Source organism: Heloderma suspectum, chromosome 4 (assembly GCF_057233095.1).
Source record: "Heloderma suspectum isolate Gila_16-S chromosome 4, 16-S_ref, whole genome shotgun sequence".
NCBI classification, from domain to species: Eukaryota; Metazoa; Chordata; class Lepidosauria; order Squamata; family Helodermatidae; genus Heloderma; species Heloderma suspectum.
In genome coordinates this window covers 34443977-34516065 of record NC_139461.1, presented here as the reverse complement: position 1 = coordinate 34516065, position 72089 = coordinate 34443977, and the positions used below count along the sequence as shown (strand labels likewise).

Here is a 72089-nt window from a genome sequence, read left to right as displayed (position 1 = left end):
CTACAATTTGGGTTTCTAAAGGCACAATCTCATGTATGTTTCAACAGAAAAAGTCCTACAACTCCCAGCATGCCCCAGCCATGCCCCTGTTGGAAAATCCATAGGATTACACCTTAAGGTGCATTTAATTTTTGTGAACTGCCCAGAGAGCTTCAGCTGTTGGGCAGTATACAAATGAAATAAATAAATAAATAAATAAATAAAATTGATTAATTCCATTAACTCATGGCAAAAAGAGAGCCTGTGTGGTATAGTGGTTCGAGTGCTAGACTGGGACTTGGGAGACCCAGGTCCTAGTCCCCACCCACTTGGCCACGAAGCTCACTGGGTGACTTTGGGCCAGTCACAGACTCTCAGCTCAACCTACCTCACAGGGTAAAATGGAGAGGAAGAGGATTATGTATACCATTTGAGGTTACTTGGAGGAAAAAAGGCGGCACATAAATGCAATAAAACAACAACAACAACAACAACAACAAGAAGACATTACCGCTCCACTACTGTGGAGTTTGCTCATATGTCCCCCCCCCCCCGATTAGGTTTATGGAGTTCAAGTTAGTGGGATTCTGAAGAGAAAATAGAGTTGGCAACCATACAGTAATGTCTAGCTGTCAATGTTGATGTTTCCCCCTCGATGTGTAAGGCCTGGTACAATTGCTGCTAGTAGTCCCACCCTATAAAAGGGCCAGGTTGGTTGTAAAAATTATTTTAAACAACACATGAGATAACTCATTTTGACAACAATGACAGAAAGGTTCTAAAAATGGTAACTTTTGTAACAAAACATATTTGCATAAATACCCAGTTATAGCCCTTATTAGAGTAGACTAGCATTTAGCAAACTTCCTAAAATATTTCAAAATAAAGGCGTAATGGCTGCTAATTAGCCGACCCCATTTGACAATTGGATGCTAGTAAAGCTGAAAAATGTGTTTTATTTTGATGTCAAAAAGGTTAGTATATTATCTCATTAAGATAGATAGAATCATAGAATCATAGAATAGTAGGGTTGGAAGGGGCCTTCAAGGCCATCAAGTCCAACCCCCTGCTCAATGCAGGAATCTAAGTCAGAGCACCCCTGACAGATGGCTGTCCAGCCTCGACTTGAAGGCCTTCAGTGTGGGAGAGCCCACCACCTCCCTAGGTCATTGGTTCCATTGTCGTATTGCTCTAACAGTCAGGACGTTTCTCCTGATGTTCAACCGGAATCTGGCTTCCTGTCACTTGAGCCCATGATTCCGTGTCCTGCACTCTGGGATGATCGGGAAGACATCCTGGCCTTCCTCTCTGTGACAGCCTTTCAAGTACTGGAAAGTGTGCTATCCTATCTCCCCTCAGTCTTCTATTCTCCAGGCTAAACATGCCCAGTTCTTCCAGTCTCTCTTCATAGGGCTTTGTTTCCAGTCCCCTGATCATCTTTGTTGCCCTCCTCTGAACCCTCTGCAGTTTGTCTGCATCCTTCTTCAAGTGTGGTGCCCAGAACTGGACACAGTACTCCAGATGAGGCCTAACCAGTGCTGAGTAGAGGGGGTGGGTAGGTAGATAGATAGATAGATAGATAGATAGATAGATAGATAGATAGATAGATTTGGTTCTAGATGAAATGTGATGACAGCCAAAATCATCACTCAAAACTATATTTTCTTTCTCCAAATACACTGTATGCTATTTAGCTGTGTTACAAGATGTGTCTCAGAAAGCACCCCTGGCTGTTTTGTGAACATGTTTATCCTATTTTGAACTTGAAATTCATACAGAGATATCTTGAAAATGGCCAACACAGCAGCTGAAGAACATCTCCTGTTTTCACTTCCCCTGCCTTCAGTATGAAAGAGAATGAGGCTAAGCGCTTTTCTACATGTGGCTGTTAATTGCTGTAACTAATTTCAGTTTTGTTCAGAACTGAGATCTGAGCTGTACACAAAGAGTTTTCCTTTCCTGCTTTTCCAGTACATAACCTCTAGGTGGTGCTATGCTATAGCAGAATATTGCAATCACACAAGTAGGAAAATACCTTTTCTTTTGCTTTCAGAAATAATACCCCATTTTACCTGCTCTAAAAAAACCAGGAAACTGCTCCTTAAAAACAGAAGCGAAACTGGAGGATCACAACGTTATGTAAAGAACCCATAAATAAACATGAATGAGGAATCACAAGCGCATAATAAATGCCTCGTGTAGAAAAGCTCTAAGGGCTGACTCAAGACATGTTACTGCCTGAGGGGGACAACAGAATCCACTGAGAATCTCCACTAGAGGAAGGGGCAGGGAGGTGACTTTGGCTAGTTTCTCCTTCCCCCTGTGGCTAGGGGTGGACGAAGGTCCCTTACCTTTCACCAAAGCTTGTTCGCGGTGGGTGGGAGGCGCTTCGCTGCTCCCCCCGCGAAGTTCAGGCCAGGGGGGGAGGCTTCCCGCCTCGCCCCGGCCGAAATTCGGGCCGGGGAGGAGGCTTCCCGCCTCGCCCGGCCGCGAACGCGAAAGTTTTTTAAAAAAGAAACAAACGCCCCCGTGATAGGCTAAGTGAGGATTAACGTAGCCTATCATGGCTAGATTTGCAAAGTCAGCCGTGATAGGCTATGTAAATCGTCACGTAGCCTATCACGGGTGACATAAAAAAAAAAAAAGTGCGTACGCTAATGGCGGCCCCCTTAGGGAGCCACCATTCGCGTTCCTTATTTGGTCGCTGTAGTCTACGTAAATGTTTACGTAGACTACGGCGACCAAATAAGGAATGGGAATGGTGTCTCCCTATGGGGGCCACCATTATCCGTACGCGCTTTTTTTTTTTTAAGTCACTCGTGATAGGCTACGTGACGATTTACATAGCCTATCACGGCTGACTTTGCAAATCTAGCCGTGATAGGCTACGTTAATCCTCACGTAGCCTATCACGGGGGCGTTTGTTTGTTTTTTTCTTTTGTTGGAATGGTGGCGGCAGCAGCCGGTCGAAAGACCGGCTGCCGCTCCCGCCCCGCACGAACAGCTGCCGAACCAACGGCTGGACCTACCACCGGGAGGGACATTCGGCGAAGGTAAGTCCCGTCCCGGGGGGGGGGGTGCGGGGTGCGGGGGTGTGTGGAGGATTTCTCCCCGAAACTTGTTCGGGGGGCCGAACACGGCGCTCGGCCCCCCGAAGTTTCGGGGAGAAATTCTCCGCCATCCCTACCTGTGGCCACCAGCTGCATGTTGTTCAGGAGGGATGCTAGATCCTCCAGAGCAATTTTTCAGGGAGTACAGAGGGCTGCAGGTGGAAGGAAAAAATGGTGAAAATAATCATCCTATCCCCTTCCTCTAGCACCAGCGGAACTCCAGTGAACACAACTTTGGATCCAACCCAATGCTTTTCAGACAGTTGAGTCCAGTTTATACCTTCAGTTGGCAGTCACTTTCGCTGGCCTGTACATGCGTATTTATTGCTTGATAACTGCAAACATCCCAAGACGTTGTGCATGTATGAATAGGGCATCACAGTTATCATATCACACCTTTCATATCACCTGAAATGCTTTTTACTATAATCAATTTCCACATTCAAGTGCCACTGAGATGAAGTCATATATATGTGAATCAGGCCTGAGTGAGTGCAGTCATTGATCACAGAGCAATTGTGCATCCATAAACCAGGATTTAGACTTGTCCATTTGCATCTTGGAGACTGAGATCTCCAAAATACTAGAATCTCACTGGCAGCCATAATACTAAGCAGTATCTGGCTCATTATTTCCAATTCTTATTAATAGTCCCAGCGCACTTCAAAATCTGGAATATAATCATACTTCAAAATTAGGTTTGGGGAAGCAGGTCATATGCGCTGCTGGACTGTCACAGTTATCAAGTAGCAAAACCACCCACTTCATGCTAAAAATAACTATATAAACTGAACAGAGAAAGACACAGAAAATCTGTAAACACAAAATCTAAGTTTTTGTTTAACAACAGAAAAATCAGGGATTTTCACTTCCTAATACATGCGCACACACACGCACGCACACACACACACACACACACACACACTAACATTAATGTAGGAGAAAGCATAGCTTAGCCAGTAATGACTTTTTCTCTGAAGGCAACAAGAGGAACTTTGATGGTTTGGACAAACGTCTTGCTCCCATGCTTATTTATTCAGAAGAACTATGAACAATTGAGCTCAATGGGGCTTATAAGTAAATCTACCATGCCCCCAAATTATGCTTGTTTCATCTAGCTTGGACAAATGTTAGTTCTCAATATCAAATTCCTCCCACTGGAAATTATTATGTACTTCCCTACTAGAAAGACATTTAGGGCGCAATCCTATCCAGATAGGCAGCTACCTCTGAACTCGGAGGTGACCGCCTATCCAAGGCAGGGCAGGAGAAGCACAGAGGGGATTGTTCCCTCCACGCTTCTCCTGCCCTGCTTTTTCAGCTAGACAGCTGACTGGGGCTGTCTAGCCATGGGATGATGGAGCAGGGAAGGAGGCTGCTGTACGACACATAGGATGTGTCATACCAGCATTTTTGCCTTCCCCACCCCAGAACGCCCCCAGCCACCATGCCTCTTTTTGGCTGCTCCATGCTCCTCTTACAGGCGCAGAGGACAGGGCTGTTCCACACTGCCTTCGAGGCAGCGTGGAAGTGGGGGGAGGTTGGTTCTCTGGGAACCGACCTCGGAGTGCGAGCTATGAGGTCAGTTCCCAGAAAACAACATACCCTATGACTGTCTAGTGGCCATAGGATTGCTCCCTTATATGCTTTTGTGCTTAAAAAAAATAAAATATAGGCATAGATACAATATCACCCACAGTTGATCTTGGTTTTATTAAAAAGAGAAGAGAAGAGAAGAGAAGAGAAGAGAAGAGAAGAGAAGAGAAGAGAAGAGGGATAATTTCACTGGTTCTCTATTTCTAAATGGGGCCAATTTGGCCACCACATCTGCTATGGAAGATACCAGTGTTGACCTTAGAAAATGAAAATTCTATACCAGAAGAAAGAGCTGTACCATCCAAACCAACATAATCAGGGGGAACTGGAATTTTAATCGAATGGCTCAACATCTTGACTTTTCACCCACTGCATTTATTTATTTTTCATTGAACATGTTTGCTTCATGAGTTGAATAAAGCTCTACAAGCAATGAATTTTGCGCTTTCTGCTCTCTATCTCCTACTTTTGCAAAGCTTTATGTGACAGGGCTAGACATTGGGCTCTATATTGCAATTAATGCAATTAAGGCTGCAGTCACATTCACACATACCTTGGAGTAAGTCACAATATACTCAGTGGCACTTACTTCTGAGTAAACACACACTTTAATTCAATTAATTGCATGTGCAATCCCTCAGTTCTGCAACTTGGGGACCAGAAATACCTTCCTCCAGTTTTGGTGAAGAACTGTAGGACCCAGTTCACGCATCATGACAGCAATCCCTGGGTTGTTTAACCAAGAATTGTGGGGATGAGTGAAGTGCATGAGCTGTGGGCTCATTGTTTCTGTTTTTAATTAACTACCCAGGAATGCCCCATCCTTGGGTTGTTTCATGATGTGTGAACCCAGAAAATCTGGGTTGTTTATGGTTTAAACAACCCAGAGTTAATTACCCAGCAACAAACCATGGGCAATTTTTGGGTTAACTCTGGGTTGTTTAGCCCATAAACATAAGAACATAAGAAGAGCCATGCTGGTTCTGACCAAGGGTCCATCTAGTCCAGCATTCTGTTCACACAGTGACCAACCAGCTGCCTCTGGGAAATCCACAAGTAGGACATGAATGCAGGAGCACCCTCCCGTCCGTATTCCCCAGCAACTGGTGCACATAGGGATATTGCCTCTGATACTGGAGGTAGCATATAGCCATTAGGACTAGTAGCCTTCTCCTCCAGGAATTTGTCCAAACCCCTTTTAAAGCCATCTAGTTAGTGGTCTTCACTACAACGTGTGGTAGTAATAAGATAGTTTAGCTATGAGCTGTGTGAAGAAGTCCTTCCTTTGATCAGTCCTGAATCTCCCACCAATCAGCTTCATGGGATGACCCCAGATTCTAATACTATGAGAAAGGGAGAAAAATTCTCCCTATCCACTTTCTCCAGACCATGCATAACTTTGTACCCCTCTATCATGTCTCCCCTTACTAGCCTTTTCTCTAAGCTAAACAGTCCCCGAAGTTGTAACCTTTCCTCAGTGGAGGCTGATGGCTCCCATGCCAGTGGGGTGGTGAATCAGAACTCTAAAGGCACTGTCCAAGGCGTACAGCAAGGTGCTCTGACCTTGGACAGCTCCTTAAGGGTTCTGACTGGTCCAGACTGAAACCCGGAGAAGATTCACCACCCCACCGGCATCGGAGCCACCAGCTGCCACTGCCTGTCCTCATAGGGGTGCTGTTCCAGCCCACTGATAATTTGAGTTGCCCTCTCCTGCACTTTTTACAACTCTACAATATCCCCTAGAACAAGGTGCTGTAGATCAGGGGTGGGGCGTGGGCAGAAGATAGATCTGGATCTATGGGTACAACTCCAGATAACTTGCAGTAGATCTGCAAGAACTTCCAGTTGTTTAACAACTGCAAAATGACTCTCCACTTGCTGCCCCCAAATTAAATAGAGGAAATTTAAAATGCCAGGGGGTAATATGGTGTGGGTTTTTGTGTGGAAGGACTGTGGGCTCCGTTCCATGCTGATACTCAGAACGATTTCCTGGGCTCAGTGATCTTTCATTCTAAGTGTGTATCTTTTTCACCAGGCTCTGGTTGGTGGATCTTGGGCTTCTAGTAAAAAACAAAGTAGATCCTGCAAGGCTGCCCTTTCCTGCTGCATGTATGCCTGCACAACACACTTAAACCACTGACTGGTCCAATACAAGATAGTATCTTGAGCATATATATGAAGCTGCTTTATACAAGACATACTGTATTGGATTTGGTTTCGGAAGAATGGCGAGGAGTCAGGTGTGAACTTACACAGAAACTGCCAGAAAAGCCAAGGGCAAAGGAGTAGAGAAAAGGATTTTTAATGCAATAAAAGGACTTTGATGCATTTCAGACCCTAGGTCCTTCTTCAGGGTACTCTAAAAAGACAATATATAATGTCTATACATTCTCTTGTCCACCATTGTATATATCACATACATCATACAAATGTGCATAAATGGGATATATTGTCTTTTTAGAGTAACCTGAAGTAGGACCCAAGGGTCCGAAATGTGTCGGAGTTATTTTATTGCATTAAACATCCTTTTTTCTACCCCTTTGCCCTTGGCTTTTCTGGCAGTTCCTGTAGGGTTTTCCCTTTTTGTTGGCTGTGAACTTACACAGAGTCATATGCAGTGTCTAGTAGCATATGTAGACTCTTTTGGTAGAGCAGTTGGCAACTATTATGAAGTCTGAGTTGGTTTTCATAGCTGAACAGTGGAGGTCAGCGCTTTTTGCCACTAATAAAAGTTAGATAATGCACAGTAGCTGTCTTGCTCAGTTCATGCCTTCCTTCTGATAAGAATCTTCCTTTCTCTGCTGTGAGAGTTTTTCTTTCCTGCCAAGAAATTAAGTGCCTACTTTCTCCTCCTTGGTGAAGGGAGGGAGGAGGGTGTGTATCTTGGGACAGTCTTTAACTCAGTGAGAGAAGCCCTATAAGATCCTGGACAGATTGGCCTGCTTCCTGTTCTCACCTGAGAGGGGGAAGGCGTGCCATCTGCTCAGGAAAACAGCCCCTGGGACAACTCCTGCTACTTCAAGGGAACCAAGGCAGCTCCAGCTTCGAGCTGAGAGGCATGTGTAAGCTTGTCTTTTCTTTGCTTTTAGTGTTTGCATCCATTTCCCATCAATAAACTATATCATTCTTTGACACAAGTGGACATGAGTCATATTGGTGCCTTAGAATTTGTTTAGTGTGGGTCCTGGAGAGATCGGGACCCAGGTTTAAGTAGGGATTGTGTAAAATCCACCGTCTGTGTTTCATGGATTGTCAGGCACTTATTGTTCCGTTGTCCACTCACAGACAGATTTGAATTTTTTTTTGGTCATGCGGAAAAATACGCAAATAATTCCGTAAGAGGTTTCATAACAATTTACATAATTTACCTGAGTATGTAACATTTAGCGTATCATCCCCCATTCAACTTTTCCTCAGCAGAAACTTGCATATTCTCCTATGAACAAATATGTGTAAATTTCAGGACAATAAAAAAAAAGATCCATAAGTCCATGGACTCTGGGCGGCCTGGGGGGGTTGCTCCAGAGTGGATTCCATAGGTCAGATTCTTAGACATCCAAGCTCATTTTAGTCCATCTTGCATTTTTCCAGCATCCCTAGGTTGAAGACACCTACCATTGGCCAACATGGCATTTTCTGTGTCCGCTGACTGGCAGCGGTTCTCCAGGGTTTCAGACAAGGCTCTCACCCAGGCCTGCCTGCAGATGCTGCAGGCTGAACCAGTGAACTATGGCTCTTCTCTTCAATCACATTAGCCTGACCACCAACATCTGAACCTAAGGCTAGATCTACACTACTGCTTTATAACGGCATTGAAGTGCACTGATAACTATTGGGGCACATTACACATTCAATATACCACTTTTGTAGCATTGTTTCCTGCTTTTTATTCTACATTATCCAATATACCGCAACAAATGTCATTGTGTGTCCTATGAGGTATAAATGCACAAGAGGGATATAGTGTTACCATGATGGGATTGTAATGATATGACACAAGGTGTAGATCTGTTCTAAATTTCCAAGTGAATTTAGGGTGCACTCCAATGCATCTTTAGACAGAGAAAAATCCTACAACTCCCAGCATGCCCCAGCATGGCTGGCTGGGGCATGCTGGGAGTTGTAGAACATTTTTCTGTCTAGGCATGCATAGGATTGTGCCTTTAGTGGCTTGTGGTGGTTGATGCTTCCCAAAAGATGGAGGAAGGATTAGGCTGATGAGATTCCTGGTACTACTCCTACTGTTGGGTTATTGCATCCTTCACTTCCTTCTTGTATAATGACACCCACACTCAAAAACCTTTATGGAGGCAGCAGAAGACAACCACATCATCATTCTTTTCATAACATTGCCATTCCAGCCTAGGGTGATGCCGTTCCATGGAAGTATGTGCTTGGCTGTTCTCATTTTTACAGAGAATGATATGAAATGGAAGAGGCTTGGTTTAGCTATATTTTGGGATGCATTAAGATTAATGAAAGGGCAGTTTAGAATCCTAGCCTTCAGATCAAGTAGCTGCTGAGTTCCAGCAGCTCAGAAAGCCCCAGACCACTCATCGTTAGCTTGTGTATGCCAAGTGTGATTTATATCCTCTTGCGTTCAAGCCAAGACCAAGCAAGGGAGTTGCTAATCAGCATCGAAATAGCAGATAACAAAAGCATGGAAAGAATATAAAATTATATGACCATGGTTGGTCAGGATAGACAAATTTCCATCCTGCACTTGCTACATCAGGCATATGGTAGCCACTTGAAAATTGCCATCCATGGCTTTCCGTGGCCTATGAAGTGTTAGGACTGTGCCCAAGTTGGAGTCAGATCTGGGAGCTTATAAGACCATTTTGGAGGACTCAGACACAGGGATGGAGAAAGTCTGGGTCCATGGGCTGGATTCAGCCTGTGTAGATTCCCCATCCAGTCCTCCAGCTTTTCTCTGAGGCCTGCCCACTTCTCCCAAAGTCCTGCCTCTTGGAGGTTCTCCCCAGCTCTTTTCTCTGATTAGGGCTGCTGTAACTGTAGCACTGAGATGGGGAAGACTATTATAGGTCCAGAATACTGCGGCCAGACTGTTGGCTGGGGCTGGTTACAGGGAGCATGTGAGTCCCTTTACAACAGCTTCACTGGCCCCCAGTCTGTTTCCGGGCACAATTCTGTGGGCCAAAAGAGACATTAATTTAATGGGTTGTTGTTCAGTTGTTAAGTCGTGTCCGACTCTTCGTGACCCCATGGACCATAGCACGCCAGGCCATCCTGTCCTCCACTCTCTTCCGGAGTGTGCTCAAATTGATATTCATTGCATAGGTGATGCTATCTTGCCATCTCATCCTCTGCCGTCCCCTTCTCCTTTTGCCTTCAATCTTTCCCAGCATCAGGGTCTTTTCCAGTGACTTTTCTCTTCGCATTAGGTGGCCGAAATATTTCAGCTTCAGCTTCAGTATCTGTCCTTCCAATGAGCAGTCAGGGTTGATTTCCTTTCAGATTGACTGATTTGACCTCCTTGCAGTCCAGGGGACTCGTAAGAGTCTTCTCCAGCACCACAGTTCGAACGCATCAATTCTTTGGCACTCAGCCTTCCTTATAGTCCAGCTCTCACAGCCATACGTTGCTACTGGGAAAACCATAGCTTTGATTAGATGGACCTTTGTCGGCAAGGTGATGTCTCTGCTTCTTACTGTGCTGTCTAGGTTTGCCATAGCTTTCCTCCCAAGGAGCAAGCGTCTTTTAATGTCATGGCTACAGTCACCATCTGCGGTGATCTTGGAGCCCAAGAAAATAACATCTGTCACTGCTTCCATTTCTTCCCCTTCTATATGCCAGGAAGTGATGGGGCCAGATGCCATGATCTTCGTTTTTGTAATGTTGAGTTTCAAACCAGCTTTTGCACTCTCCACTTTCACCCTCAACAAGAGGCTCTTTAGATCCTCTTCGCTTTCTGCCATTAGGGTGGTATCGTCTGCGTATCTGCGGTTGTTGATAATTCTCCCAGCAATCTTGTTGATAATTCTCCCAGCAATCTAGTCTTTCCCATTCTATTATTTTCCTCAATTTTTTTTGCATTGTTCATTTAAGAAGGCCTTCTTGTCTCTCCTTGCTATTCTCTGGAACTCTGCATTCAGTTGGATATATCTTCCCCTTTCTCCCTTGCTTTTCGCTTCCCTTCTTCCTTCAGCTACTTGTAAAGCCTCATCAGAGTCAGACAGCCACTTTGCTTTCTTGCATTTCTTTTTCTTTGGGATGGATTGAGTTGCTGCCTCCTGAACAATGTTACAGACCTCTGTCCATAGTTCCTCAGGCACTCTGTCTATCAGGTCTAATCCCTTAAATCTATTCCTCACCTCCACTGTATATTCATAAGGGATATGATTTAGGTCATATCTGAATCGTTTAGTTCTTTTCCCTACGTTCTTCAATTTAAGCCGAAATTTTGCAATACGAAGCTCATGATCTGAGCCACAGTCAGCTCCAGGTCTTGTTTTGACTGACTGTATAGAGCTTCTCCATCTTTGGCTGCAAAGGACATAATCAATCTGATTTCGATATTGACCATCTGGTGATGTCCATGTGTAGAGTCGCCTCTTGTGCTGTTGGAAAAGAGTGTTTGCTATGATCAGCGTGTTCTCTTGGCAAAACTCTATTAGCCTTTGTCCTGCTTCATTTTATACACCAAGGCCATGCCTGCCTGTTATCCTGGTGATTTCTTGACTTCCTACTTTAGTATTCCAATCCCCTATGATGAAGAGGACATCTTTTTTTGGTGTTAGTTCTAGAAGGTGTTGTAGGTCTTCATAGAACCGATCAACCTCAGCTTCTTCGGCCTCAGTGGTTGGGGCATAGACTTGAATTACTGTGATGTTGAATGGTTTGCCTTGGATTCGTACTGAGATCATTCTATTGTTTTTGAGATTGTACCCCAGTACTGCTTTTCCCACCCTTTTGTTGACTATGAGTGCTACTCCATTTCTTCTGAGGGATTCTTGCCCATAGTAGTAGATATGATGGTCACCTGAATTAAATTTGCCCATGCCTGTCCATTTTAGTTCGCTGGTTCCCAAGATGTCGATGTTCAATCTTGCCATCTCATGTTTGACCACCTCCAGCTTACCTTGATTCATTGATGTTACATTCCAGGTTCCTAAACAATATTGTTCTTTACAGCATCGGATTTTCTTTTCACCACCAGACACATGCACAGCTGAGTGTCCTTTTGGCTTTGGCCCAGCCGCTTCACTCTTTCTGGTGCTACTTGGAAATTCCCTCTGCTCTTCCCCAGTAGTATATTGGACACCTTCCGACCTGAGGGGCCCATCTTCCGGCGTCATATCTTTTAGCCTTGTGATACGTTCCATGGGGTTTTCTTGGCAGGAATACTGGAGTGGGTTGCCATTTCCTTCTCCAGTGGACCACATTTTGTCAGAACTCTCCGCCATGACCTGTCCATCTTGGGTGGCCCTGGACGGCATAGCTTATGGCTTCACTGAGTTACGCAAGCCCCTTTGCCACAACAAGGCAGTGATCCATGAAGGAGACCTTAATGGGCATCTAGCGGCTATGTTTGTTTCATTTTTGATCTAGAGTAGGTGAACGGCTGGAACCTAAAAAACTCCTACTGTTCCCCCCCAACACTACTACTATTTCCCCCAGCACAGGGGCCCAATCCAGATTGGGCCCCTGTGCCTACTCTAGAGTAAAAATGAAAACTAGACATAGCTATGAGATACAGATTTAAATTAATGTCTGTTTTGGCCTGAAGTGCTGGTCATGACCCTATATGACCTGGGGCTACCTGAAGGACCACCTTCTCCCATATAAGCCTGCCTAGGGTTTAAGCTTTTCAGAGGAGGCCCTTCTCTCAGTGCCACTGAGCAATGATTTCTGCAAGAGGGTTGGTAACCCTTTCCTCCTGTACCTTTATCCCAACTGAAATTGTCTTTCCAGTAAGAATGAACGAGCCCTGGAAGGGATTGAGCCTTTCTGAGCATTCAAACTGAATCTTTGTGAAGGCTTGAACTTTTTATGAGTTTCCATTTCCTGCTGGGAAATATGGGACTGAAAACCCCAGTCCTGTGCCTGGCAGGAAAAGGTGCCCTGCAGGGACCAGGGGAGTGCGTGTTGCCAGCTGCCTCTTTTGTGTGCCCCAAGGTAAGTGATCAGGCCTTGGGGCAGGTGAAGGTGGCACTTCAAGGATCATAGCAAGAAGGGCCTCTGCTCACCTTGATCCTGCTCACAAGCATTTGAGCAGGGGCATGCACTTTTGTGAGCACATCTACTAGGGATGTGTGAGAAATTTGTTTCTGTTCCCTTTTGATCAGGATTTACCCAGTTTGCACCTTCTGGACAGAACATGGACTTGGACGCAATCTACGGTCAAAGAGTGTGCATTTCCAAGCTTGCAGTGTGATTCATGGACCCACCCAGCCCAAATGCGTTCAATAGCATGGGCAAATTTGAACGATGTGCATGAAAAAATGCATACTTCTGAAAAATGCACATAAATATGCTCTACTCAATGGGAGAAGAAATGTGTACATTTCAAAGATGTGCACAAGTGATGCATACATTTGGAAAAATGTGCACTGAGATACACATAGATTTGGGGAGGGGGGAGCTAGCAATCTGATGCGGACCTTGAACTGGAACAAGCTTCGAGCTGGAACGTGGAGAACTTTGGCAAACTTGGGTTTTGCTGATTCACACATCCCTAACCTTTATTTGAATGCTCATGGCATCTTCTGCTAATATTAGTGATAAAAACATAAGAACATAAGAAGAGCCATGCTGGATCAGACCAAGGGTCCATCTAGGCCAGTATTCTGTTCACACAGTGGCCAACCAGCTGTGAACCAGGAAACCACAAGCAGGACATAAGCACAACAGCACCTTCCCACCCATGTTCCCCAGCAACTAGTGTACATAGGCGAACTACCTCTGATACTGGGGATAGCACATAGCCATCAGGACTGGTAGCCACTGATAGCCTTCTCCTTCAGGAATTTGTCTAACCCCGTTTTAAAGTCATCCAAGCTGGTGGCCATCACTACATCCTGTGGTAGCAAATTCCATAGTTTAACTATGTGCTGTGTGAAGAAGTACTTCCTATTATTATTATTATTATCAAATTTATTAATCGCCCATCTGGCTGGTCACCCAGCCACTCTGGGCGATGTACAGCGTACTATAAAACAGTTTAAAACAATAAAATTCTACAGTAAAAACATTTTCTAAAATACCCTAACCCACCCCAAATGCCTGCCTGAACAACCACGTTTTTAATGCACGACGGAAGCTCATTAAAGAGGGGGCATGGCAGAGTTCCCTAGGGAGGGAGTTCCACAGAGTGGGGGCCACCACAGAAAAGGCCCTCTCCCTCATCCCCACCAGTCTAGCTGTCCTGGCTGATGGGACAGAGAGAAGGCCATCCCAGGCTGATCTTGTTAAGTGGCCTATCTGGTGTTGCTGGAGGCGCTCCTTAAGATAGGCTGGGCCGGAACCATATAGGGTTTTAACGGTCAAAACCAACACCTTGAATTTGGCCCAGAAAACAACTGGTAACCAGTGCAACTCCTTCAACACTGGAGTGATGTGATCTCGGCGGCGGCTGCCTTTAATCAGGCGAGCCGCCGCATTCTGTACCAGCTGCAGCTTCCGAACCGTCTTCAAGGGTAACCCCACGTAGAGCGCATTACAGTAGTCTAAACGAGAGGAGACCAGGGCATGTACTACTGATGGGAGCAGATGGTCGGGAAGGAAGGGGCGCAGCCGCCGTTTCAGATGGAGTTGATACAGCGCTGTCCAGCTCACAGCTGACACCTGAGCCTCCATGGACAGCTGGGAGTCCAAAATGACCCCCAGGCTGCGGACCTGGTCTTTCAAGGGTAGCCGTACCCCATTCAACACCAGGGCAACATTCCCCAGCCTCCTCTTGTCTCCCACCAAAAGTACCTCAGTCTTGTCAGGGTTCAGATTCAGCTTATTCCTCCCCATCCAGCCACTCACCGTCTCCAGACATTTGGACAGGGATTCTACGGCCAACCTTGGTGAAGATTTGAACGAGAGGTAGAGCTGCGTGTCATCTGCATATTGATGACACTGCACTCCAAAACTCATGATGATCGCCCCCAGTGGCTTCACATAGATGTTAAATAGCATCGGGGAGAGGATGGAACCCTGTGGCACCCCACAAGTGAGCAGCCACGGGTCCGAAACCTCCTCTCCCAGTGCTACCCTCTGGTACCTGCCAGAGAGGAAGGACTGGAACCACTGCAATACGGTGTCTCCAATGCCCAACCCCTCCAGGCGGTCCAGGAGGATACCGTGGTCAACGGTATCAAAAGCCACTGAGAGGTCGAGGAGAACAAGGAAGGAGCATTCACCCCTATCCAGAGCCCTCCTCATATCATCTACCAAGGCGACCAAGGCCATTTCTGTCCCATGCCCAAGCCTGAAGCCCGACTGAAATGGGTCTAGATAATCAGTTTCTTCCAAGTGTGCCTTCAACTGCATCGCCACCACCCGCTCAGTCACCTTGCCCCCAAATGGCAGATTTGAGACTGGGCGAAAGTTGTTCAGAACTTGAGGATCCAAGGAGGGCTTCTTTAAGAGCGGTCTTATCACTGCCTCCTTGAGGGCTGATGGCATCACTCCCTCCTCAAGGGAGGTATTCACCACCACCCTGATCCCCTCACCCAGTCTCTCTCTGCAGCCCATAATGAGCCAAGATGGGCAAGGATCAAGTAAGCAGGTGGTCGGCCTTACAGATGAAAGCACCTTGTCCACTTCATCAGGAGGAAGAAGCTGGAACCGATCCCACAAAACCGGTTTGCCACAGGCCGCCTCTTGCTCACTAACTGTGTCCACAGCGTGCAGAGTAACACACCTAATCTGATCATTTTTATCTGCAAAGTGTCTTGCCAAGGCCTCTCAGGAGGCCTTAGAATGCTCCAGTGGTTCAGGAGCCACAGGACCAACCAGGCTCCGGACCACTTGGAACAGCCTCTTGGGACAGCACTCTGCAGATGCGATAGAGGCAGCATAATATTCCTTTTTTGCTGCCTTCACCGCCACGTGATAGGCTGAAGATACAGCTCTAGCCCATGTCTGATCGTCTTCGGAGCGAGACTTCCACCACCAGATTCTGTCCTGATTCTTTTATCCTTTTATCTGTCCTGATTCTCCTGCTACTCAGTTTCATGGGATGACCCTGGGTTTTGATATTATGAGAGAGGGAGAAAAATGTCTCCCTATCCACATTCTTCACACCATGCATAATTTTGTACACCCCTATCATGTCTCTCCTTAATCACCTTTTCTCCAAGCTAAACAATTACCAGCTGTTGTAACCTTCCTCATAAAGAACTTCACTTGTCCTTTTCTGCACTTTTTCCAGCTCTACAATATCTTTTTTTAAGGTGTGGTGACCAAAACATTATTCTAATAAACATTATTAGACCTATAGCAGAAGACAGAGAGATGTTAGACCTACAGCCAAGAACAGAGAGATGCCTATGTCATGCATGTGTTTTCTCCCCAGCGTGGCTACTAATAGATCAGAGAGTAACTTAAACTAGAAAAACAGCAGAAGGGGAAGGTCTGAGCACTCCTCTTCTGGTGATGTCCTTTTGAATCAAAATCATACATACAGTGTGGATAGTTTAAAACAGCCTCTCCCAACCTGGTGTCCCCCAGATGTTTTGGACTACAAGTCCCACCAGCTCCCTACAGCATGGCCAATGGATGGGGTGATTGGAGTTGTAGTCCAAAACATCTGGAAGGCACCAGGATGGGGAAGGCTGCTTTAAAGTCATGTTTGGGAGTCAAATCATAGCTGTCCCCTATTGATCTGACCATTCATCTGCATGACATGGTGTCAATGGGGACATGCACTTTCATCCACATTGCTCCATGCACATTTTTGCACATGAAAAAGGGCTGGATTCAGACTAAATTAGTTGAACTTTGTTCACATTGAAATCAATGGAATGCAAAACATGACTAGCTTGTCCCACTGATTTCAACTAAGTTAGTATGGATTCAATCTATATCTGAATTGGGGGGCCTGAGTGTTTTGCTAAACATGTAGCAAACCCAACCAACTCAACCACCTTTGGGTGTTCATGCCTACTTATTGCTGGCTTATATATTTCTGAAAACTAGAGCTGTGAGTAAATGGCCTCTCAAAATTCTCCAGTCTATTTGTGAACAGAGAAACTGCAGGGACAATTTTGGGGAGGAGAAATTCTCCAACAGTTTTTCACAGAAAGGGCTTACTATTGGCAGGGGTTGTATCACAGCTTCTTTCTTTTTTTTCCTTAGGGTTTTTGGTTTATTCCACTGCCTCTCTAGGTGGCAACAGCATCAACTGTGTTGAAGCTTCCAGTTTTCTGAGGCAGAATTTTGAACTTCTTTTGCTGGTATTTTTGAACTTACCTAATCACTGAGAGGTGGCCGAAGGAGCTGTGTGTGTCCCCCCCCCTCTCTATTACACATCTTTCCATTGCTCTGCAGCCTCCCAGGCCACCTGCACTTCCTGAACTGAAAAAGCTCCATGGGAGGAATTGCCTCATGATCTCTTCCTCATGAGGGCTTTAACTGAAGTGTGGGAAGCCAAGGAGGTTACAGGCTGCCACAGAGATTATTGTATGACGACAGACAGGACAACCATGCACACTCCATGGCCACTTCATAAGTAAGGTAAGCACAGGAACCCCAAACCCAACCCACGAGAATTTCTCTGAAATTTCTCCTCCTTTGATTTCTTTTTGAAAGCAATTTCTTTTCTGTCAAATTGAATGAGAATGGTTGAAAGAAATGTGGGAGAAATATTTGGCCAGCACTACTGAAAACCAGAATTTTATGTTTCCCACATATTCCTCTAATGTTGTTGCATTTTTTTAGGTTAATGTCAAAATAAAACAGTTCCCCCCAATCCCTATTTAAAATATGGTTCTTTGAACAACAGCCTCGTCAACCCAAACCCTAGGAAATCCAATTTTCCCTTCCTCCATTCACACAGCTTGTTGTTTCCAGATCTGCTGCAACTGAAGCAAATGAGATGTTCTAGTCATAAAAAAGAAAATTGGATTTCTGAAGTCATTCCATCTGCTGCTTTTTAGTGCCCAAACTGAGAAAATAAAAAGCCACACAAATAATATAGTGTTAAAATAATATATAAAGGTGTCTGTGGCTCTTTAACAGAAACTCTAACACCCCCCCCCAAAAAAACACACATTCAGACTACCTCCCTCCTTTCTCATTTTCTCTGAAGTATGGACATTCATAGCAGGATAAAGAGGAGAGAGACAGAGAGAGCACTAACACATACACATGCCAGGTGTAGATGCATAAGACAGCATCAGCAATATATTGCTGTTTGGGTTTCCCATTAGCAGTCCTAAAAGAACGGACTACTTGCCAGGTCTGTCTTTGTGTGGGTTTGTAGTTGTATTTTAAATAGCCCTCCAGAGTTAAACTGTGCCACCCAACTGCACTCTCCTTTTCTCCATGGGAAAATCGCAGACCTGCCTGTGAATCAATGAACACGTTGTGATTATTCTAATTAATAGGCAGTTTGTGATTTGACAGCATGGGAGCTTTGAGATGATCGGTCTCATGCCTCGGAGGGCGTAGAGGACGCTGTCCCTGCAAAGCTTTCGGCAAGTGACTGCGATCTGCAGCATGTCCATGGAGTGAAGTGCAACGCTTTTCCCCCGAATCTCCCCTGGCCATGCAAAGTTGGGACGCCGCTCATGCCATCAACTCGGATTGAATATGAGCAGCTGTGAACACTCCACAAAGCCAAAGGTAAGTTCTATATAAGATATTTATATCAAATGGAACAGGGCTTCTCTCTCTCTCTCTCTCTCTCTCTCTCTCTCTGTGTATGCGTGTGTGTTAAACCAGTGCTGATCAATGGATGCCAGTAAAAGTGAACAAGTATTATAACTCTAGTTATCTTGGTATGCATCCCTTTCTTTGTACCGCCTTGTTGCTCCTTCCACGTAACTCTTTGGGATTGCCTCCCACAAAGGATGCCTTAAACTGGGAGTGTTGAGTCGGTCCAATCTCAAACACCCAACCCACCCCTTTCTTCAGCCATAAACAGATCAGAGTTTTTAAAAGAGTTAAAACAACCAGGAGTCTAGTGGCACCTTAAAGATGACCAAATTTATTCTGGCATACACTTTGGTGGATGGTACCTCACTTCATCAGAAGTATCTAGGAAATCTTTTGCTAGAATAAATTGGTGAGTCTTTAAGGTGCCACAAGACTATTTGTCATTTTTGCTGGAAAAGACTAACATGACTACCCCTCTGGAAATTGTGAAAGAGAGTTGGAAGTGGTAGGATAGAGGCACCCATGTTGTGTGTGTGTGTGTGTGTGTGTGTGGTCCTAACATGGTGTTTGCTCTAACAGGTTCAACACTGAAAAAACCCTCTTCTCTCTTCATGCCACCCGGGGAATAACTGTCAGTGGGAAGAGAAAACTCTGATACTTCCCATCTCCCTCTCCTTTTAAGGCAGCCTGCTCAGCAGAGAGAGAGAGAGAGAGAGAGAGAGAGCTTGCTTCCCCAGCTGCCAGTGTCTGAGTTGTATCCTAGCACAATTGCTTAAAAAAACAACAACAGCTAGCTGATGAAACAGATTGAGAGACAGATCTGCCTGTGTGGTAGTTGTGTGTGTCTGTGCATCTGTATTGTTGTGGGTGTCTCTGTATGTGTGGCCAGCAAACTCTTAGAAGCAAAGGGACTGCTGTGTGCGGGTCGGGATATGAAGATCACACAAGGGAACTCCATCTTATACTTGGTTCGCTGTGATTAACTTTTCCTAGGGAGACGAGGAGAACATATGCTGACCAGCGGCTGGCAAACAGAAGCAGCCAGGTGAAGATGGAGAACAGCACAAGCGATGGGCAGAACAGAACAGAATTCCTGCCAGACCGGGAGGTGGTTGCCATTGAATACCAAGTGGTCACTATCTTTTTGGTTCTCCTCATCTGTGGGTTAGGCATCGTGGGCAACATCATGGTGGTGCTGGTGGTCCTTAGGACAAAGCACATGAGGACCCCTACAAATTGTTATCTGGTGAGCCTGGCAGTAGCCGACCTCATGGTGCTTGTGGCTGCCGGACTTCCCAACATCACGGACAGCGTCTACGGATCCTGGGTGTATGGCTACATTGGATGCCTCTGCATTACTTACCTGCAGTATCTCGGCATCAATGCTTCTTCTTGCTCTATCACCGCCTTCACCATCGAGAGGTACATTGCCATTTGCCACCCTATCAAGGCCCAGTTCTTATGCACTTTCTCCAGAGCCAAGAAGATCATTATTTTTGTCTGGGCGTTCACCTCCATCTACTGCATGCTCTGGTTTTTCTTATTAGATCTCAAGATGGACACCTACAAAGACACCACTATAGTGTCCTGTGGGTATAAAGTGCCCAGAAGCTACTATTCACCAATCTATATGATGGACTTCGGGATATTTTATGTCATGCCCATGATATTAGCTACTGTCCTCTATGGGTTGATTTCTAGGATATTGTTCCTGAATCCCATCTCATCAGACCCAAAGGAAAACTCAAAGATGTGGAAGAATGATTCGGCTCCCTTAAACAAGTCCAAAGCAACCAACAAGGGTATCAATAGTGCAGTGGCTTCTAGAAGGCAGGTAGGAAAACTGCCTCTCAAATGGCTTTTTGGAAACTAAGGTTGTGTTTGCACTAGGAGTTGCCTGCTGATTTGGATGGAATGGAACCTCCATGTTCAGGGGCACTATGCCTCTGAGTACTAGTGCTGGGGACAAACAAGGTGTGAGTGTGTGTGGGGGGGAGGGAGGGACTGTGGGTTTCATGCCCTGCTTGTGAGCTTCCCAGAGACATCTGACCACTGTTAGAATGCTAGAGTAAGTGGACCTTGGTCTGATCCAGTAAGGGAATTCTTATTTTCTTATGAATGTTTCCAACATCAGAGCTGACACTGACTAGCCATAGCTCTCTAGCACAGGGGTGGGCAACATGTGGCCCTCCAGATCTTTTGGCCTACACCTCCCATCATCCCTCACCATTGCCTATGCTGGCTGGGGCTGATGGGAGTTGTAGGGCAAAAACATCTGGAGGGCCACACATTGCCAACCCCTGCTCTACGGCTTCAGGCAGGATTTTTTCCAGCCCTACCTGGAGATGCTGGGACTTGAACCTGGGACCTTCTGCATGCAAAGCGGGTGCTCTGCCACTGAGCCATGGCCCCTCATGGTGTGCAGCAGCCAGTAGCTGCATGTGGATAGGATTTTCATATCATTCCTGTTCAAATAGGACCCAGGATCCCCAACCTGGTGCTCTCCAGATGGGTTTGGCCTACAACTCCCAGCATCCCCCATCTAGCCAGAGATGCTGGGAGTTGTAGTCCAACCTATCTGGATGGCGCGAGATAGGTTGGGAAAAGCTGGTCTAAGCAGTGCAGGCAGCCTGAAGCAACAACCTGTGAATAATGCATTCAGTGTAGGTTTCTTGTACAGTTTTCTCCTCTTGTTTCCAGTACACACGGCACTGGGGTCAAAGACACAGATGGATAGACCTGTATTGAGATTTTTGTTGTGACAAGTGGAAAAGGCAGCACCTCGCTTGAAAGCCAAGCCAAAACATTCAAGAAGGGCTTGGGTTGCAATCCCTCACGGTCAAGCTGCTTAACTACCCTTGACTTGAACAGGATCTAAGCAGCCTGACTTTGTGCAGGGCTATGTCTACTAGTACTGTGCCGAAAATTTCTCCCACATGTTTGCCAATGGTTCTCATTCAATTCGATAGAAAATTGCTTTCAAAAGGAAATTCAAAGCAGAAGACAATTTCAGAGGAAGTCTCACGGGCTGGGGTCAGGGTTCTTGTCTTACCGTACTTGTGAAGTGGCTGAGGAACGTGTGTGAGTGACCTGTCTTTCATTGTACAGTAATATTTCTGGTAGCCTGCAGACTCCTTGACTTCCCACACTTCATTTCATTTTATATGGCAGCTGCCTTCCTCCTCTTTTCCCCACAATGCCCTGGAACAATGCTAGGTATGGGAAATAGTGGAGGATGTAAAATGGGGGTCAGGCTGGCCGCGCAGTTGCTGCTGTTGCCACTTATAGTAGCAGAGCACCCCCCCCCCGAGAAATACCCTGTGCTACAACCCCTTCCAATGGTGAACCTTACCTGTGAGAAAATGCTGGCAAATTTATCCTCCTTCTGGAGAAATTCAGTGAAATTGTCCTCCTCCCCTCAATTTTTCTGCCCATAAACAGGGTGGAGAATTTGGAGGGGCCATTTGTACACAGCTCTAATGTCCACCTATCCAGAGGGTGTGGAAAGAATTCTGGGTGTAATCCATACTACTACTACTACTAATAATAATAATACACCACCCCCAAAGATACCAGTACATTGAGGGGGGAGAAGGGAAGGAGGATATCAATGTTTGCATGAGCTATATATCCAGAAGCTTCTGATTTTCAGGAGTGAGTAGATCTGAAGTCCTTCCCTCGGCACCAGGAAAAATTCTTACACTGGTAGCAAGCACTGAAGAGAGAGGGCAAAGGGGTGACGGAGGACCCAGCAATGTGCAACATCCTCTGGATGTTGACCAAGGAAAGCAGAGACTGAGGAGCCTGTGCAGAGACTTGGAATTACTATTGTAATGACCCATAGTAAAGCTTTCTGTGCAACTCCATATTTGTGTGTGTGTGTGTCTTTGAGTTTATTCTAGTTGTTCAGCTAAATGCCTAAGGTGTTGCCTACAGTAAGACATCTCCTAAAAAAGTCTGGAGAGACTGGCATCTTCCATGTTATTCTTGAGGAAGAACAGGGAAACTTACGTTATTCAGAATCAATACTGCAGTTAGGCAATTTGGATTAATGGTCTTATTGCGGGGGCACTCTTTAGAAGTTAACGTGTATTGTTTCACTTACTTCATAATGTGGTAAGCCAGTTGCGCTGTGTTTGGGGGCCCTCCTTCTCATTCTGCTGCATGGGGCCCTGCACGTCTGCCCCAAAGTCCTGTTCTAATGGCACCACTATGTTGAATGGCCAATTTGTTCTGTGTGTGCTCTTAATCTTGGAAATAAAGAGGATATAGACCAAGGTGGCCTCAAGCCCCTTCTGGATTGGCTGCAGTTCCCAACTGAGTACATACTTAGTCACAAACCTGTGTTGTTGCTGCATCATGTGTGGAACAAAACTTAGAAAGCCAAGCAAACGCTGGTGATAAAAGATCCTGAGAAATCAAGTCAGCAGGAAAGAACCGTCCCTTCTCTTTGAGCTTATTCTAGTTGTTCAGCTAAATGCCCAAGGCATCCCCTAAGTTAAGACATCTCCTAAGTTCTTTCTCATAATTTGGCAATCTGACAGCATATGTCACCAATAATTTCTGGGATTTGTACAATAGGGTCTTGTTGGAAGATCCCGTCATCAACATCATTTAACAGTTCTGCACAGTGCCCATAACAAACTAGGCCCTGTACAATATGAAAGTAACACTTCTTTGCCATAATGTATTTATTATACAAATCTTAAGGAAGTGGAAAAACTGGAAGGGAAATGAGATAGCTTTACCAAACAACAACAACAAAGAACCTGGAGATATGGTATATGTGTACATCATTTGATCTCAGCTGGATGCATGTGTGGCTTGCATTAGTGGTTCTGCACTCAGTGTAAAATCAGCAAGAGAAAATGTTTCAAGGTGTCTTTGGTCTCACTTTCAGGCTGCTATTGCTTTCTTATGTGTGTACTCATGAAGTATGGCATAAGTAACCGAGTGAGTGACAGCCATGTAGGACATCTGACATCCCTGAAGGTGGCTAAGCAGGGAATGGGATGACTGGCTGGTTTATTAGAGTAACACTGTCTGGAACATGCTATTCCTTTCTTTTATTAGTAGAACTCGGGGTCATCCAATGAAATTTGTCGCATGATTCATTTATGGAATCCACTTGACACAAGAAGCAGAGATGTCCATTGGCTTGGGCAACTTTAAAAGTTGATCTTGTAAATTCATGGAGGACACCATTCTTTCAGTGATGGCTGTATGGCTAACCTCCATGTTCAGAGGCAGTAAGCTAGTGAATACCAGGTGCTGGGCTGGTATTCAGCAGGAGAGGATATATTTATTTCATTATTTATTTGTTTATATCCCACCTTTCCTCCAAGAAGCAGCATCCTTGATCCTCCTCCTCCTCTCCATATTATCCTCATAACAACCTGTGAGGAAGGTTAGGCTGAGAGCCAGTGACTGGCCCAAGTGATCTTCACAGCCAAGTGGGGTCTCGACCTGGATTTCCCAAGTCCCAGTCCAACACTCTAACCAGTACACCACAGACCACAGTGGCTCTCTTTGCCTTCAAACCCTGCTGATGGGATTCCTGAAGGCACCTGATTCACTGTAGGAAGGAAGATACAGGGCCAGACGGGCCCTTGGTCTGATCCAGCTGGGTTCTTTTGACATTCTGAAGTTCCTGCACACTGGCGTGAATACTGAATTAGCAGAGATGCCAGGTGGCATATGCAGCAGAGCTGCACAATCAGAGAGTGGTCTGATTTTGTAGAAGTTTTTAAGCTGATGCTGGATAGCCACTTACAGGGATGCTGTACAGCAGGCTTCCTGCATTTGCAGGGGGTTGGACTAAGTGACCTTTGAGACCCCTTCCAAATCTGTGATTCTAAGGGACTCATATTCATTCGTTTCATTTATTATATTTCTATACTAACCCATAGCCAAAGCTCTCTGGGCAGTTCACAGAAATAAGAAACCATTGAAATACATTATACAAAGTGCAAAACCATTTACATAAAAACATATAAACAGACAGCACACACACAGTCAACATATATCTAAAAACAAACCCTTGAGAGGGGTCTGACACAAACCCCTTTCTCTTTGCATTCCAAGGAAGGTAGCAAAAAGAGATTTATCGAGTTTGTGGTCATGCATGGCTTTGGGCTGCATTCAGTATGGATAGTCACTAAATGTGCAGGTTTGGGAAAGAGAGTTAAGAGAGTTAAACTTGGACCAAACAGACCTGCGATCACATGCCTGTTCAGCTATGAAAACTAGCTCTTTGGATGATTGAAGGACAGGATACAAATGTGACAGAGCAGAGGTGCAGAACCCCCAGTCTGTGGGATTAATCCAGCCAGCTGGGCTCCCCATTCCAGCCTGCAGAGCTATGGGTTCCTCCAGGGGTGGAGCTTGGCCACCAAGCTCCACCCCCTGGAGGAATCCCTGCTATTATCTATAACCTTGGATTGGAGACAAGTGCAGAGATGTCTGCAGCAGGCATTCAGCTGGTGCTAGGATGACCGACCGATCATCCCAGCCCCAGCCAAGTTGCTCCATGTGGTGTGTGGCAACCCCACAGGGACGTAAGACACTGTGCAAAGTCAGGGACTCAGCCACCACCACTCTTCCCAAATCCGGCTGAGTCCCTTTCTCCCTGCTGAGGGAGAAAGCATAAGATGGGCAGGGGGATGGCATGATGACATCGGTGGATGTGACCATGCCCACCAACCTCATCCAGCCCATGGAGGGCCTGGTGGGGGGACAATCTGACCCCACACCCATATCTACTTCTGCACCTCTGTGACAGGGAAGTAGTTTTATCTCTGTGCTGAACTCCCTTGCTTATAAACAATGACTGGGTTCACATGTAATGACAACCCAGAGTGTCGATAGAGTATGGGTTGTTGTTAGGATACTGGAGAAATCCGCTGTGGACTCAAATGAAGTTGGATTCCCAAGAATCTCACCTGCGGGGGCTGCAGTAGACTGGTTCCCCTTACCTCCATGCCCACCAGCCTCTGCGCAGGACAGCTTCCAGGTTTTAAAAAGACAAGGTCTGAGAATGGAGGCTGCCATTCGCAGACCTTGGGGAAGTCTTGGCCATAAATTGCATATTTTACACCATTTCTGACTGTAAAGCACTTGCTTCTGTGTAAATTGTAGCCATAAAAACACTTTCACAGCTGCAATTTACATAGATGCAAGTGCTTTACAGCAATAAATAGCATAAAATACACAATTCACAGCTGTAGTTTTGCCTTTTTAAAACCAGAAAGGTGCCCAAGCGGCCCAGATTTCCCCGTGGTGGACTCCCCGCCCTCCCCTGACTGGACTTTAGGGGGTTGGCCCATCCCTAGCTGTTGCTGAATCATGCGTTGTTACATGTGAACCCTGCACTATGGTTTAAATATGAGTTGTTAACCATGGGCAATCCAGACTTCACAACCCAACAACAAACATAGGTTCTCTTGCTGGGTTGTTCATGGTTAACAGCCTATAGTTAAACCATAGTGCAAGGTTCACACATAATGACAACCCATGATTCAACAAAAACCATGATTCAGTGACAACCCACATTCAACCCATATTCTGGATTATGTGTGAACCAGGCCAATATTTACAAAATACTCTGCTGAAGCAGATGTGAAACATTTCTGGGTTCCAGTCCTCCGAGATTCAAGGCAGCCTTGACTGGGCTGCACTTGGAAGTACAAGCTTTGTTTTCTGTTGCTTTAAACATGATTATTTCATTCCTCCCACAAGAATGTGTGTTTATAAAATATTCTTTCCAGGTGCCTTCTCTCTATTATCCAGCTCAGTGCCTCAGCTGACAGAATGAGAGTTGTTAACAGGGTGCACCATTTCATTTCTGCCTTTGAAATCAACAGTGTCCTCTTCAAAAGGTGTAGCTTTGTGTTGCTAGAGATGGGTCGTAACTGGAGCGTCATAATCATGGCTCTCATTTTTCAAAACCGGAATCAATTTTGGATTTTAAAAAAGTTACATAATGAAAATAAATTGGCTGTTTTTCTTGTAGGAATCTGTATAAATATGTTTTGGTGTCTGGCTATCCTTTGTTGAAGGTTATAGCTGAACAACTCAAGATTCCTGGACTTTGTGGAAACAGACAGAAAGAGATACAGACAGAAAGAGATTCCAGCTAAGAAGACTGAAACCGTGGGTGGTGGAGGCTGGTGGCTCCAATTTCAGTAGGGCTGTGGATCCACTCTGGGTTGATTGATTGATTGATTATTAAATTTATTAATCGCCCATCTGGCTGGTCACCCAGCCACTCTCGGCGATGTACAGCCTATAACAAAGCAGTTTAAAACAATAAAATTCTACAGTAAAAACATTTTCTAAAATACCCTAACCCACCCCAAATGCCTGCCTGAACAACCACGTTTTTAATGCATGACAGAAGCTCATTAAAGAGGGGGCATGATGGAGTTCCCTAGGGAGGGAGTTCCACAGAGTGGGGACCACCACAGAAAAGGCCCTCTCCCTTGTCCCCACCAGTCTAGCTGGCCTGGCTGATGGGACAGAGAGAAGGCCATCCCAGGCTGATCTTGTTAAGCGGCCTGTCTGGTGTTGCGGGAGGCGCTCCTTAAGATAGGCTGGGCCGGAACCATATAAGGTTTTAAAGGTCAAAACCAACACCTTGAATTTGGCCCGGAAAACAACTGGTAACCAGTGCAACTCCTTCAGCACTGGAGTGATGTGATCTCGGTGGCGGCTGCCTTTAATCAGGCGAGCCGCCGTGTTCTGTACCAGCTGCAGCTTCCGAACCATCTTCAAGGGTAACCCCACGTAGAGCGCATTACAGTAGTCTAAACGAGAGGAGACCAGGGCATGTACTACCGATGGGAGCAGATGTTCGGGAAGGAAGGGGCGCAGCCGCCATTTCAGATGGAGTTGATACAGCGCTGTCCAGCTCACAGCTGACACCTGAGCCTCCATGGACAGCTGGGAGTCCAAAATGACCCCCAGGCTGCGGATCTGGTCTTTCAAGGGTAGCCGTACCCCATTCTACACCAGGTCAACATCCCCCAGCCTCCTCTTGTCTCCCACCACCAGTACCTCAGTCTTGTCAGGGTTCAGCTTCAGCTTATTCCTCCCCATCCAGCCACTCACCGTCTCCAGACATTTGGACAGGGATTCTACGGCCAACCTTGGTGAAGATTTGAACGAGAGGTAAAGCTGCGTGTCATCTGCATATTGATGACACCGCACCCCAAACCTCCTGATGATCGCCCCCAGTGGCTTCACATAGATGTTAAATAGCATCGGGGAGAGGATGGAACCCTGTGGCACCCCACAAGTGAGCAGCCACGGGTCCAAAACCTCCTCTCCCAGTGCTACCCTCTGGTACCTGCCGGAGAGGAAGGACCAGAACCACTGCAATACGGTGTCTCCAATGCCCAACCCCTCCAGGCGGTCCAGGAGGATACCGTGGTCAATGGTATCAAAAGCCACTGAGAGGTTGAGGAGAACAAGGAAGGAGCATTCACCCCTATCCAGAGCCCTCCTCATATCATCTACCAAGGCGACCAAGGCCATTTCTGTCCCATGCCCAAGCCTGAAGCCCAACTGAAATGGGTCTAGATAATCAGTTTCTTCCAAGTGTGCTTTCAACTGCATCGCCACCACCTGCTCAATCACCTTGCCCAAAAATGGCTAGGGGTGTCAGAGAATTTCTCGCCGAAACTTCGGGGGGCCGAGTGCCAACATATTCGGCCCCCCGAAGTAGTTTCGGGGAGAAATTCTCCCCCCCCCGGATGGGACTTACCTTTCCCGAATGTCGCTCCCGGTGGCGGGTCGCAGCGGCGGTTCGGCAGGGCTTCGACAGGGGCGGGGGCAGCAGCCGGTCTTTTGACCGGCTGCCGCCGCCGCCATTCCAAGAAAAGTAAAAAAAAAAAACGCCCCCGTGATAGGCTACGTGACGATTAACGTAGCCTATCACGGCTAGATTTGCAAAGTCAGCCGTGATAGGCTACGTAAATCGTCACGTAGCCTATCACGGGTGACTTTAAAAAAAAAAAAGCGCGTACGGCTAATGGCGGCCCCCATAGGGAGCCGCCATTCGCGTTCCTTATTTGGTCGCTGTAGTCTACGTAAAGATTTACGTAGACTACAGCGACCAAATAAGGAACGCGAATGGCAGCTCCCTATGGGGGCCGCCATTTGCGTACGCGCTTTTTTTTTTTTTAAGTCACCCGTGATAGGCTACGTGACGATTAACGTAGCCTATCACGCCTGACTTTGCAGATCTAGCCGTGATAGGCTACGTAAATCGTTATGTAGCCTATCACGGGGCTTTTTTTTTTTTTTTACTTTTCTGTTGAAGTTCGCGGCCGGGGAGATGGGGCGCTTCTCCCCGGCCTGAATTTCGGCCGGGGGCGAGGCGGGAAGCCTCCCCCCCAGCCTGAATTTCAGCCGGGCGAGGCGGGAAGCCTCCCCCCCAGCCTGAATTTCAGCCGGGCGAGGCGGGAAGACACCCCCCGCTCACATGAACTTCGGGGGGAGAAGCGAAGCGCCTCCCCCCCACCGCGAAAAAAGCTGCGGGATAAGGTAAGTCCCTTTCGTACATCCCTAAAAATGGCAGATTTGAGACTGGGCAAAAGTTGTTCAGAACTTGAGGATCCAAGGAGGGCTTCTTTAAGAGCGGTCTTATCACTGCCTCCTTGAGGGCTGATGGCATCACTCCCTCCTCAAGGGAGGCATTCACCACCGCCCTGATCCCCTCACCCAGTCTCTCTCTGCAGCCCATAATGAGCAAAGATGGGCAAGGATCAAGTAAGCAGGTGGTCGGCCGTACCGATGAAAGCACCTTGTCCACTTCATCAGGAGGAAGAAGCTGGAACCGATCCCACAAAACCGTTTTGCCACAGGCCGCCTCTCGCTCACTAACTGTATCCACAGCATGCAGAATAACACTCCTAATCTGATCAATTTTATCTGCAAAGTGTCTTGCCAAGGCCTCTCAGGAGGCCTTAGAATGCTCCAGTGGTTCAGGAGCCACAGGACCGACCAGGCTCCAGACCACTTGGAACAACCTCCTGGGACAGCACTCTGCAGATGCGATAGAGGCAGCATAATATTCCTTTTTTGCTGCCTTCACCGCCACGTGATAGGCTGAAGATACAGCTCTAGCCCGTGTCTGATCGTCTTTGGAGTGAGACTTCCGCCACTGGTGCTCTAGCCATCTCACCTCCTGTTTCAGAGCTCGTAACCGCAGATTGAAACATGGTGCAGTCTGAGCCCTGTTCAGGGGAGAGGGCGTTTCGGAGCCACCTGATCTAATGCCCCAGTGATTGTGGCATTCCAGCCACCCACCAGGGTCTCGACCGAGTGGCCGTTGGTGTGCCCCAGAGAATCCCCAAGCGTGTTCAGGAATCCATTTGGATCCATAAGACTCCTGGGGCAGACCATTTTAATGGGTCCTCCACCCCTGCGGAGGGGTTGTGGGACCGAGAAGTCCAACGTCACCAGATAGTGATCTGACCATGACAAGGGGGTGGTGGATATACCCCCGACTTCCAGATCACTCCCCGCTTCTCCTGAAACAAACACAAGGTCTAGTGCATGACCGGCTACATGGGTGGGCCCAGTTAGAATAGGGCGCAGCTCCCAGGAAGCCATGGTCTCCATGAAGTCCCGAGGTGCTCCTGTGAGGATGGCCTCCGAATGTACGTTGAAGTCCCCCAACAGCAATAAGTTAGGGGACTGCACACGCACATCAGAGACCACCTGAAGCACCTCGGCCAGGGAGTCAGTCATGCAGCGGGGTGGACGGTACACAAGCAGAATCTCCAGACTGCCCTTCGGGCCCAACTTCCAGTACATGCACTCAGCAACCGTGGTTAGGGATGTCAGAGAATTCTGCCACGGATCTCGGGGAGGCCGAATGCCAGCGCATTCGGCCCCCTGAAATCTGTGGCGGAACGGCCTGCCCCCCCCGCCCCCCCGCGGATCCCCCCGGGATGAGACTTACCTGGGGCGGATCTTCCGGGTGGCAGCGGCTCCGGCGGCGGTTCGGCGGCAGCGGCTGCGGTGGCCAGTCTTCCGACCAGCTGCTGCCGCTGCCATTTCCCATGCTTAAAAAAAAAAAAAAAGACGTGATAGGCTACGTAAAGATTTATGTAGCCTATCACGGCTTGGTTAAAAAAAACACACACGATAGGCTATGTAAATCTTTACGTAGCCTATCACGTCTGACTTAAAAAAACAACAACACGTGTGTATGCAAATGGCAGCGGCTACGGCTGCCGCCATTTGCGTTCTTTATTTTGGCTCGTCTTAGTCTACGTAAATATTTACGTAGACTAAGATGGCGAAAATAAGGGGAACGCAATTAGCGTGTCCGGCTGCTGGCAGAGCCGGCTGGCGGCTCCGCAGAATCCCTGTGGAGCACAGCCGGCAGGCCAGGATTCCGGGGGGGGAGGCACGGAGCACCTCCCCCCCCATCAACATAATCTGACAAGGTAAGTCACTTTCATACATCCCTAACCTTGGTCTCCCGGAGAGGGGGTCTGGTGAAGACCAAGGACTCTCGGTAGATAACAGCCACTCCCCCTGCCCGATCCCCAGCCCTCGGCTGCTGTGCATACGAAAATCCAGCTGGACACATGGCTGCAAGGGTTGGAGCAGCACCCTCGGCCAACCAGGTCTCCGTAATACATGCCAGGTCTGCACCCTCATCCAGGATCATGTCATGGATGACAGATGTTTTCTGGTTAACAGACCTGGCATTGCAGAGCAGCAAACGAAGGCCAGAAGATGGGGTCACGCCTCCCCCAGCCATCCTTTGGCTCTGGACAGGCCCGGAGCAGGGGACAGATACTACACATCTCTCCCTTGTTCCCCTTACCTGGCATGGCCTGCCCCTAGCGCTCTGCCAGCGCCTGCTGCCCAGCCTCGGTATGTTCTGGCCCCCAACAGTCCCCCCACTGCCTCCATCAGGTGGACACATGCCCCCTCGCTCCCACCTATCAGGCAGGCTACCCACCCCTAAAAACACAACAGAATCCCCCAGAAATTAAACAAAACAAAACAATTAAAAATCCCCTTAAAAATAATGCCAGGCAGGAGTCCGCAGGGAAGGCGGCGGTGGTGGCAGCAGCAGGCCCAGCAGCAAGCACGCCTCTTCCCAATGGGGGCAGCTTCTCCAGCAGGCCCTGGCTCTCCCAGGCCACCTCAGCCAGCCAGCTTATGTAGCCCCTCCAGGAAGGGGCAGGTGGAAGCAGCACAGCTGGCTCGGTATCTGGGGGCCTGGTCCTGCAGGGACTGGTGGTCTGCCAGGCAGAAGTCCGCAGGGAAGGCCTCGTGTTGGTGGCGGTGGCAACAGCAGCAGCAGCAGGCCCAGCAGCAGCAGGCACGCCTCTTCCCAATGGTAGCAGCTTCTCCTGCAGGTCCTGGCTCTCCCAGGCCACCTCAGCTAGCCAGCTTATAGCCCCTCCAGGAAGGGGCAGGTAGAAGCAGCACAGCTGGCTCGGTTTCAGTCAGAACCAGTCAGAATTCTAAAGGACCTGTCCAAGGTGCTGAACCCCCCCCCCCAAATAGGATCAGTACACTGGACAACTCCTTTAGAGTTCTGATTGGTTCTGATTGAAACCCTGGGTGGATTCACATCCCCACTGACATCAGAACCACCAACCTCCACTGACCATAGGTGCATTGCTCAGAAAAATATTAGAGATATTTTTAAAATATATCCAGCAGTATATAAATCTATTAAATAATAAAGAAGTGGGGAGTGATCTGGAAGTCGGGGGTATATCCACCACCCCCTTGTCATGGTCAGATCACTATCTTGTGACGTTGGACTTCTCGGTTCCACAACCCCTCCGCAGGGGTGGAGGACCCATTAAAATGGTCCGCCCCAGGCGTCTTATGGATCCAAATGGATTCCTGAACGCACTTGGGGATTCTCTGGGGCATGCCAATGGCCACTCGGTCGAGACCCTGGTGGGTGGCTGGAATGCTGCAATCACTGGGGCATTAGATCAGGTGGCTCCGAAACGCCCTCTCCCCTGAACAGGGCTCAGACTGCACCATGGTTCAATCTGCGGTTACGAGCTCTGAAACAGGAGGTGAGATGGCTAGAGCGCCAGTGGCGGAAGTCTCACTCCAAAGACGATCAGACACGGGCTAGAGCTGTATCTTCAGCCTATCACATAGCGGTGAAGGCAGCAAAAAAGGAATATTATGCGGCCTCCATCGCGTCTGCAGAGTGCTGTCCCAGGAGGCTGTTCCAAGTGGTCCGGAGCCTGGTCGGTCCTGTGGCTCCGGAACCACTGGAGCATTCTAAGGCCTCCTGTGAGGCCTTGGCAAGGCACTTTGCAGATAAAAATGATCAGATTAGGTGTGTTACTCTGCACACTGTGGATACAGTTAGTGAGCAAGAGGCGGCCTGTGGCAAACCGGTTTTGTGGGATCGGTTCCAGCTTCTTTGGGTGAGGGGATCAGGGCGGTGGTGAATGCCTCCCTTGAGGAGGGAGTGATGCCATCAGCCCTCAAGGAGGCAGTGATAAGACCGCTCTTAAAGAAGCCCTCCTTGGATCCTCAAGTTTTGAACAACTTTCGCCCAGTCTCAAATCTGCCATTTTTGGGCAAGGTGATTGAGCGGGTGGTGGTGATGCAGTTGATGGCACACTTGGAAGAAACTGATTATCTAGACCATTTCAGTCGGGCTTCAGGCCTGGGCATGGGACAGAAACGGCCTTGGTCGCCTTGGTAGATGATATGAGGAGGGCTCTGGCTAGGGGTGAATGCTCCTTCCTTGTTCTCCTTGACTTCTCAGCGGCTTTCGATACCGTTGACCACGGTATCCTCCTGGACCGCCTGGAGGGGTTGGGCATTGGGGACACCGTATTGCGGTGGTTCCAGTCCTTCCTCTCCGGCAGGTACCAGAGGGTAGCACTGGGAGAGGAGGTTTCGGACCCGTGGCTGCTCACTTGTGGGGTGCCACAGGGTTCCATCCTCTCCCCGATGCTATTTAACATCTATGTGAAGCCGCTGGGGGCTATCATCAGGAGGTTTGGGGTGCAGTGTCATCAATATGCGGATGACACGCAGCTCTACCTCTCGTTTAAATCTTCACCAAGGTTGGCCGTAGAATCCCTGTCCAAATGTCTGGAGACAGTGAGTGGCTGGATGGGGAGGAATAGGCTGAAGCTGAACCCTGACAAGACCGAGGTACTTTTGGTGGGAGACAAGAGGAGGCTGGGGGATGTTGCCCTGGTGTTGAATGGGGTACGGCTACCCTTGAAAGACCAGGTCTGCAGCCTGGGGGTCATTTTGGACTCCCAGCTGTCCATGGAGGCTCAGGTGTCAGCTGTGAGCTGGACAGCGCTGTATCAACTCCATCTGATACAGCGGCTGCGCCCCTTCCTTCCTGACCATCTGCTCCCATCGGTAGTACATGCCCTGGTCTCCTCTCGTTTAGACTACTGTAATGCGCTCTACGTGGGGTTACCCTTGAAGACGGTTCGGAAACTGCAGCTGGTACAGAACGCGGCAGCTCGCCTGATTAAAGGCAGCCGCCGGCGAGATCACATCACTCCAGTGCTGAAGGAGTTGCACTGATTACCAGTTGTTTTCTGGGCCAAATTCAAGGTGTTTTGACCTTTAAAACCCTATATGGTTCCAGCCCAGCCTATCTTAAGGAGCGCCTCCAGCAGCACCAGACAGGCCTCTTAACAAGATCAGCCTGGGATGGCCTTCTCTCTGTCCTATCAGCCAGGCCAGCTAGACTGGTGGGGACAAGGGAGAGGGCCTTTTCTGTGGTGGTCCCCACTCTGTGGAACTCCCTCCCTAGGGAACTCCATCATGCCCCCTCTTTAATGAGCTTCCATCGTGCATTAAAAACGTTGTTGTTCAGGCAGGCATTTGGGGTGGGTTAGGGTATTTTAGAAAACGTTTTTATTGTAGAATTTTATTGTTTTAAACTGCTTTGTTATAGGCTGTACATCGCCGAGAGTGGCTGGGTGACCAGCCAGATGGGCGATTAATAAATTTAATAATAATAAAATAAAATAAATACTAACATTAGGATTTCTTGAGTGTTGTTTTCATAATCAATGAGGAAATTTGCAGATTTGAATGAAGAAATGCACACACAAGTTGCAAATTAGTATTATAACTTTATTGTGCTAGTGGGCTTTCAGAAGATTTGAGTTACTGGTTTCCTTTAATCAGCAAGAGGTACAGTCTAATTGGTGTTTCTTTCTGCAGGGCCGGCCCTACTATAGGCAAAGTGCGGTGGCCACCTCAGGCAGCACATGCTGAGGGTCAGAAATGGGCAGAGCTGTGAGTGCCATGCCATGTGCCCTAGGCCCCCTAAGCTAGCCTCTTGTCCTCAGGTGAAGGAGAGGAGATGGTACTGTCACCACTGTTGAAGTAAACCTGCCCAGAGAAGAGCTTCACCAAACTGCTGTTCCCAAGTTTCTTTGAGGGAAGCCACAGCAAGGTCCTATACAACCATTATACTTCTGCAGCGCAGAGAGCTCCTTCAGCTCAAGGAGCAAATGCTTCTCATAACCAAGGACAAATAGCACTTGTCTATTTGCTCAATAATGCTCAATATCGGCCATTGCCCTGTGCTGATTTGAGATTCACATTCAGCTTGTCATGTGCATGGTGTGATATATATCTGCCCCAGATCATCCATATCATTATTAAAAGGGAAACAGTGTCAGTACAGGTTAGCTTTCAGCTCCGATACTGGAAATGTCACTTCCAAGTGAAACAAATTCCTCTCACTTCCAGATATAGTGCTCCATGCATGGTGGCACCAGGAAGTAGGGATGTCGGAGAATTCTGCCATGGACTCCAGTGAGGCCAGATTCTTTAGAAACCACCCCCCAGAATCCGTGGCAGAATGCTCTCCCCACCTGCCACCCCCCAAAATCCCCCCCCGGAACGGACCTACCTGGCGGCGGATGCGGCGGTAGCAGTGGATGCGGCTCATCTTCCGGCCATTGCCGGGCTGCTGCGGCTGCAAATGGTGACCGTCGTAGCAGCCGCCATTTGCGTGCCTGCATTAGGCTGTGATAGGCTACGTAAATACTTACATAGCCTATCACGGCATAGAGCACGGCTGCAAGGGCACAAATATCAGCTGCTACGCCATTTGTGCCCCTGCTCTTTGCCGTAGTAGGCTACGTAAGTATTTACATAGCCCATCACGGCAAAAGGCAGGGACGCAAATGGTGTAGCGGCCGCCATTTGCATCCCTGCCTTTTGCCGTGATAGGCTACGTCAATACTTATGTAGCCTATCACGGCCTAACGCAAGGACGAAAATGGCGGCTGCTACGACGGCCGCCATTTGTGGCCAGAGCAGCCAGGCAGTGGCTGGAAGTCCGGCTGCGGCCGGCCCTGGGCCAGTGGCTCTGCAGCCTTGCTGTGGAGTGGAGCCAGCTGGGAGGATTCCGGGGGGAGGGACGGATCACCTCCCCCCCACCGCAGATGCCCTGGACTGGAACAAGGTAAGGGATTCGTACATCCCTACCAGTAAAGAGGGGAGAAAGTCATGTCAGAAAAGCTGAAAACTGATCAGGGAATTGGTGATGTCACCTCTAATGCATGACAAGATTTTCAAAGGGATGCACTGGAAGCAACTGAACCACCAATGGACCCAATGCACGGTCACAAATAATTGCATAACTACAACTATGTGTTTGATGTATGCCACAGGAAAAGGGAGCATGAAATACGGCAGCTTTCAATTTGGTGCATTGGATTGCAACTGAAATAGCCATGCTGAATAGGAATGTGTGCGGTCCAACACATCTGGAGGGCACAAGGTTGGGGAAGGCCAGAATGTGGTGTTGCATAGATTCATGACCAGTGCGTCGCTTTCCTACCGCCACTGCCATGTAGGGATGGACGAAAGTCCCTTACCTGGTCCCGCAGCTTGCTTCGTGGTGGGGGGGGAGGCGCTCCATTTCTTCCCCCGAAATTCTTGGTGGGTGGGGAGGCGCCCTATCCCTCCCCGCCGAAATTCTGGCTGGGGGGAAGCGCCCCGCCTCTCCGGCTGCGAAAGTTCTTCTGCTGGGAAGGTAAAAAAACACAAAAATGTGATAGGCTACATAAAGATTTACGTAGCCTATCATGGCTGACTTTGAAAAAAAAAAAAAGCGTGTACGCAAATGGCGGCGCCCATGGGCGCTGCCATTTGCGTTCCTTATTTTGGCGCGGGTAGTCTACGTAAAGATTTACATAGACTACGGTGAAAGTAAGGGCAACACTATTAATAAGGGCAACGCCTGGGCAACGCCTGGGAGGCTGCAGAGCAATTGAGAGATGTGTCATAGACAGAAAACACACACCCAGCACCCTTCACCACATCACAGTGATTAGGTAAGCTCAAAAGCACAGTCAAAATAAATTATAAAATGCCCTGAGAATGATGCAGAAAAGTGGAAGCCACAACACTTGTAGTGGCAGCAGAAAAACCCAAAACCCCTTAGGAGAAAGGAAAGAAGCTGTGCCACAACCCCTGCCAATTGTGAGTCCTATCTATGAGAAAGTGTTGGAGAAATTCAGGGAAATTGTCCCCTCAAATTCTCTGTCCACAAATACACATATTTTGAGAGGCCATTTGGGTGCAGCTCTTTGGCTCTCCACATGACTAGCAAAATAAAGAAGAATAAATCATACAACATGAGCCAAATTAGGTTTCTCAGCATCCGGTGGTGTCATTTCATCAGCAGAATGAAAACCTCTGATGGAATAAATTTCCCTTCCCCCCTGCAGCCCCTCATGTGCCCCCCACATTTTCTGTTTGGGGGACCATCCAGAGCAGATTTTGGAATTGCGCGGGGGGCTGCGGGGGAGGGGGAGAGGACAGGGAAGTCATGTTGCACAAGCAGAAATCTGCTCATGAGACCTTGGATCATCCTATGATGCTGATGGGTGGGAGATTCAGGACAGATAAAAGGAAGCACTTCACAGAATAGCAGGGTTGGAAGGGGCTTATAAGACTATCGAGTCCAACCCCCTGCTCAATGCAGGAATCTAAGTCAAAGCATCCCTAACAGATGGCTGTCCAGCCTCGTCTTGAATGCCTCCAGAGTGGGAGAGCCCACCACCTCCCTAGGTAATTGGTTCACTTCTTCACACAGCATATAGTTACACTATGGAACTTGCTACCACAAGATGTAGTGATGGCCACCAATTCGGATGGCTTTAAAAGGGGGTTGGTCTGACTCAAGTATAAGGCAGCTTCCTGTGTTTCATTCATTCTCCTTGACACTATTGACCTTTTTCTGGTTAATATTTAAGGATATTATTTTCAACACTAGAAAGCTACATCTTCTCCATCCTGTATTTTTCTGGGAAGGTTTTATGGGTGGCTGGTAGAAGATCACAGCCACAGCAATCAGAAACGCTAAGCTAATGGGACATGGTTATACAGTCAGGGCCAGAAATAATGGAACAAGGATAACTGTTTTGGCAGTTGGCCTCTGTACACCACCGCATTGAAGTTGAAAGGAAACACACCCAGATGGGAGCGAAGTCAGGACTTTCAGGTGTAATTCAAGGGGTGTGACAAAAGTGGGGCACTAACCATTCAGGAAGGACAGCCAGTGGCATACACACACACCCATCATTGGTGGCTCATAAGTAATGGAACAAAGCAACATGATTTCAAATTTAAGGATCGCCTTTAATGCCTGGATGAAAATCCTTTGCAGTCAATGACTGCCTGAAGTCTGGAACACATGGACATGACCAAACACTGAGTTTCCTCCCTCGAGATGCTTTTCCAAGCCTTTACTGCAGCTGCCTTCAGCTGCTACTTGTTTGTGGGTCTTGCTGCCTTCAGTCTTGTCTTCAGTAACAGTAAGTGAAACGCATGCTCTATTGGGTTGAGATCAGGTGACTGACTTGGCCATTGAAGAACATCCCATTTCTTTGCCTTGAGAAACTCTTGGGTAGCTCTTGCTGTATGTTTTGGGTCATTATCCATCTGCAAGATGAAGTGGCGTCCTATCAGTTTGGCAGCATTCGGCTGAATCTGAGCAGAAAGTATAGCCCTATACACTTCAGAATTCATCCTGCTGCTTTTATCAGCAGTCAGGTCATCAATAAACACCAGTGACCCGGTTCCATTGGCAGCCATACATACCCATGCCATAACACTGCCTCCACCATGTTTGACAGATGATGTGGTATGCTTTGGATCATGAGGTGTTCCTTTCCTTCTCCATACTTTTTCTCTTCCCATCATTCTGGTACAAGTTACTCTTGGTTTCATCAGTCCAAAGAATCTTATTCCAGAACTGGGCAGGCTTTTTTAGGTGTTTGCTGGCAAAGGCTAATCTGGCCTGTCTGTTCTTGAACATTACCAGTGGTTTGCACCTTGTTGTGAAGCCTCTGTATTTACATTCATAAAGCCGTCTCTTGACTGTAGATGTTGACAATGACATGCCTACCTCTTCAAGAGTGTTCTTGATCTGGCTAGATGTTGTGAAAGGGTTCCTCTTCACCATGAGCAGCATTCTGCAGCCATCCACTTTAGGTGTCTTCCGTGGTCTTCCAGGCCTTTTTCTGTTGCTGAGCTTGCTGGTTAATTCCTTCTTTTTCAGGATGTTTCAAACTGATGTATTGGCCACTCCCACTGTTTTTGCTATCTCTCTGATGGGTTCATTTTGTTTGCTCAGCCTAATGATGGCCTCCTTCACTCGCATGGACACCTCTTTGGGCCTCATGTTGGGAGTTCCAGTGAACAGCTACCAAATGCAAATGTAACACTCAGAACCACCTCCAGGCCTTTTATCTGCTTGATTGGTCATGGGATACCCAGGAAACAGGCCACACCTGGCCATGTAGCTGCTTGTCAGCCATTCGTTCCATTACTTATGAGCAACCAACGATGGGTGTGTGTGTATGCCACTGGCTGTCCTTCCTGAATGGTTAGTGTCCCACTTTTGCCAAACCCCTTGAATGACAGCTGAAAGTCCTGACTTCGCTCCCATCTGGGTATGTTTCCTTTCAACTTCAATGTGGTGGTGTACAGAGGACAACTGCCAAAACAGTTATCCTTGTTCCAATATTTCTGGCCCTGACTGTAGGTAGTTCTGCATGGTTTTTTTTCTCTGTCTTTGCTAAACATCAAATTGTCCAATGTTTTCTGCATGAAGATGATCTCTTTAATATAAATCTCTTTAATTAAGAGTTACGAAACTTCAAGTGAACCTCTCTGGGACTTCCACACTGGAAACGAACAAGCATGGCTTAATCTCCACAATCACTCAATAGAAAAGTGAAAAGAAAAGAAAAAAAAAATACTTTAAAAACATGCAAAACAGAGGAGAACCTTGATTTTATTTATTTAGGGCACAATCCTATCCAGATGGGTGTTTGCCTCCAAACTCGGAGGTGGCTGCCTATCAAAAGCAGGGCAGCAGAAGCTTGGAGGGGATCACTCCCTCTGCACTTCTCCTGCCCTGCATTTTCGGCTAGACAGCTGATTACAGCTGTCTAGCCGCAGGAGGATAGAGCGGGGAAGGAGGCTGCTGTACGACACATAGGATGTACAGGCATTTCAGCCCTCCCCGCCCCGGAATGCCCGCAGCCACGCCCCTTTTCGGCCTTTCTGCACTCCTCTTGCGAGAGCGGAGGATGGAGCTGTTCTGCGCTGCCTCTGGGGCAGCACAGAAGTGGGGGGAGGTTGATTCTCTGGGAACCAACCTCAGAGTGCAGGCTCTGAGGTCAGTTCCTGGACAACACAATATGCTATGGCTGTCTAGCTGCTGTCTAGCCAACATAGGATTGCTCCCTCCGTACATTTATATCCCATGTTTCCACCAAGGAGACCAAGGTAGTTCTCATCTCCACCTTATTCTCACAACAACGCTGTGAAGTAGGTTAGGCTGGGAGATAACTGATCACCTAATGAGCTGTATAGCTGAGCAGGAATTCTAAACTTGGATCCTAGACTGCCACTAACCAGGACACCACAGTGGCACTTTTGAACATGTTCATCTTTTTTCATACTTAAGATTCCTTTAAAACATTAAACATTTGCATGTAATAAGGCCCACTGTTGAATATTTGTGTTCAGTTGGCTTCATCACACACACTTTATTCCTCCCACATTTGATGGTTGGAAATACAGGCTTCCAAACAAGGCTACAAAAGCTACTAACCCCAAAATGATTTTAATAGACAGCATTTTGCTTTATTCTTTATCTTATTTAAAAGGTATCTATGCCAACAAACACTTCCAAGTCAGCTATTAATAAAAATGTAAACTTTCAACAATCAGCATTAAATGAAACAATAAAGTCCTTTTTAAAATGCACACGCAAAACAATAAAACAGTAGTAAAAGCTGCGGGACAGTAATAATGTGATTTTGAGTGCTTGTAGCGGTTTCTTTCCTGAGGCAAGTAATTGAATTGGATGGGCAACCATTTTTATCAGGAGAACCCCCCCTCCCCCCTCCCCATTATGGCTGAAATTCCTTTTAAACACACAGAGACACAAATACGAATTTACATTTAATGTAATGTGTAGTTTGGCTCTTAGGGTAAAATCCAACATAAATCCTACTTAGAGTAGAGCAACTGAAATGAATAGGATTTCAGTAAGTCATGGCTAACTAAAGCCCCATTCATTTTTATGGGTCTGCTCTAAGTAGGACTTTTGTTGGATTTTACCCCCAGGCTGCAAACCTATCCACACTTACCTGGAATAGTACAGCCTTTCCAAACCTTGAGCTCCCGAGATGTTTTGGACGAGAGAGAGAGAGAGAGAACATCTATATACTGCTCCACATCTATACAGATTCCAGAGTGATGAACAATAAAAGATAACAAGAAAATAAAAGAATAAAAGAATAAAACATTAAAAAAAAATAAAATTGAAAAACAACAACAGAATACCAATAAAAGCCATGGCTGGTCAGTCAAGGAAGGCTTCCTAAACTAAAGATGCTTTCAGGCGGCACCAGAAACAATGCAGTGTTGGTGCCTGCCTGACCTCCAGAGCCAGGGAGTTCCATAGATGTTTTGGACCAACTCTCATCAGCTCCAGCCAACATGGCCAAATGTGAGGAATGCTGGGATTTGTAGGCCAAAGCATTTGGAAGCCACCAGGTTGGAGAAGACTGCTGTAGTGGGACTTACTTACAGGGCTTAGTCTGAAGGCACATGAGGCAGCCACCTTGCTGCAGATAAGCAGGTCTGGGTCTGGTCAGGAGGGGAGACCACCTGGGAACCCCGTGTCGCCACCTTGACTTCCACAATGGAAGAAAGGTGGGGTATAAGTGTAATAATAAAACAAACAATAAATAAACATGCACAGGATTGCACTGTTTGGATAATAACATTCTGTGCTCTTTTTCATGTTGCCTAGAAGGAAGAACTTCATATGAAGAAGGTCCCAGGTTCAAACCCCAGCATCTCTGTCTTAAAACGCTGAGGGTAAAAGAATCCCAGTCTGAGATGAGCTGTCATTAGTCAGAGCAGACAAAACTAGGTCAGATGAGCCAATGGCGTGATTTAGCATTCACCTCCTCTATATTTATAATGGACTTTGCAGAATACTCAACATAAATGTTTAGTCATATGTAGAGCTCTTGACCTAATTAACAGTGATATGTAATCTTTGTTAAGATGTGTTTGTGTGTGGGTTGTTGTTTTTTTACCATTTTAAACAGACAAGTGTCTGTTCTTGTTCTTGCATGCACATAATGATAGAACAGTGCCTATGTGGTTTGGTTTAACAGTGGCATTCATAAAGGCTGGAGGAAAAGTCTGTTTTCCAATTCTTTTAAAGCCTAAAATTTATGCCCTTCTGACAGGACAAGCATACAAGTTTATTCTAAAGGCCAAAACAAACATTACTTTAAATGCTTATCTATCAGCTCAGTCTTTTTTAATTAGATGATGATGATGCATTCGATTTCTTAGATGCCTTTCTCCAAAAAGACTTAAGGTGTCTTACAGCAAAATTAAAACTTACAAAATTTAAAGTAGCTAAAAACATGTATCCCCTAAAAATATAAAAGCATGTATCCCCTAAAGTACCACCACCCTATAAAACAATTAAAACATCAATGATGATCAAAACAATTTAACTGATGCATTAGAAAGCCCATCATCCCATCAAATATCTGGGATAGAGAAATGAGCATGTGAAGCGCCTCCCCCCGATCCAGAACTTAAAGGCCCCCCCCAACTACATGGTAAAGTCTCAATTGGGGGCTTTGTACCTACTCTAGAGTAAAAAACAACAACTTAGCTGCTAGATACACATTTAAAGTCATGCCTGTTTTGACCCTATGATTGCACTAGAGGGGCATACAGGAAAATACATTTGTTTTCATTTGTTTGCTTAATTATGCAGTACTGGCAGGATGAAGAGCCATGAAAGCAACTTATTCACATTCTTTTTTAATCCTCTTTGCCAAGCTTTCCTCTAGGCTACACTGCCCTGCGCTTATAGAAGTCAGTATCGAACTGCCCATTGCAATCAGACAGTTAATGTCATGCCTAATCTGGCCCTAGGAGCATTCACGAACTAGCCAAGTGTGTGAAGTTTTGTTCCACTGTATGCTGCTAGTAGTTTGTGCAGCCAGTACTTAATCACCCAGTTCCCCCTGCCCCCCACACAAATTGTTCTCTGCTCCAGGATTTTAGCATTAAACTCTGTTATCTCACCTTAACAAGACATCCCTCCAGGTTAGCAATTAACAGTTCTCTGGACAAACATTTTGCAAGGCCAGGCTTTCTTCTCTTCCCCCCTTCCTCCATTCCTTCGACCAGGATATTAAAATATTTTTCAGTGTTTTATATAAATGATCTTCCCATTCACCCATCCTCATAACTTGACAAGGGTTAGTGTCCAAGGAGGGAAAGGACACTAAGCAACCTCACATAAGAGACAAGTTGCACAAGCAGAGGAGCAAGCTCTGTGCTACTCCAGTCTTTCCCACCCTGGTGTCCTCCAGATGTTTTGGACTTCAACTCCCACGAGCTCCAGCCAGCAAGATCAGTGGTCAGGAATCCTGGGAGTTTTTTGCCCCAAATATCTGGAGGGCACCAGGTTAGGGAACTTTATGGGACCTGGTTGACAGGGGTTGGCTTCAGGGTCAATTGACTAGGTGCTCAAGTAGGCTGAGACTGCAGCCTAGATGGGACCCTCACACCACAGGGCTTGGCCTGCTGGGCTTAGAAACAGGGTCTTTTCAGTGGTGTCCCAGGTTGTAGAATTCCCTGCCCACTGAGGTATGTATAGCCTCAACTCTGCACATTTTAAATTGAGCTTTAAAAACTTGTTTATTCCTGGTTGATTTTTCCTGAGCCTTAACATCTAAAATTAAGGAGTTTGAAAGGCTGCTGCTGTTGTTGTTGTTGTTTCTTTACTGCTCCTTTGCTTGTTGTTCTTGTTGTTGTTGTTGTTATCTTCAATGATCTACGTCAGGGCTGGGCAGAAGGGAGATCTTTTGGACTTCAGCTCACAGAAGCCCCTGCTAGCATGGTCTGGAATGCTGGAGATCTACTTTCTGCCCACCCCTGGCCTATGTTTTTAATAATTTTGGGTTGCTGAGGATGTGTTTTTGCTTTCAAAATTGTATTTTTATTATGTGAGCCATAATAATAATGTGTTTACATTATTATGTAAACTGTGCTTTTATTATTCCTATGTGTTGTTGTTGTAATAATAATGATGATGACGATGATCACCACCATAATAATGGCTTATAACCATATAATAAATAAATAAAGGACTAGTGGTGCAGGAAGTAAGGTACTGGGAACTCCAGTGTGAAAACCTCCTGGCTCCTTTCACATAGCCCTTATACAAACAAAAAATGTTAGAAGGGTGCCCAGGTGGTATCTAAACCAGTTGACCTGTCTGTCAGGTGGGATGCTTTAGGACTGGGCCATCTTTCTTGCCAAGACTCTGGACTGGCCAATACCAGCACCCTTGTGGGTTGTGGGCAGTGACTACATGTGTCCACGGTTACATGACAGCAACTGCATTTAATTGAATCAATGGAGGAAGCACAATGGAGGAACCCTCTGCCCCTCTACACCCATCCAAGACATTACTCTTGCTCCTGGTCACCTTCCACACCTGTGGCCCAGCTGTTTCTTCCAGAATGAAAGGGATTCTTGAACCAAGGTGCCAAGCAGTGGAGGCTGCTGGCTCCAATTTCAGTGGGGCAGTGAATCCATTCTGGGTTTCAGCCAGAATCAGCTAGGACTCTAAAGGAGCTATCCGTGGTGCTTAGCCCTAGCCCCCAAAATAGGTTCAGCACCTTGGGTAGCTCCTTCAGAGTTCTAGTTGGTTCTGACTGAAACCCAGAGTGGATTCACAGCCCCACCAAAATCGGAGCTACCAGCCTCCGTTGGTGTCAGGGTAATGTCCATGAAAATATAAAGCACAACTCCATGTGGACAGAGTGCTCACAACCCTCAATTGCTCTGTAACAATAACCCCTCGCTCTGGCCTGGTTCCTCAGGATACACTACGCTGCGCACAGACTACTGGGAGCCCTATGTGGCGCTTTCCTGAGCTGCATGCCCTGACAAGGCGGGAGTCTTCAGTAGAAGAGTGAGAAGTTTGAACTAGATGCTGAAAATGACATGAAGCCAGACAGTGCAGAGGTGATATGACTGTAGAAAGGAGATTTCAGCAAAGGCATTTTGAGCTGACTGAAGCAGAGATGGGTGACAAGAGGTGAGCCCCTTTTGGTGACATACGTATGTGCCACCAGCGCTTTGGTGAATGAAAACCATCCTTCCCCGCCCTAACTGCAGCCTTCCAACTTCAGCAGCCAATCAATGGTCATTATTTTATCAAATTAGGCCTATTTAGTGCTGTTGCACTTACGAAGGCATTTAACAGTCAAACTTGCCAGACTGGCTAGGATAAAGATCAATGAGACTATACTATAGGGTCCCGGTAAGTAGGTCTTTTGAAGCTTGGCAGATCAAAGTTCCATTTGCCTTATTCAGAAAGCCAAGGAGCCAAGTTCAATGCAAATTCCATGTTGGAGCAGATTTCATGACCGTGTGATTATTCAGACAAAGGCTGAGCAAGAAACTAAATGAGAGGGTGGCTACAGTTTTTTAATTTCTGTCACTGTGCTTCTCAAGGCTTTCTTAGTTATTGTTACAGACAGGCTGTTGTTCTGTATAAGATGAAGAGATGACCATCTCCCAAGGCTTCCGTAAAGCTCAGTACATAAAGATACTGCTCAATGGCCATTGGTGTTCAGACACTGTTCAGAAGCTGGAGGAACCATAACTCAGGATTGCATGCAAAACAGTTCCAGCTCCAATCCTTCATATTCTCTTCCAAGTGAAGGGAAAGCCTTCTGCCTGAGACCATGTCCCATGGGTTCTGGTGATGCTCTGGGGTTGCCATGTTCTGCTATGGATCAGATTTTGACTAGGGGTTAGGGTGGGTTAGGCTGCTCAGGAAGCAAGGCGTAAAGAGCACCACAGACATGGGTCTGGAAGCCAGACAGGGTTACCTGTATGTTATTCCAACCAAGGTCAGAGAAAGACTGAAGCTTAAATAGGAAGTCACCAGGCCTTACAGTGGTTAGCTCCACCTCCACCTTTATTGAGGTTTTCACCCTTAAAGGGGCCTGGTCTGTTTTAGCAGCTTCAGGCTACGGTGCCATGGGAGTGGTGTTGGCATGCTAGTGTCTTCATGGTCTGAGTCCTCAGAGTCTGAAGATACTAATGCAGCCTCTTCTGGACACAGGGGAACTGCTCCCTGGGGTTCCCCTGGAGAACTGGGTCCTTGGGAAATAGAAGTCCCATGATGCCTTTCTGTGGCTGAGTCTTCTCCTTCCAACACCGGAGGATCTTCCGGGAATGAGGGCTCAGACTCCTCAGAGGAACATGGTTCAGGGTGTTGTCCATACCAGACCCTGCTACAGGAATTGGTATTTTACCAAAGTCCTATTCAGGCTATTTTTCAAAGTGTTTGATGAGGAGGAAGAGCAAAGATGAGCATACCAGCTCTGCCCCCTTTCTGTCCCCATCCTTGTCACCTCCCTCCGCTTGCATTCAAATCCCTCCTATCGCCTTCCTCATGTTCCCAGTAGACATCTGCAGTGGTGAGCCTCTTCTATTGGCAGAGACTTCCCAGCTGATGTAGAACCCCAGAAAATCAAAGTTCTGCATCATGCAAGTGTAACACTTTTTCTTCATGGTCTCTAAAGGGACTCACAGCAAAGGCTTTGTACAGGGACAATCAATATATATGTTAATAACTTAATTAAAAACAACAATAACGCCGAGGAACCTTATGACGAAGGTGAAAGAAGAAACTGCAAAAGTTGGGTTGCAGTTAAACCACAAAAAACCCAAGATTATGGCAACCAGCTTGATTGATAGCTGGCAAATAGAGGGAGAAAACATGGAGGCAATGACAGACTTTGCCTTTCTAGGTGCAAAGATTACTGCAGACGCTGACTGCAGCCAGGAAATCACAAGACGTTTACTTCTTGGGAGGAGAGCAATGACAAATCTTGATAAAATAGTGAAGAGCAGAGACATCACACTGACAACAAAGGTCCGCATAGTTAAAGCAATGGTATTCCCCGTAGTAACCTATGGCTGCGAGAGCTGGACCATAAGGAAGGCTGAGCGAAGGAAGAGAGATGCTTTTGAACTGTGGTGTTGGAGGAAAATTCTGAGAGTGCCTGGACTGCAAGAAGATCAAACCAGTCCATGCTCCAGGAAATAAAGCCAGGCTGCTCACCTGAGGGGATGATATTAAAGGCAAAACTGAAGTACTTTGGCCACATAATGAGAAGACAGGATACCCTGGAGAAGATGCTGATGCTAGGGAAAGTGGAAGGCCAAAGGAAGAGGGGCCAACCAAGGGCAAGATGGATGGATGATATTCTGGAGGTGACAGACTCGACCTTGGGGGAGCTGGGGGTGGCGACGGCCGTCAGGAAGCTCTGGCATGGGCTGGTCCATGAAGTCAAAAGAGTAGGGAACCTGGAGAATTCCGCCACGGACTCCAGTGAGGCCGGATTCTTTAGAATCCGCCCCCCCCCCGAGTCCATGGCAGAACGGACTACCCCGCCGCCACCCCCCGAAATCCCCCCCGGAGTGGACCTACCTGGCTCCGGTGGTGGCAGCAGCTCCAGCGGCGGCTCCGGGTCGTCTTCCGGCCACTGCCGGGCTGCTGTGGCTGCTATTTGCATCCCTGCCAAGCTGTGATAGGCTACGTAAGTATCAACGTAGCCTATCATAGCAAAAGGCAGGGACAAGGGATGTCAGAGAATTCCGCCACGGACTCCAGTGAGGCCAGATTCTAAAGAATCTGCCCCCCTGGAATCCGTGGCAGAATGGTCTCCCCCCCCGCCACCCTGTGGAATCCCCTGGGATGGAGCGTACCTGGCAGCGACGGTGGCTCCAGCTGGTCTCTTGGCCTCTGCCAGGCTGCTGCGGCCGCAAATGGCGGCCATCATACCGGCCGCCATTTATGTCCTTGAAGTAAGTCGTGATAGGCTACGTAAGTATTACATAGCCTATCATGGGAAAAGGCAGGGGCACAAATAGCAGCCACTACACCATTTGCACCCCTGCTCTTTGCTGTAATAGGCTACATAGGTATTTACGTAGCCTATCACGGCAAAAGGCAGCCACGCAAATGGCGTAGCAGCCGCCATTTGCGTGGCTGCCTTTTGCCGTGATAGGCTACGTAAATACTTACATAGCCTTTCATGGCTTACTGCGAGGACGCAAATGGCGGCCGCTACGACGGCCACCATTTGCAGCTGCAGCAACCCGACAGTGCCTGGAACTCCAGCTGCAGCTGGCCCCAGCCAGCGGCTGTGCAGAACCGCCGCGGAGCGGATCCGGCCAGGGAGGATTCCGGGGGGAGGGATGGAGTGCCTCCCCCCCACCGCTGATGCACCAGAGCGGAGCCAGGTAGGGGTTTCGTACATCCCTAGCAGGGACGCAAATGGCGGCCGCTACATCATTTGTGCCCCTGTCTTTTGCCATGATAGGCTATGTAGATACCTTGCCATGGAGCGGAGTGGAGCTGGCTAGGGAGGATTCCGGGGGGGGAGGGACAGATAGCCTCCCCCCTCTCACAGACCCCAGCGCACCAGACAGGATCACCTCCCCCCTCCCATGGACCCCAGAGGACAGAGGTAAGTGGGGTTTCGTACACCCTTAATGAAGAGTCGGAAGCGACTGGACGAATAAATAACAAAAATAATTCTACATGCATAACCATACACTTATCACCAAAACAATAAAACAGAGCATAGCCCTCCCAAAGTTCTGTCTTTTTTTCAGCTTGAGTCCACAACAAGAATATAAATAAAACTTCTCTCTGAAACTTGATTTTTCTGCTGGCCAAAGAACAGTTTGTACTCAGTTCTCTCCAGCTCGTCAGCAATCTTCTCAAAAATTGGATCAGGATCCAGCAACACAGGAACAACTTGTTAAACAGCCCTTAATACAATATAAAATAACATAAACAAACAAGGAACACAAAGTGTTTGTAAACAAATATCATGATTCTTTAAAAAAAATTCAAAAGAAAGCCTCCCTGCTAACCTGTCTCAAAGGTTCAGGGTCTTAACAGGGAGGAGAAAACAAGCTTCTTCCACACTGTAGTTTTGGTAATTGCCTAAAATGCTGGCCACTCCTTATCTCACTCTTTTACTGAGCATGTACAGGGATATTCCTCAGAATTCTTAAAGAAAAATATACCAGTGGGTTACACAAAGAGGCTCCATGGATACGAAAGATGCCCCCTCATCTCATCTACATGTGAAATTGTTTATTAAAATGCTGGTTTGCAAACAAAACAAAGCAGGGAACAGCCATGATCTAAAGCAGGGGTGAGGAACCATTTCCAGCCTGAAATTGGCCCTAGGCTGGGATGTCAGTAGGGACTCCATGCCAGCAGTGGGTGGGGCCTCTGCCCAAAGTGGGTAGAGCCAGAGCTGTCATGTGCACCCACAGTCCCACACACATTTTCACACCAAGGGAGACATTTACACATGAAGACATTTACGCATGAAGACATTCACACACTCTCACACACACACCATTCATACGCGTAGATACACACACACACACACACACACACACACATCCCAGTTTCACCTCTTCTGCTGATCCATGTAGATCAGTGGGGGGGGGCATTTCCCCTGCCCAATGCTGCTGAGAGAGGGTCCCTTTCTGAGTGCTCAGCAAGGGAAAGGGCTTATGTCTGATCTGCAGCAGATCAGAAATAAGCCCTTTCCTCTGCCCCGGTTTTGTGAGAAGCTTTCTCATTCCTGGAGCAGGGAAAAGAGCTCAGATTCTAACGCAACACCCCCCCCCACCCCACCCCCCATGCACACAAGGAGCTGAAGCTGTGTAATGGGGGATTTTTCATCTTCAGAACAATATCCCAAGCTGCTTTAAAACTTGCAGGCATGGGAAAGGAGAAAGAGATCTCCTTAATTTGTTGTGGTGGAGTAGAACCAGGGCTCACAATATGTTTTGATTAGCCAGGGCACTGATGTCATCTGCCACCACCCCCACCCCAGAATTCCCTGCTCCCTCTGAGCTTAGCTGTGATCTTCACAGTATCGGGGGAGAAACTGAATTCTCCCAGCAACAATATATTGTTCCCTGTTGTAGTTCAAATTATTCTGGGGTGATTTGGTCTTGAATGGGAAATGAAGACCCGTTGCTGAGCCTGGGATGCACATATGTTATGCTTATGCTAAAGGATCTGCACTGCCTACTGGCTTGCTACTAGGGATGTACGAAAGTCACTTACCTTGCCCAAAATTTGATTTGCGGTGGGGGGGAGGCGCTCCATCCCTCCCCCCGAAATTCTGGCCGGGGGGAAGGCGCCCCATCCCTTCCGCTGCGAATCCTGGCTGGCCGGGAACGCAAAAGGTGGTGGCCGTAGCTGCCGCCGTTTGCGTCCCTGCAATCAGCCGTGATAGGCTACATAAATGTTTACGTAGCCTATCACGGCTGAGTAAAAAAACAAAACAAAAAAACCGCACATACGCAAATGGCGGCGCCCATGCGCGCCGCCATTTGTGTTCCTTATTTTGGCACGTGTAGTCTACGTAAACATTTACGTAGACTATGGCGAAAATAAGGGGAATGCAAATAGCGTAGACGTAAATGTTTATGTAGACTACACGTGCCAAAATAAGGAACACAAATGGCGGCGCCCATGGGCGCCGCCATTTGCATACGCGCGGTTTTTTGTTTTTGTTTTTTATTCAGCCGTGATAGGCTACGTAAGCATTTACGTAGCCTATCATGGTATTTTTTAAAAATCTAGCCGTGATAGGCTACATAAATGTTTATGTAGCCTATCACGTTTTTTGTTTTTTTTACTGGAAATGGTGGCAGCGGCAGCTGGTCGGAAGACCGGCCGCCGCCGCACCGCCGCCGCACCGCCGCCGGAGCCGCCGCTGCCAGGGACATTTGCACAAGGTAAGTCCTGTCCCGGGGGGGCGCGGGGGTGCAGACTGTTTCGCCACCAATTTTGGGGGGCCGAATGCTCTGGCATTTGGCCTTCCCGAGATTCGTGGCGAAATTCTCTGACATCTCTACTTGCTACTGAGCTAGGTTTAAGCTGTTGGTATTAGTATATAATGCCCTATACAAATCAGGACCAGGTTACCTTGAGGAACATCTCCCCCTATACAAACCTCCCAGGCCATTACGAACTTCAGTGGAGGTTCTGTTCCCTATGCCGTGGCCTACAGATTTCCATTTGGTAACTAGGGATGTCGGAGAAATCCTCCATGGACCCCAATGAGGCTGGATTCTATTGAATCCGCCCCCCTGAAGTCATTGGAGGATCGGATCTCTTACCTCTGCCACCCCGTGAAGTCCTCGCCGGCCGGATCTTGCCTGCTGCTCGCTCCGAAGCCCCAATGATACAGCCGCCATTGCCATATCGCTGGCTGGACTGACAGACTGCGGACGCAAATGGTATCCGCTATGCCATTTGCATCCCTGCTCTTTCACATGATAGGCTACACAAGTCTTTATGTAGCCTATTGCATGAAAAAACAGGGACGATAATGGCGTATTTGCATCCCTGTTCCTTCGCACGATAGGCTACATAAAGATTTATGTCAAAGAGCAGGGACGCAAATGGCATCTGCTAAGCTGGACACCATTTGCTTCCACAGTATGTCAGTCCAGCCAGCGATACAGCAATGGCGGCCGTATCGCTGGGGCTTTGGAGCCAGCCAGCGGCTCTGTGGAATCGCCACAGAGCAGATCTGGCCGGCGAAGATTCCAGGGGGAGGGATGGATTGCGGACCCCCCCTGAGGACCCCCCCCACCCGGAACAGCAAGTAAGTAATTCGTACATCCCTAGTAACAACATAGAAACCGGCCTTCTCTGCAGTGGCACCCTGTAGAATGACATCCCCTCTGAGGTAAGTCAGGCCTGAATGCTGGCATGTTTTAGGCGTTGGCTGAAAATGTATTTGGTTGCTTTGCATTTCTCCCAGCTGTGTGCCAGCCTCATAATACGTGTGTGTGTGTGTGTGTGTGTGTGTGAGTGTGTGTGTGTGGGGTCTTGTTTTTCTTTGTTTTTATTCTTTTGCAAACCACTTCAGGATTTGTTTCAACTGATAAGTAGTATAGAAATTAAGTAAGTAAGTAAGTAAGTAAGTAAGTAAGTAAGTAAGTAAGTAAGTAAATAGCTTTACAAAAGACCTGCACCTGGTGGAGATGAAAACTGCTAGAGCGGTTTTGTTGATATGGATAACATCTTCACACGGTGCATAGTTAAACTATGGAATTTGCTACCACAAGATGTAGTGATGTCTAACAACTTGGATGGCTTTAAAAGGGGGTTAAATACATTCCTGGAGGAGAAGTCTATCAATGACTACTAGGCATGATGGCCATGTGCGACCTCCAGTACCAGAGGAGGTACGGCTATTTTCTCCAGTTGCTGGGGAAAATGGGCAGGGGGTGCTGTTGTGCTCATGTCCTGCTTGTGGGTTCCTGGTCGACAGCTGGTTGGCCACTGTGTGAACAGAAGGCTGGACTAGGTGGACTGATCCAGCAGGGCTCTTCTTAACACAGAAGCCTGAATGTTTGGACTCCCTTTGTGGGTGTGACTAGGGTAATGTCAGGATGAGCACCTGTATTTCAAAATTGACATGTTACACTGCCTTAGGGTGCTGGCCTATGCATGGTTAGACAGAAAAAAGTCCTACATCTATGGGGATTGTCATGATGAATGCCTGTACTTCACAATTTAGGGCTTACACTTCCTTAGGGCACAATACTATGCATGTTAGGCAGAAAAAGCCCTACAACTCCCAGCACACCTCAGCCAGCTACTTTTTTTCTGTCTAAAAATGCATAGGATTGCATCCTTTGTTTAAGATGCAGCTTGCCATGTGGTCTGCATGAAAAACAGCAAGCTGTTTTTCAGAAAAAGGCCTTGCCACATGCACAGATCTTAAATGGCACTTCTCTCCGTGGTGGCCAATACCTTGACTTAGGCCTTGAAGCCCCGGTCAGTTATATGATGTGACAAAAGCTACCTTAATTTTCTGCTCCGGAAGAAACAAATAATGAAACAAACAAACACATCCTCAAAATTCAAGAATGGAGGAAACAAATCAGTTATTCAGCTGGGGTGTGACAGGAAATTGATTCTGGGTTGGGAAAACAGTGTTAACCTCAAAGGGCTTTTACGTCTAGAGTAGATGACTGCCAGAATCCTTCTCTCCACCATTAGTATCTGTGCGGACTGCAATCCTGGCTGCATATCACATATCATGTATACGTGCCGTTTGCCTCCTGTTGACTGTGCAGTCTGGAGAGAACACTGGTGTCCTTAAGCTCACCTGATTTGTCCACAACCATGTTTCTCTACAAAATGTAAGCAATTAAAAAAAAAAAAAGACTCTTCCATACCAGTAGAGGCTGGTGGCTCCTATTTCAGTGGGGCCTGAATCTGCTCTGCGTTTCAGTCAGAACCAGTCAGAACTCTAAAGGAAGCACCTTGGAGAGCTCCTTGAGAGTTCTGACTGGGTCTGACTGAAACCCAGAGTAGGTTCACTGCCCCGCTGAAATAGGAGCCATTAGGCCAGCCTCCACTGTTTGGTATGGAGGCCAAGGAAGTATTATTAATAAACAAGCAAGACGGGCAACAAAATCTTGCAATATGGAATGCTCCTGTTGAAATTTCCAGTGAGCCAGGCATACCCTCTTCCAGAATACTCCATTCCATTCCACTCTGCCTCAGTCTTCTGTTCTATCTCCAACCCCACCTCCCCACAAACACTCTGCATTCTGTGGCCCTGAGCGTTCTCTGTCGTCACTGGGCTGCTTTTGTGGGGGCAGAGAGTTTCCCCCATTAGAGTTTTTTCCCTTAAAGAGTTGTTTGTGCTTCTGGAAATGTTTGGGTTCCTTCAAGCACATTGGTACCTCCCTCATATTTCTCAGTGGCCCCCTTTTGGCTAACACTGTCATCAGCATTGGATTTCGCTATGAGAGGGAGCGGTTATATAGCATTATTAATGAACATGGTGCTTTGTAAAGTCACCCAAGCAAATAACTCAGGTCCTTGCCCTGAGGAGGTTACAAGAACATTCCCAGCAGAGCCCTTTTAACTGCATTCCCCTCTTGCTATAAGAGAGAGAGGGCTGAATGAAGAACACACAGGCTTTCCATTCCTGGTAATGATCTGTTGAATGCAGTGTGCTCATGCACCAAAGGGAGGCACAGGGTTCTTTTGAACCCTTTGCTGACCCCTCCACATGCATGGGTATGGATCATGTCCTACATTTAAAATGTGGGGAAGATAAGAGGGAGGGAAGGGATTACCTTCCCACAATACTAGAACTCAGGGACACCCAGTGAGATTGGTTGGCAGTAGATTCAGGACAGGCAAAATAAAGAATGCCGGATTAATTCAGGAAACTCAACAAAAGATTAATTTAAGATTAATTTACGATGTAATATTAACTTAATCTTTATCTTTTAATCTTAATCTTTTAATCTTAATCTTTTAATTCTAACCTTAATTTAAGATTAAATCAACACAAGATTAATGCAAGATTACTTTCCTGATCAATTTAGGAAACTCAACACAAGATTAATGTAAGATTAATTTAAGATTTAATTTTAACTTAATCTTAATCTTTTAATCTCACTTTTTAATCTTAATCTTAACTCAACACAAGATTAACACAATATTAATTTCTTGATCAATTTAGGAAACTCAACACAAGATTAATTTAAGATTAATTTAAATTTGAATCTTAAATTAACCTTAATCTTTTAACCTTAATCTTTTAACCTTAACCTTAATTTAAGATTAACTCAACACAAGAGTAACACAAGATTAATTTCCTAATTAACTTGGGAAATTCAACACAAGATGGCCATCACTAGCTTAGATAATTTCAAAAGGGTTTAGACAAAATTCATGGAGGATGGGTCCACCAGCAGCTATTAGCCATAATACCATAATAGAACCTTTGGGTTCATATGCAGTATTTCCCCGAATACCCGTTTGTTTGGTGGGGAGGGGTAGAATAGCAGGGGGTTGCCCCTGTGGAACGAGTTTGCTGCCCTAAATGGAGCTTTTTGAACTGATGCAGTAAAAAGGAAAGGAATGGAAATGAAAGGAAGAGATGCAGAAAGCCCTTAGAAGCAAAAAAAGGTTGCCCACCCCTGGTGTAAAGGCTATTTTTATTAGGCACCTCCCACAGCACCTATACACACAGCCTATGCTTCAAAGCCTCTGATGATCTTCTGATGAGTGCTGGGATGCTCATCCCCAAAAGGCTTTTAGCAAACCCTTCCTTTGGTGATTAATTGGAAAATGTCTCTAGAAGTGCAGTGCCAAACAGGAGCAGCATCCTTAAAACAGTGGAGCATTTGTTTAAAGCAGAGTGGTTTAATTAGTAAGAAGGGCTCAGACATTTTCTTAGTTGCCATAATTCAAAGGGAGTTGCAATTATAGCACTCAGCTAATTTGGAATATTGTGCATCTCAGGGTATTTTCATGTTTTAAAAGAACAGCACTTCTAGCACAAAGGTGGTCACTTTAAGGGAAGAAAAAACAGGGAAACAAAGGCACGCTCGCTCTCTTTGAAGTATCCTCCCTAAATTAAAAAAAATAAGAGCCTTCTTAATAAGGGCCTTTCAAACTGTTTTCCAGATGAAAAGATCCCCAGATGATTGAATTTTGGAGGGCTTTTAATGAGGGCAGGAACTTGTTCAGATGGAATCACCTTGCCAGTCCTGAAAGGGTATTAATGAATGGGAGTAAAAATGGGTGAGTTGAGTTCAAAACACACACACACACACACAGAGAGAGAGAGAGAGAGAGAGAGAAAGAGAAAGAGAAAGAGAGCATACAAAAGGAAGGGAAGAGATTATCTTTGTTAAGACTCGTCTGAGTAAGTAGGTATCCTCCAATATCCTGTAGATCCAAAAGAAACAGAAGGCACTGGGCACTTTTACAAAAAGCCTACTTGACTTTTCTCTCATCAAGTCAAATGCAGCCCTCGCTAGCCATGTATTATGGCCTGTCAGGTGCATGACAAGTTCTTTCTTTATTTGAATCCAAGTTAGGAAATGAAAAGTTATCAAGCCCCAGATATGGCTATTTGATTAACATAACATAGGAATATATTTTTTTATTAGCAGTAAGGCAACCAAATACAGGCTGTAGCCAAACATACACACTTCTGAGAATAAAATATATATAAAATAGGCCCTATTGTGTACAGAGAATAAGGGCACAATCCTATGGGGATAGCTGGCCTCTGAACTCGGAAGCGATAGACTATCCAATGCAGGGTGGGTGGAGTGCAGAGGGGATCTTTTCCTCTGTACTCCAGCCACCCTATATTTGTGGCTAGATGGACAATTTTGGCTGTCTAACCAGGGTGCCTCAGAGTGGAGGTGAGGAGGCTGGACGGCACATAGGAAGTGTCATACTGGTACTTCTGCAGTCCCCTCCCCTTCCTGCCCCCAGGAATGGCCCCCTTTAGCCTGCTTTGCACTGCTCTTCCAAGCATGGAGCCAGAGATGGACTGCACCTCCTACAAGGTGGTGGGGAGAGGAGTTGGATTTCTGGGAACCAAGCTTGGAGTGCCGGCTCGAAACTCAGTATATCCATAAACTGAAAAAACCTATGGCAATCTAGATGCTGTCTAGCAGCCATAGGATTGCACCCTAAAACATACAAAATCTTAAGTCTCAATGTAAACCAGATAAGCTTGTCTAAGCTGGGCAGCCTTCACTGCAAATTTAGCCGTATTAAACATTATAAACCTCTCCAGGCTGGACAGTAGGTATTTAATCTTATCCATATCGCTGAATGTAGGGATCTTTGCTACAAGGTTCTGCAGATATTTTTGCCTGGGTCCATCATACAATTTACAATATAACATATAGCGTATGGTGTCCTCTACCTGTTGGCAGCCACAAATGCATAGGTGCTGTTCTCTGGGGATTGTCTTGAACCTCCTTTCCCTCAAAATTGATTTCATTGTCTGACAGCACAAAGCTGTACATGCGTTGCGAAGAGAAGATGGTTTTAAGTCAGACAAGCACTTCTCTTCTCCAAGGCACCGCTTTAAACTGGGAAAGGTATTAGAAAAACTGGATGAGCTAATAGCATCCATATCCTTTGCTACAAACAAGTTTTGAAGCCACACTAAAATATTGCATTGGCTGGGCAGCAAAGGGGGCATCTAAATCAAGTCTATATTTCCTCAGTTGTTGTTGTTCAGTCATTCAGTCGTGACTGACTCTGACCCATGGACCATAGCACGCCAGGCCTTCCTGTCCTGCGCTCTCTCCCGGAGTGTGCTCAAGTTCATATTCATTGCATCGGTGATGCTATCTAGCCATCTCATCCTCTGTCGGCCCCTTCTCCTTTTGCCTTCAGTCTTTCCCAGCATCAGGGTCTTTTCCAGAGAGTTTTCTCTTTGCATTAGGTGGCCAAAATATTTGAGCTTCAGCTTCAGTATCTGTCCTTCCAATGAGCACTCAGGGTTGATTTCCTTTAGGATTGACTGATTTGACCTCCTTGCAGTCCAGGGGACTCGTAAGAGTCTTCTCCAGCACCACAGTTCGAAAGCATCAATTCTTCGGTGCTCAGCCTTCCTTATAGTCCAGCTCTCACAGCCATACATTACTACTGGGAAAACCATAGCTTTGATTAGATGGACCTTTGTCGGCAAGGTGATGTCTCTGCTTCTTACTATGCTGTCTAGGTTTGCCATAGCTTTCCTCCCAAGGAGCAAGCGTCTTTTAATTTCATGGCTACAGTCACCATCTGCGGTGATCTTGGAGCCCAAGAAAGTAAAATCTGTCACTGCTTCCATTTCTTCCCCTTCTATATGCCAGGAAGTGATGGGGCCAGATGCCATGATCTTTGTTTTTTAATGTTGAGTTTCAAACCAGCTTTTGCACTCTCCACTTTCACCCTCAACAAGAGGCTCTTTAGATCCTCTTCACTTTCTGCCATTAGGGTGGTATCATCTGCATATCGGAGGTTGTTGATAATTCTCCCAGCAATCTTAATTCCGACCTGTGATTCATCCAACCTGGCGTTTCTCATGATGTACTCTGCATATAAGTTAAATAAGCAGGGCGACAATATGCAGCCTTGTCATACTCCTTTCCCAATTTTGAACCACTCGGTTGTTCCATGTCTGGTTCTTACTGTTGCTTCTTGACCCTCGTACAGGTTTCTCAGGAGACAGATAAGGTGGTCTGGTACTCCCATCACTTTAAGGATTTGCCACAGTTTGTTGTGATCCACACAATCAAAGGCTTTAGCGTAGTCAATGAAGCAGAAATAGACGTTTTTCTGGAATTCTCTTGCTTTCTCCATGATCCAGCGAACGTTGGCGATTTGATCTCTAGTTCCTCTGCCTCTTCGAAACCCAGCTTGTACTTCCGGTAGTTCTCGGTTCGCATACTGCTGAAGCCTAGCTTGTAGGATTTTGAGCATCACCTTGCTGGCATGTGAAATGAGCGCAATTGTGCGGTAGTTTGAACACTCTTTGGTGTTGCCCTTCTTTGGAATTGGAATGTAAACTGACCTTTTCCAGGCTTGTGGCCACTGTTGAGTGTTCCAGATTTGTTGGCATATTGAATGCAGCACTTTAACAGCATCATCTTTTAGGATTTTAAATAGCTCAGCTGGAATACTGTCATCTCCACTAGCTTTGTTGTTACTAATGCTTCCTAAGGCCCGCTTGACTTCACTCTCTAGGATGTCCGGCTCAAGATCGGTGACCGCACTATCATGGCTATCAGGGACATTTAGACCTTTCCTGTATAGTTCTTCTGTGTATTCTTTCCACCTCTTCTTAATCTCATCTGCTTCTGTTAGCTCCCTGCCTTCTTTGTCCTTTATCATGCCTGTCTGTGCACAAAACGTTCCCTTGAGATCTCCAATTTTCTTGAAGAGTTCTCTAGTCTTTCCCATTCTGTTGTTTTCCTCGATTTCTTTGCATTGTTCATTTAAGAAGGCCTTCTTGTCTCTCCTTGCTATTCTCTGGAACTCTGCATTCAGTTGGGTATATCTTCCCCTTTCTCCCTTGCTTTTCGCTTCCCTTCTTTCTTCAGCCACTTGTAAAGCCTCATCAGACAGCCACTTGGCTTTCTTGCATTTCTTTTTCTTTGGGATGGATTTAGTTGCTGCCTCCTGAACAATGTTACGGACCTCTGTCCATAGTTCCTCAGGCACTCTGTCTATCAAGTCTAATCCCTGAAATCTATTCCTCACCTCCACTGTATATTCATAAGGGATATGATTTAGGTCATACCTGAATGGTTCAATGGTTTTCCCTACGTTCTTCAATTTAAGCCGAAATTTTGCACAAGAAGCTCATGATCTGAGCCACAGTCAGCTCCAGGTCTTGTTTTTACTGACTGTATAGAGCTTCTCCATCTTTGGCTGCAAAGGACATAATCAAAGTAATTTGCTATTAGCTAATCAGTTACTCTGAGAAGGTATGTGTAACTGCTCTGTTATACAGTCTTTGACCAATTCATTTGCAGTGTTTTTTAGTTTTAAAAAATAATAAAGAATGGCCCTCAAGATAAAATACAATATCGGCATTACACCATCTTCAGCCCACAAATATGCTGCTGGCATTCCTGGCAGAAGACCCAGCAGCATGCAGATAAATCTATTCTGTACTGCTTTGAGCGAATTTGGCTCCAGAATGCCCCAAATTTCCACCCCAAATATCATCTGAAGGATAGCTTTGTTAGCAAAAACTCTTAAAGCCAGCTTCACAATACCCTTCACTCTAGCAACTGACTATGTTGAGCATGGGACTCTGAGTCTGGTAGCTTGCCAGTGGCTATTCCGCAGGCCATTGCAAACAAAACAGATTCCCAGATAGTTAAATCTGTTAGACTGTTCCAAGGGATGGCCATCTAGGACCCATTTATGTTTAACTGCACGGTTGCCAAACACGATACCTTGGGCCATTGCATAATTCACACTCAGCTGTTCTAGTGCATACTTTCCCAAACACTTTCAGCAATCTCCTCATACCAATTTGGGTCTGAGATGAAAGGACCATATCATCTGCATATAGCAGTATATTCAGCTTCCTTGAGCCAACAGCTACTGGAAAATAAGAACTGTTGGCTAGCTGATCGATTATGTCATTCACATACATGTTAAGCAGAAAAGGAGCTAGTAAACAGCCTTGCCTTTGGTTGAGTCAATTTCCTCTGTCAGCTGACACTCCTACCCTACTCTGACTTGGAGCTTAGTGCCTGTGTGCAAGTTCTTAATTAAAATCAGCAGATGTCTATCCATCCCAAGTCTCCATAGTTTGCTCCAAAGGATCTCCCTGTTTATTCTGTAAAATGCTGAGGTAAGGTCAACAAAAGCAGCATATAGGTATTTCTTAGGGCCACCTGCATACTTTCCTCTCAGATGGTTAAGAACAAAACACTGATCTATAGTTGAATTCCCATGTTGGAAGCCTGCTTATTCAACCCCGATGATATTATTATCTGCCCAAATTTCAGCTTTGTCCAGTAGATAACGTGCGTACAATTTGGAGCAACATCCAATAGATGAATTGGGCGATAATTGGCTGGGAGGGATTTGTCCCCATTCTTAAAGACTGGGACCACAATGCTCTTTCCCAGCCACCAGTGGAGTTAACATATGTGAAGAGTTTTGCTAGCCTAGCAAAAGTAGCCTAGAAAAGTCTAAGGACAACTAGCGTAAAGGAACTTGCATTTGGCAGGCGTTTTGTATCACTCAGCTCTGTTTTGTAAATATCTTTAGCTGTAATTTGTTTGCTTTAAATCTACTAGTAAACTGTTGTGGTTAAACCCGGTGTTTAGAGTGTTAGTCACTCCATGTCTACAGGCTAAACCCCACATTACTGGGAAGGGGAAGTGTAAAAGAAGAAAGGTGGGATTCTTAAGGAGGCAAGAGAACCTTAGGGTGCAATCCTATGGCCACCAGACAGCAGCTAGATGGCTGTAGGATTTTTCATTTTCTGGGAACTGACCTTAGAGCCAGCACTCTGAGGTTGGTTCCCAGAAAACTGCCTCCCTGCGCCCTCCCCCCCACCTCATAGGTAGCACTGTTCATCCCCAGCTCTGTGCTCATAAGAGCAACATGGAGCAGGGGAAAAGGGGGTGTTCCTGGGGGCAGGGAAGGGATGGCGGAAGCGCCAGTATGATGCTTCCTATGCACCATCCGGCCTCCCCCCTGCCCCCCGGTTCAAGGCACCCCAGCTAGACAGCCAAAAGTGGCCATCTGGCTGCTAATACAGGGCGGCCAGAGTGCAGAGGAGAAGATCTCCTCTGCGCTCCACCCATCCTGCATTGGATAGTCAGTTGTTTCTGAGTTTGCAGGTGTCAGACTATCCCCATACGATTGTGCCCTTAAGGTGTTGCTCAGGGAGTCCAGGTTATAAGGGGAACCCTGACACCTCTATAGCCACCATTTATCTTCATAAGTGACCCCCTCCCCCAACCCTGCCAGACTGAAACGTTTCAGATTTTCTCCAGCTCCACGATAATGTATTTTCCCCTCCCTTTTCCCCTGCCGTGGTGAAAAAAAGAAGAAGAATCAAACATTTTGGCTCAGCTCTAGCAAGTACTGATCAGACAGTGGAGGAAGGCCAAGCTCCTAGTATTTATGCTAAACCTGGCCAATCCAGAGGCTTCATATGGCTGCCAATCATGATTGTACACCTCCATTAACTTCTGCTCCTGAAGACCCTGCCAATGTCAAGGATATGCATGGTCAGGCACCTGCCAAGGGCCCACATCCCAAGAGGGGCCCACTGACAAGAGTTTCCTGGACTTGCTCATCCTCATCTTCACCATTGCAGTCCAATTGTTCACCTGCCTCTGGCTCTGGACCAGACAACAGTAGTAGTGAGAATCCATGGAATCCATAGAAAAGTACACTTCTCCAACCATCAGCTTTAAAGAGTCATTAACTTTAGTTGGTTTTCTCTAGGCTGTAGAGCCCACTACAGTAAGTACTTTGGGGCAACAGTCTTTGCCCCGACCTCAGTAGACTATGGAGCAGGTCTGTTCTCAATTCTTTTTTGCATTTCCCTATCTTTATACCATGTAATAGTTCCATCTCAAAATCCCATTTGCTATGGCATTAGTGGCTAGCCATTCGCTCCTGATAGGATGAAGCACTCTTAATTTAGTGCAGAAGGAACGTTGAGTTCAAGCTTCTAACTGCATCAGATTAAAATGATTTCGCTTATTCTCCAGACTGTTCTTCAGTAGAGGATGTGCTACAATCACAAAGACACTTAAATCGCTTAAATGATTGGTTAGTATCATATGACTGCTCAAGTCTCTGACGAAGAGCTTTTAGCCTACAAGGAGGTCTTGTACAGGCAGTTATATGCCTTGCCTTTTCTTTGAAGGTCTGAGTCACTGCAACATGTTCACTAGTCGACCCAGGTTGGGTATTGATGGTAATAAAACAACTCTGATGATTCAAAAGCAGCAGAACACTTTTCATGTTTTTATTATGTGCTATAGAGATAGGAGTAGTAGGAGTTGTAGAAGCAGCAGCTGCATTGACCTGCCAAAGTATCAAAGTATGAAGAGAGACTCATTCAGATCTCTAACAATCAACATTTTGAGGCTGGCTGGGAGAAAATGTCTGTGGGGACGGGAGACCCATGCAATCATTCCAACCTTGAATTGCTTAAAGGCACAATCCTATGCATGTTTAGATGGGGAAAAAAGTCCTAGAACTCCCAGCATTCCCCCGCCAGCATGGCATGGCTGGCTGGGGAATGCGGGGAATTGTAGGACTTTTTTCCATGTATACATGCATAGGATTGTGCCCTAAGGCACAATCCCATGCATGTTTGGATAGAAAAACTTCCTACAAGTTTCTGTAGGACATTTTTCTGTCTAAACATGCATAGGATCCACCTTTAATGTCCAAATGCTCCTCTATTTCCGTGTGAACTAGATAGCTTTAGCCAAAAGGCATTGGGTGGGTGGGGGAGAATTGCATTAAACATTATGCTAGAAAAGCATAAATAAATTGGTGTCATCCCTGTCTCCATTTTGTGATTGAGGATTGTGATGAAACGGCTTCCAGCCTTTCTTTTGAATGTTTCACAAAGCTTTTAAAAAAGGTAAATGAACTTTCCACCCCACTGCACCCCAGCTTATTTTAGAACCAGCTTTTTTTTTTTTAGCTTTCCTGGGAAATCTTGAAAAAAAATCTTGAGGTTTGAGGGGGCTTTTCCACACGCTCCTTCCCTATCAATGCCCCCTTCTTTGTTTTCCAAGCAAAAAGACTCCTTATCCTTCAAAAGATGGAGGAGGGTAACCAGTGCCAAAGAGGGCACAATACAGCAGGAGAGACTTTGTTTGGCTTCCCATAACCAAAATAAAGATCCTGGTGACTTCCTGCTGGGAGGCATAGGATTTATTGTTTCCTATGCCTTTCAGCTCAATCTGGAAGGCAGAGAAATCTCCAGAATCCAAGTTTGCTGTTCATAATTTCCTCCCAGGGAGACTGGGAGTCGTAATTTGCCCTGCCTCCTGATTACGGTACACATAATCTGGTTGATGACAGTACATGGAGGACTTCTCCACATGGGGCTTTTATCCTGCGACTGAGTCTGGTTGCCGATGAAAGTTTGTGGGTCCTTTACATGACATCGTCAACCTCCAGCGCCTCTCCTGTGGTTTCTGACCATTTGCATGGCTTAATTTGAAATGGAAATAATGAACAAATGAAAAGGTTTGAATCGGTTTGAATTTGTATGTGTAGGGGAAGTGGTGCTATAACAACAGTGCCATCTAGTGGCTGTATAAGGAAACATATAGAACTCTCAGATAAAGGGAAAAAAGAGGGGGAAAGGAAGTGCATGTAAAGGGATGATCTTAATCCCACAAAAAAATCCAGAAGCAGAAGCCCTAGTTAAATGGCAGGATAAAAAGCCTCTGTATGGAGAAGCCCGTAATCTAGCAGATGATTAGTAATTTCCTCTGCCTACTGATTATGGTGCACATAAGCTAGTTGATGATGGTGGGTGGGGCTTTAAAAGCTGACTTAACAGAGAGTTGCCAATCCACACATATTTTGATATGTATGGGGCTTCCTCTTCCAAAGTTTTATGTCCATTTATGAAAACTAGAGTTGAGGGCAAAATTTGTTCAGTTACCTATTTATTGTGGTGTGACCTTACATCTTCAAGAATTCATCACATACATGGTAGATCAGAAAGCTGGTAGGGGTGTGTGTGTGCGTGCACGTGAGAGAAAGATTAATATTATAAAGGTTGAATCTGTTCATACTACATGAATGCTACTTTATATCATTAGACTGTGCTTGATTTATGGAAACTAAGAGGCAAAAGGCATTGTTATTCATGTTTTCTAACATTAATTTCTAAACCATGTACTACACAGAGAGAAAGAGCTGCCCACTCAGTTTTATCAGATGACTTTAGGTTGGGTAGCTTTAGGATTGTAGCCCTAATGGTACATTTTTGGGGTGATATTCCCATAATTCCACTAATGAGAAGTGGAGATGAAGAGATATGACAGTGACTTACAAGCCCCCATTTTATGCTTTAGGGCAGAGTTGGGCAACTTGTGTTGCTCCAGATGTTATGGTCTAATTCCCACCAGCCCTAGCCAGCATAGCCAATGGTAAGGGATCATGGGAGTTGTAGGCCAAAACATCTGGAGGACCACAAGTTGCTCACCCCTGCTTTAAGGCTACTTGCACATCCTCCTGCAAGTCCCAGAGGCATCTGTAATTTGTAATTTAGAAAGAGAGATATTGTTCATTCACTGGAGACACAGAGGTGGGAAGCAGTTTTGGACTTGCTGATCTGCTGATTTTAACTCATTCACCTGAAGATCTGCGTTAGGGTGGCCACCTATGGATCATCACAAAAGAATTTTACCAGAGAAGATGACAGTGATTGCATAACATTTGCAATTGCTCATTTATATGTACAGATACAAATTTAGAAATACTTACAATGTAAATAGAAATACAGTCCATCTCACCATAGAGTGGAAGACTGTGATCAGAAGACCTGTGTGCCTACCTATTCAGCCTGCTGTCCAGGTGCTAATTGTTGATGAGTAACAGTTCTTATGGTTCTTTATGATTAAACTGAAATTGGGACAGGTCAGCCTTACAGACAGAGGATTCCATCAAATACTGGACAGTTCTCTGGCAGCCTTTCAAACAGAGGACTGTCCTCTGTAAAAGAGGACACCTTCCACCCTAAAATTGTGTGTACAGCTTTATTTATTATACGCATTATTATATCCTGCCCTTCAGTCAAAATTCCCATGTCATCGTACAAACCTTCATAACTCTCTGTGGAATTGAGAAGGCAGGAAGAAAGAAGGCAAGACTAAAGAATCACAGGAATGCAGTGTTGAAATCCTTCTAGTAATATGCTTTTCACTAGATCTAGGGAACCTATGGCCCTACAGATGTTGGAGTCCAACTTGCACCAGCTACACTCATCCCTAGGGATGTCAGAGAATTCCGCCACAGACTCCAGTGAGGCCGGATTCTAAAGAATCTGGAATCCTTGGCGGAACGGCCTCCCCGCCCCCCGCCCCCCCGCGGAATCCCACTGGGACGGAGCTTACCTGGTGGCGGAGGTGGTGGTGGCTCCGGCGGCGGCTCCGGCTGGTTTCCTGGCCGGCCGCTGTCAGGCTGCTGCGGCCGCAAATGGCGGCCATCATAGCAGCCACCATTTGCGTGCTTGCAGTCAGCCATGATAGGCTACATAATATGTATTTATGAAGCCTATCACGGTAAAGGCAGCCACGCAAATGGCGGCCGCTATGATGGCCGCCATTTGCGGCCGCAGCAGCCCGGCTGTGGCCAGAACGCCGGCTGCAGCTGGCCCCGGCTGGCAGCTCCATGGAGCAGCCGTGGAGCAGAGCCGGTCCAGGGAGGATTCTGGGGGGAGAGACAGAGTGCCTCCCCCCCACCGCCGATGCCCCGGAATGGACAGGTAGGTAGGATTCGTACATCCCTATTCATCCCTACCCAAGAATATTAAGTATGAAACTTATTACTGTCCTGCTCCCCCACCCCACAGACACACTTTTGTTGCTTATGGGGCATTGTGTTAAACCTGGGTCCAGGTCCATCCAGGACCCACACTAAACAGATTTGATGGTACCACTATGACTCATGTCCACTTGTGTGAAAGAATGATATAGAATCATAGAATCATAGAATCATAGAATCATAGAACAGTAGGGTTGGAAGCAGCCACCTGCTCAATGCAGGAATCCAGGTCAGAGCATCCCTGACAGATGGCTGTCCAGCCTCGCCTTGAACGCCTCCAGTGTGGGAGAGCCCACCACCTCCCTAGGTCACTGGTTCCATTGTCGTATTGCTCTAACAGTCAGGAAGTTTTTCCTGATGTTCAGCCGGAATCTGGCTTCCTGACTTGAGCCCATGATTCCGTGTCCTGCACTCTGGGATGAGCGAGAAGAGATGCTGGCCTTCCTCTCTGTGACAACCTTTCAAGTACTTGAAGAGCTCTATCATATCTCCCCTCAGTCTTTTCTTCTCAAGGCTAAACATGCCCAGTATAGTTTATTGATGGCAAATGGCTGCTGATAATAAAAACAAAGAAAATCTTACATACACCCCTCAGCTGGTAGATCTCAGTCACTTCAATTGGTGTTACATTGGTTCCCTGGATACAGAGTGTGTCATCCCAAGGGCCTCAGGTCTCTGGGCAGGTGGTGCACCTTCCGTCTCTCAGATGAGAACAGGTAAAGGGCCAATCTGCCCAGGATTTTATAGGGCTTGTCTCACTGAGTTAAAGACTGTCACAACACACACATACCCCTCCCTCCCTTCACCAAAGAGGAGAAAGGGGGGCCTTTCTTTTTTGGCAGGACAGTTTCTCACAGCAAAGAATGGAACATTCTTATCAAAGAAAGTACAAAATGGTGCAAGAAAACTACTGTGTGTTATCTAGCTTTTGTTAGTAGCAAAAAGCACTGATCTTCACTGTACAGCTATAAAAACCAACTCTAACTTCATAATAGTTTCCAACTGCTCTACCAAATAAGTATACATACGCTACTAGACACTGCATGTGACTCTGTGTAAGTTCACACCTGACTCTTCAGCATTCTTCTGAAGCCAAATCGAATACAGTTATACCTTTTATTTCCTGTAGGTTACCAAGATGTTGGCTGTGGTTGTAGTCCTGTTTGCATTGTTGTGGATGCCTTACAGGACCCTGGTGGTCATCAACTCTTTCCTGTCCAACCCTTTTGAAGAAAACTGGTTCCTGCTGTTCTGCAGGATCTGCATTTACCTAAATAGTGCCATCAACCCTGTGATTTACAACCTCATGTCCCAAAAATTCAGAGCAGCCTTCAGAAAACTCTGCAAATGCCAGCAGAAACAGTCAGAGAAGCCTGTCAACTACAGCGTGGCCCTCAACTACAGTGTCATCAAGGAGTCTGATCATTTCAACACTGAGCTGGAGGACATTACTGTCACTGAGGCTTACCTGTCATCCACAAAGGTGTCTTTTGGTGATACCTGTGTGTCCTCTGAGGTAAAGTACCAGAATAAAAGTTTCTATCTGTGTATTTCATCCTAAGCTCCATGAAGTAGGTAGATGGTAAAATGAGACAATTTTACATTCTGGGTATTATGGTGGGTGGATGGGTGGGCCCTTTAGGTAGTGATGTATATTATTTTATTTACCTCAAAATTTAGTAAGCTAGCCCTACTGCATGTGGGGGCCCATCCTGATCATTCTGCTAAATGGGGCCCTGGACCTCTACCCCAAAGTCCTACTCTGATAGCACTGCTAAAAGACATGTATCTACTGTGGAGGCTCGTGGCTCTGATGTTAGTGGGATTGTGAATCAGCTCTGGGTTTCAGTCAGACTTTTTTTTAAAATTAAATTTATTAATCACCCATCTGGCTGGTCACCCAGCCACTCTGGGCAAAGTACAATAATAGAAACAGTTTAAAACAATAAAATTCTACATTAGAAACACCATATTTCTAAAAATACCCTAACCCACCCCGAATGCCTGTCTGAATAACCACGTTTTTAATGCATGGCAGAAGCTCATCTCCAAAATGGGTTCAGTACCTTGGATAGCTCCTTTAGAGTTCTGACTGAAACCCAGAGCAGATTCACCATCCCACTGACATCGGAGCCACCAGCCTCCACTTTGTGACTATGGAAGGTCATGGATAGAAGTAGGGTTGACAACCAGGGGAAAAAAATAGCCTAGCCTACTCTCATAGCTTTAACAGCAGCTTGATCTGCAGAAGTATTTCTTACATTTATAACCCACCTTTCTTCATGATGGAACTCAAGGCAAAACAGAGGATGACCAGGCTGTTTCCCATACAGATACCGGCTGGAGTCAGATCTGCTCTGCTTCAACAAGGTCCCGAATCACACACCTTCAGACCATGCCTTGGGCTTGGCCTCATAGGGCACATGAGGATAAAATATGGGTAAATACAGGCAGCCATTGACCCGAGTGACCACCAGTTTAGATAGATTTTGCCTAACCAAGAAGAAAAGCCTTCTCCCTCTGATGGCCAGGGGGAGGAAAGAGAGAAAGTCTATTTCAGGTGTCCTGAATGTATGTGTATGGAGGGACTACAGCACCATATATGTCCGCTCTGCCCCCCTCCCCTCCCCTCCCCTCCCCTCCCTCCCTGACTTTCCCATGTCAAGCAGGAGGGTCTGAAGGGAGATTATAAGTATCTTCAGCTGGATGTGGTTACCATTCTCCCCACTTCGTGATCATGGTTCCCAACTGCAGGAAGGCTTGTAACTGCATCCAGCCAGTGGAAGCTGGTGGCTCCAATGTCAGTGGGGTGGTGAAACCCCTACAGTTTTCAGTCAGAACCAATCAGAACTCTAAAGGAGCTACCCATGCTAGTTCTGACTGAAACCAAGAGTGGATTTACCAGCCCACTGACATTGGAGTGACCAGCCTTCACTGCACCAGCCAGATGTGCTTACAGTCTCTCTTCAGACCTTCCTGCTCAATGCAGGAGGTCAGGGGTGACGGGGCGGAATCCGTGTGTGCAGTCCCACGGCCCCTCCATGGGTACAGTTTCAGAACACCTGAATAGGGCTAGAGCAGCCTTCTCTGACCTGGTGGTCTCCATGATTTCAAAGGAATGGTCTATAACGATCCACTACAGAGCAATTGATGATAGCAGTTTCACACAGCCAACTTATCCAGTGGCAACAGAAACTGTAACTTCATTTACGTAATGGAATGCATCAATTCAGCATTTCGGTTTTGAAAAACTATGTCAAGAAGTAGGAAACTTTAGGCTGCATGTTATTTAACCTGGGGTGGGGGTGGGGTTGTGGCTTAGTTATACTTTTGCACCTTGGCAGCTCCTGCAGAGCTGGGGGTAGCAACAGTGGGTGGAGTGTCTGCTGAGTTGGCTTCTGGTGTGCTGAATTAAAGAACAGTGGTGTTTGAGGCCTGCTGATTCTGCAGCCATTCCGTCTACCTATGCAACACTGCCTTTGCATAAGCATTTTTTCCGTGCATGCTTGCACATCTCTGACATCCAAAAGTGATTCATATGTCAATTTCTCATTTCAGGTGATGTGAAGCTGGAGAAAGCTGCATCTCCTACTCTGTTCTGCTTATCCTACTTCATTCAGTCTCACAGAGTTACCCGGTTCTGAACCAGTCAGTTATTTTCTAGTAATATGTAATGTGATAAAGCTCAATATTACCAAGGCTGAATCTATTCATACTACTTGGAAGCTCCTTTGTATAATTAGATTATGCTTGCTTTACGGAAACTAAGAGGCAAAAGGCAGACGTATGTGCATTGTTATTCATGTGTTCCAACATTAATTTCTAAACCATGCGCTATAGACAGAGAGCTGCCCACTCAATTTTATCAGATGACTTTAGGTCGGGTAGTTTTAGGATTGTAGCCCTAATGGTATATTTTTGGGGCGGTATTCCCATAATTCCACTACTGAGAAGTGGAGAGGAAGAGATATGAGAGTGACTTACAAGCCCCCATTTATGCTTTAAGGCAGAGTTGGGCAACTTGTGCTGCTCCAGATGTTTTGGCCTGCAACTTCTATGAGCCCTAGCCAGCATAGCCAACGTTGAGAGATCATGGGAGCTGTAGGCCAAAACCTCGGGGGGGGGGGGCACTCCTGCTTTAAGACTATTTGAACTTCCTCCTGCAAGTCCCACAGGCATTTGTAATTTAGGTCCTGTGTATACTTTACCTGAAGTTGCCCAGGAGCACTGTAATATTGCTGACCCCTCACAACTGGTCATGGTTTGAATGACAGCAATCACATGTCATGTTCGATTGTCCTCCCTCTTCGCAATCAACAAAACAGAGACTCATAATTCAAGTTTATTCTCAAGGGGCCTGGGCAGAACCCTGACATTACATGGGCAAGATTGGCAGCTTAGTTACTTCCAACATCAGTGTCATCTCACCATAGGAGACAGCAGTTCGATGGAAAAGCCCCACCCACACAATCACCATTCTTACACATGACTGACAGTGATGTGGGAGCAGCCACATCCCAGTGGCTCCCATGCTGTTGCAGGAAAGTGGACCCACCTCACCTATTTCTCAGCACAGGAAAATAGGTGAGTTCATAGAATCATACAATAGTAGGGTTGGAAGGGGCCTACAACGCCATCGAGTCAAACCCCCTGCTCAATGCAGGAATCCAAGTCAGAGCATCCCTGACAGATGGCTGTCCAGCTTCATCTTGAACGGCTCCAGTGTGGGAGAGCCCACCACCTCCCTAGGTCATTGGTTCCATTGTCGTATTGCTCTAACAGTCAGGAAGTTTTTCCTGATGTTCAGCCTGAATCTGGCTTCCTGTCACTTGAGCCCATTATTCTGTGTCCTGCACTCTGGGATGATCAAGAAGCGATCCTAGCCTTCCTCTCTGTGACAACCTTTCAAATACTTGAAGAGCGCTATCATATCTCCCCTCAGTCTTCTCTTCTCAAGGCTAAACATGCCCAGTTCTTTCAGTCTCTCTTCATAGGGCTTTGTTTCCAGTCCCCTGATCATCTTGTGTTTCCTTCCTCTGAACCCTCTCCAGCTTGTTCGCATCCTTCTTAAAGTGTGATGCCCAGAACTGGACACAGTACTCCAGATGAGGCCTAACCAGTGCTGAGTAGGGGCACTAGTACTTCCCAGGATTTGGAAGCTATGCTTCTATTAATGCAGCTCAAAAGAGCATTTGCCTTTTTTGCAGCCACATCACATTGTTGGCTCATATTCAGCTTGTGGTCTATAACAATTCCAAGATCCTTCTTGCTTGTAGTGTTGTTGAGCCAAGTATCCCCCATCTTGTAACTGTGCATTTGGTTTCTTTTTCCTAGGTGCAGAACTTGGCATTTATCCCTATTAAATGTCATTCTGTTGTTTTCTGCCCAGCGCTCCAGTCTATCAAGATCATTTTGAATTTTGTTTCTGTCTTCCAAGGTAGTAGCTATCCCGACCAATTTTGTGTCATCTGCAAATTTGATCAGCATTCCCTGTACCTCCTCCTCCAAGTCATTAATAAAAATGTTGAAGAGCACTGGGCCCAGGACTGAGCCCTGCGGTACCCCACTCGTTACCTCTCCCTAGTTTGAGAAGATCCCATTGATAAGCACTCTTTGAGTCCGATCCTGTAGCCAACTGTGGATCCACCTGATAGTTGTTTCATCTAGCCCACTTTGAGCTAGTTTGCTCATCAGGAGATCATGGGGCACTTTGTTGAAAACTTTGCTGAAGTCGAGGTATATTATGTCCACAGCATTCCCACAGTCCACAAGGGAGGTTACCTGATCAAAAAATGAGATCAGATTCGTCTGGCAGGATTTGTTCCTGACAAATCCATGTTGGCTTCGAGTAATCACTGTGTTGTTTTCAAGGTGCTTACAGACGGATTGCTTTATCATCTGCTCCAGATTTTTCCCAGGGATTGATGTCAGACTGACTGGTTTGTAGTTCCCAGGATCCTCCTTCTTACCCTATTTGAAGATAGGGACGACATTAGCCCTCCCATCATCTGGCACTTCACCTGTCCTCCATGATT

At 46.5% G+C, this 72089-nt stretch overlaps 1 protein-coding gene across 1 annotated transcript; it reads left to right on the top strand.

Moving 5' to 3' along the window:
* The first annotated feature begins 19566 nt into the window (after window positions 1-19566).
* TRHR (thyrotropin releasing hormone receptor) lies at window positions 19567-67615 on the top strand. Its single transcript, XM_084851448.1, has 2 exons — window positions 19567-20349; window positions 67184-67615. The coding sequence occupies exons 1-2, from the start codon at window positions 19567-19569 to the stop codon at window positions 67613-67615; spliced, it is 1215 nt and encodes a 404-aa protein (XP_084707574.1).
* Window positions 67616-72089: the final 4474 nt, after the last annotated feature.

What these genes read in the sequence shown, in the direction of transcription:
- TRHR (XM_084851448.1), top strand. Translation starts at nt 19,567, where the DNA reads ATGGAGAACAGCACAAGCGATGGGCAGAACAGAACAGAATTCCTGCCA. An exon ending in CAGTGGCTTCTAGAAGGCAG is followed by an intron (nt 20,350 to 67,183) that starts GTAGGAAAACTG and finishes TATTTCCTGTAG; the next exon opens with GTTACCAAGATGTTGGCTGT.